General features: G+C 30.6%; 4 protein-coding genes and 2 pseudogenes across 8 annotated transcripts; 3 read left to right on the plus strand and 3 right to left on the minus strand.

The window, feature by feature from the left end:
• Positions 1-26,148: 26,148 nt before the first annotated feature.
• On the plus strand, positions 26,149-27,600 carry LOC111292598 (UDP-glycosyltransferase 72E1-like). The gene is given in 1 exon segment (XM_022885040.2): positions 26,149-27,600. A coding segment is annotated over 1 exon segment (1,440 nt). The 3' UTR covers positions 27,589-27,600.
• Positions 27,601-28,371: 771 nt separating this feature from the next.
• On the plus strand, positions 28,372-30,144 carry LOC111292599 (UDP-glycosyltransferase 72E1 pseudogene; annotated as a pseudogene).
• A 2,100-nt stretch (positions 30,145-32,244) lies between these two features.
• LOC111291807 (anthocyanidin 3-O-glucosyltransferase 5-like) lies at positions 32,245-33,839 on the plus strand. The gene has a single exon (XM_022883836.2). The coding sequence runs from the start codon at positions 32,391-32,393 to the stop codon at positions 33,837-33,839; it is 1,449 nt and encodes a 482-aa protein (XP_022739571.1). The 5' UTR covers positions 32,245-32,390.
• A 117-nt stretch (positions 33,840-33,956) lies between these two features.
• LOC111291805 (aminopeptidase P1-like) lies at positions 33,957-40,391 on the minus strand. Of its 4 annotated transcripts, XM_022883833.2 has the most exons (16): positions 40,168-40,391; positions 40,004-40,067; positions 39,748-39,887; positions 39,371-39,655; positions 39,169-39,291; positions 38,723-39,001; positions 38,310-38,396; positions 38,052-38,116; positions 37,816-37,882; positions 37,277-37,411; positions 37,059-37,139; positions 36,382-36,436; positions 36,157-36,261; positions 35,132-35,203; positions 34,703-34,827; positions 33,957-34,322 (listed from the first exon to the last, which is right to left on the minus strand). In XM_022883833.2, exons 1-16 carry the CDS (start codon positions 40,258-40,260, stop codon positions 34,161-34,163), a joined length of 1,938 nt encoding a protein of 645 aa, XP_022739568.2. In that variant the 5' UTR covers positions 40,261-40,391; the 3' UTR covers positions 33,957-34,160. The 4 variants fall into 4 exon arrangements, with proteins under 4 accessions (XP_022739568.2, XP_022739570.2, XP_022739569.2 ...); XM_022883835.2 differs by lacking the exon at positions 38,310-38,396; XM_022883834.2 differs by lacking the exon at positions 35,132-35,203.
• Positions 40,392-45,259: 4,868 nt separating this feature from the next.
• LOC111293268 (aminopeptidase P1-like) lies at positions 45,260-51,924 on the minus strand (annotated as a pseudogene). Its single transcript, XR_016345694.1, has 16 exons — positions 51,416-51,924; positions 51,258-51,321; positions 51,016-51,155; positions 50,633-50,917; positions 50,431-50,553; positions 49,959-50,261; positions 49,569-49,655; positions 49,330-49,394; positions 49,088-49,154; positions 48,560-48,694; positions 48,338-48,422; positions 47,658-47,711; positions 47,431-47,535; positions 46,386-46,458; positions 45,941-46,067; positions 45,260-45,561 (listed from the first exon to the last, which is right to left on the minus strand). The product of XR_016345694.1 is annotated as an aminopeptidase P1-like (transcript).
• Positions 51,925-55,471: 3,547 nt separating this feature from the next.
• On the minus strand, positions 55,472-58,007 carry LOC111292951 (putative NAD(P)H dehydrogenase (quinone) FQR1-like 2). The gene is made up of 2 exons (XM_022885613.2): positions 57,329-58,007; positions 55,472-56,024 (listed from the first exon to the last, which is right to left on the minus strand). Exons 1-2 carry the CDS (start codon positions 57,868-57,870, stop codon positions 55,796-55,798), a joined length of 771 nt encoding a protein of 256 aa, XP_022741348.2. The 5' UTR covers positions 57,871-58,007; the 3' UTR covers positions 55,472-55,795.
• Positions 58,008-60,948: the final 2,941 nt, after the last annotated feature.

Raw genomic sequence — 60,948 nt, forward strand, 5'->3', positions numbered from 1 at the left:
TTATTATTACTATCTATTAATATATATATATTATTTTCATTTTTATTATTTATCTGTTGATATACATATTATTATTTATCTATATTATTATTATTATTATTTATCTATTAATAGTTTTATTTATCTAATTTTTTTTTGGTTATCTATTAATATATTTATCTTTTTATTTTGATTAATTTTTAGTTAAGATTAGGATAAAAAATTTGGAATGAATTTGACTGTGATTTGAGAATTGACAGAGTTGGGATTGGATTCAAAGATTGAATCCAAATCCCAGAAAGAGTTGGGATTGATCAAAAACTCTTTTGATCAATCTCTATAAATAGGTGCTGAAAGAACAGAAGAAAACACACAAAAAAAATGTAGACACAGAGAAGAAACAGAAGCTAAAAAAGGGTTTTGGTGTGTTAGAATCCCGAGCCGAGTCTCCGAGCTATTTTTCTTCCTCAAGCTGAGCCGAGCCAAGCCGCTAAGCCGAGCCATTCCCAGGTTTTTTTTTTCATTTTTATTTATTTATTTATTATTATTATTATTATTATTAGATTAGATTTGTTTAATATTCTTTTATTTTTATCTTTTTTTATTTTTTTATTTTACTTTTCTTTATTTTTATTTTCACTTTTATTTTATTTTATTATTTTATTTTCTTTAAATAAAATCCAAAAAAAATATTTTTGGGGAAAAGTTGAAAGTATCAATTTTCCTTGAAAATAAGCTTTCCAAAAAATATTTTTAGGGAAAAGTTAAAAGTATCAATTTTCCTTAAAAATAAATTTTCAAAACAAGTTTTTGAGGAAAAGTTGAAAGTATCAATTTTTCCTGCACAAAAGCAGTCATTTTTTTTTCTTCTTCCTTTTTATTTTCTTTTTAAATAATCCGACGATGGAGCTTCTGCAAGTGAAACCGTAGTTTTCTTGCATACTCTTGAGGTGAATGAATTTTCTCAATTTTTTGCTAAAAGTATTAGAGTCAATTGAGAATAATTTTCAATAACTAATTACTTGGTAAATTTTTAAGGCTTATTGGATAACATAAAATTAAGTTGGTACCATCTTTTGATGGGTGTTGTGAGGGTGCTATAACTTTTCTCACACGTAACCGAACTTCCGAATCCTGTTCTAGTTAGTAAATCCGAACCTACTCTTTTAAGGATCTTTAAATTTAGGTGTTCCTTGAAATGATAGATTCCTTAAGTGGCCAATCGCACCTAGATAAAAAAGATTGATGACGACTCCTTCAAGTCAATGTCTAGCGATAGATCCCCGGATCTAGACGTTATGACATAATAAAAATAAAAAATAATAAAAAAGTGAAACATTTGATAGTTTTTTAATCCGGATGATACATACTTCTTAAACTATAATGACAAAACGAAAAAGAATTAAAAAAAATTGAAACATGTGGTAGTATTTTTAATTCTATTTTTGAAGTTAAAAATTTTTTATTATCAATGTATCATATTTAAATTTATATTAATTTGCGAGTCGTGTGATGTGCTGTTATTTTTATGTTTTATAAATATACAAATATAAATAAATGATCATTATATAATAATATATAATATTTTATATAGGTGTACAATTAATTAGTTTAATGTATTTTTATAGCTTTAAGTGTGATTAATATTTTAACAACCCAACCTTTGAAAATTTTCAAAACAATATACTTGTACCTATTATGCACGTAAAATTTTAAATCAATAAGATATCTTTATCATACAAATCGAGATATATATTTAACATTTGAAAATTTTTATTATAAAACAAATAGTTAAACATTTTTAATTAACTCAAAATTTGATAATGCATGATTTACATGAATACGTTGATAAAGCATGGCATCCAACAATTTGATTAATCAAATATAAATGGTATAAGAAGTATGGAAAAGCGCAAAACTAAATTAATTTTGTGGATCTCTCTCTCATATATATATATATACATAAAATAAAATTTTTATTTAAAAAAATTGAAATATTCAATTAATGTTGTTAAAAAAAATAATAATAAATGTGTTTAGATAAAATTTTGCTTAGACTCAAATTTGTTTCATTTTTAATATGTCTTTATGTTTTGTAAAATATCAGTACAACTTTTCAAGTTTACTTTGATCAACTAAAGATAGGTCAATTTTATTTAAATAATTTATAATTTTATATCTTAGAATAATAAAATAAATATATCCTCATGTCTATATTTTTTTGGTGAAATTTCAAAAATATCTTATGATATATGACCTACATCGAATGGTAAAGCCTTTACATATGAAAATCTAATCTTATCTTTTGATTTTTTTTTTTAAGAAAGAATTTAACAAATAAAATTTATATTTATTATTTTATATACATTTATAACTCATAATCACATATTAATACGCATATATATATATATATATGTTGAAGTAAAAGAATAGTAAAACCTTATACGATGAGCAAGTTAATTTATATGTCATCCCCTTGTATCCCCGTCTTTATTGTATCGTTGAATAGTAAAAAAAATAAAAGAAAAATTAAACATATTCAATATATATGTGCTTGTTATTAGACATAAAGTCATAATCAAAATTTAAAGTGATAATAATAATTAATAATTTAAGTTTTTTTCCTTGTTACGATTAGATTTGGCAATTTATATTTTCAGGTTGTGTTTTATATAATATTTGACACGTATAATGACTCATTATTAAAATATGAATACGATACAAATTATAAAACGTGTTTAAATCCTAAATACGAACATGACATGTTTAATATATATGTTATATGCAACTCGACATAATTAATCTGTGTACAATTAATTCGTTTAAATATGACATAAATAAACATGAATAATATAGATATACACAAATAGATACAACTAATATAAATATACATGAATAGACACGATTAAGATGAATATATTTAAGAATATGACTAAAATAATAAATAATTATAAACTATCCATAATTTACAACTTAATAAATTGGGCATATTAATAATATAGAAAGTATTTACATATTAAAAAACTAAAAAAATTTAATTCTCATTTAATATGTATTTAATATATATATTTTTTAATTTTAATTTATATTACATAACTATATTAATTTTTAGTATCAAATTCAAAATGATAAATTATTAAAGATTAAAGAATAAAATAATAATGTATAGGAGTAATATTAATATTAATATTAATATTATTAATAAAAAATAATTTTATAATAATTATTAAATGAGTATCATAATTAAATGTTTAAAATAATTTTATATAATATTAAATGACTAATTAAATATCATAATTAAAAGATTAAAAATTAAAATAATCTTTATATGTTTATATTAAATTAAAATAAATATAAAAAATGTATTAAACATGTTAAACATATTAAGCATGTACTCGTATGAAAATACTAAATTAAATATGTTATTCGTTTTGTGTCAAGCGTTTAGACTAATCAATACATATATGATAGGAATTGTGTTGCATTAAAATTCGCGTCGACACAAATAAACACAAAATGCATTTTTTAAAATATATATATGATTTTTTTTATATCATTTTTATGTCATATCACTACATCATATCTAAAATTGTAAGGTCTAATTATAGTTAATAAATATATAGTAATATATGTATGAAATGCTTTGTCAGTTCAATTACATTAACAAAAACACTTATTATTTTGCCTCATATTTCTTCAACATTTCATGCCAATGTTTATCTTTTTTTTTTAGTTTCATGTTTTAGCATGAAATTAAGATATTAATATTTATATATTCCATTTTCTCACAAAAATTTCAAGTTTAATTTTCCTTAATAATGATAGTTTGAAAGAAAAGTATATTGTTATATTTGAATTTAATTAATGCAAGATGTTTTCAAGACAAAGATCTATTCTTCTTATTGTCATTTATGCATAATTGTTATTTGATTTTTAACTGATTTATTTATCCTATAATTCCCTATATATATATATATATATATATATATATAGTTTTCTCCATCAGTCAAATTTACTCATCCAACGTTTTGAATGTTATACCATTCAAAGTAGATTAAATGAATTTTTTCTATCAAAGAAAATTTAGGTGACATCTTGAAAGTTTGAGCAATTTTCCTCCCCTATATTTAGGAAAAATTAGATATGAAAAGTTATTAAAAACCAAAAATCATGAAATTTTTTATTTTTCAAAATAATATAAAATATAGGTGATTATCCAAAAATTTTGTTGGTACAAAATTTGAGTTGAAAATAGTGATGGCAAAGGGTCGAGTCGGGTTAGGACGGATTTTTGCTCGTCTCGAAGCTGACCTGATAAATTTTTTATTATTTTTATACCCAAACTCGATCCGACTCGATATTGTATAAAATTATACCCGATCTGACCCGAAATTAATAAAATATTATTTTTAATATAAATATGAAATTAAATATATATATATAAATATATAATTAAATATAAAATTAAATAATTAATTAAAAAATAAATTTTTTATATATATCAGGTCGGTTAGGATTAGGTTTGCTTAAAACCCGACCCTGAATTTTTCTTTATACCACCCGACCCAACCCAATACTCGATTTTCAAAAAAAAAAATCAACCTAAAAAGTCGGGTCGAGTCGAAACCCATCGGTTTCGGGTTTTTTTGCCTTCTCTAGTTGAAAATTATCGATAGAATATATAAATTAAATATTTATAAATAAATAGTGTTTTAATTATATAAAATAATATTGGTATGTGATTTAGCAAATAATTAAATGCACACAAATATAGTAATAAAATGAAAAAAAAAAAAAAGAGAGAGAGATCATGCAAACAAAAATGACAAAAAATGTTCACACATATTTCTTTATCTTTTTTTTATAAAATACATATTTTTCTTATTGTAAGACATAAGAAAGAAACTAAAACACCAACATCTAAAATATAAAGCAAGTCTTGTTATAGAACAATAACAATTCTTGTGCTGTGCATAGAATTCTAAATATTCATTTGAAATCAAATACTAATTAGAAAAAAAATAAAAAAACTATAACAAATCTTAAATTCTAAATAAATTAATTAATTAAATAGCGTAATTATGTGGAAAGTAATTTCCACGACATTAGCCATTAAAAGATTAATGACTCCAAAGGATGGGGTAGTCCATAATGGAAACAACACCATGCTTAACTTACTTAGCACTGAGCTATCTCATTTGCTATAAAGTTTTATAGCCTGGAAACGTCTCACAACTTCATCTCCAATATTTTTTATAGCTCCAATAAGATAGAAATAATGGTGGTTCTTGCTAAATTTGTTCATAAACACATATGTAAGTGCATTCTCTAAAATAATTTGTAAAGAAATATAATGAAGAGATATTAAAAGATAAAGAAAAAGTTATAAACAATAAATTTGAATCATGTAAAAGGGTAACAACATTTTAATTTTTTTCATTCTACGAGAATTACAATTTGTACAAAAATAATAAAAAAATTGCAAATAAAAAAAGAATATTCTAAATGTTAGAAAAATTATAACATATTCTGAAAATCATTGAGGGTTGAGTTATCTATTTATAATAGTGAATGAAGGATAAAATAGCAAGGTTTTAAATATAAATATTTAATATTTTTATCTTAAAAGAAAAAGAAAGATTTACAATATGAATTGTATAATAAATTTTGATTGACAATTAATTGAAATATTTGTGTAACCATAACTATTAGAATTATTGTTAGCTATTGTTTCTTAAATGAATTATATTTATTTTTAAAATTTGAATTTAAATGGCTTCAATGTAAAAAATAATTTCATACAAAAAAAGCAAGTAAAATAAAGTTTTCTTTAATATATTTGGTCTTTTAATATAAAATTAAATAATTTATATTAATTTACATACACATAATCGTAAATATAAAAAAATTACCTTAAAACTTAGTTTTTAAGATTTATAGAAACTTCTATGCACGTCTCTTTTTAGTTTTTCTTTCCGGAGGCCGGACAAGGCAGAGTTTTGGTTGGTTAAAGCTGGTAATAAGGCCACATAAAACAAGTTTGAAAATTTTTCATCATCATCAAATGGTAGTAATAATAATAAATATATATATATATATATATAATATGACATTGACAGCTACAGTAAAGGAATCGAATCGAGATTTGTTAGCTGGGAACCTTGGAAAAATTTTATTGTGGAAGTTGGATGCTTTATACTTAGATATTAATGGGTTAGCACGTGATGCTAATTAAATTTAATCATAATTAATATATTCTATGGAAATTATTTATATTTATTGATTGTGAACTTTTTAAATTCATTGTCAGACTTAAAAAAATAATATATACTTTTTAAAATATAATAAAAAATTGAAACATTTGATTTTTTTTTTAATCCGGATGATACATACTTCTTAAACTATAATGATAAAATGAAAAAGAATTAGAAAAAAAATTAAAATATGTGATATTTTTTAATTTTATTTATGGAGTTAAAAAAATTTTATTGTTAGTATATCATATTCAAACATATATATATATATAAAAGAGATCAATTTACGATCTTATATGATATAAAATTTTAAAAATTTTATACATTTTTTAATCATTAATTTTAATAACTTTAAGAGATGAAGCTAAATTTTATTTTTATTTTTATTTATCTATTTCGTTACTTAAATTTGTTAAAATTAAAAATTATGTAATTTTTTTTTAATTTAATACATTATATAAATTGATCCTCCTGTACGTATAACCCATATATTATAACAGATGAGACTGCGTTTGATTAGAGAGTAAACTAATGTCTATAAGATTTTGTATTTATTCGCACACAGTTTGAAATGCTTGTGAATTGTGATCGCTCTGCCCCCTTTTTCATTTAAATCACAATCATTCTGATATATAACCATGCATGCCTAGAAATTTGTGAATTGGCAAGAAATTAATCCAGCCATAAACATGTCAAATGCCAATTTACTAGTTAACTCTATTCCCAAACACACCAATTACTGTATTTATATAAAAAAATGTAGTAATTGATATGAAATTTTAAAAAACAATTATATTCAATTACGATGTTTAATTAAAAGAAAAGACGTAATTACTTTTGTTAAAAAATTTAAAATTTTTAATTAGAGTATTTAAAAAGAAAAGGTCGTAATTGATTTCATTTAAAAGTTTAAAATATTCAATTATAACGTTTAATTAAAAAAAATCGTAATAGCTCATATTTAAATGTTAACATTGCTCAATTATGATGTTTAATTAAAAGAAACATCGTAATTGAGTCTTTTTAACACCATAAACTCTTCCATTTTCCATTCTGTTTATTGTAAACTAAATCCTCAACCAGCAAATGAAGCCCTTTAACCACAAAACCTCTAATCACATCATCCTACCGCCCTCATCGTTGGGTTTCCCTCGTCGTCGCCAAGCCTAAGTTATCACTATTGTCGTATAGCTTAACTATGGTAAGTGGTTTTTTTTTCTCTTTTATTTGTGATTGAATGCATTTATTTGGATTATGTGTTATGTATTCGTAACATTAATTTTTCTCTTTGGATTATGTAGTTGGATGCTTTGGTGTTGGTTTTCTATTGTTTGGATTATGTGGTTGGATGCTTTATTCCCTTCCCTATTTGCAACATTGTTTCTCAACATGAAGTTGATTTAGTCTTTTTTTTATTTTTTGTTCCGTGAGGAACTATGTGACAGTAGTTGAGCATTGTTCCTAAGCCAATATTTGGTAACCAGCCATACTCCATTAACACCTTTGCCTCCCTTTCAATCAAGTTTTCTCCAACCTTCACCATAGATAAGATACAAATACTTTGATGAAACATTCCATTATATCACTTAACAAAGACACACAGTTAGTTTTGCTTCCCTAGTCTCCAAATCACAAAAAATAAAAATAAAAAAAAATGTCAAATTGATGTTCTCAATTTTTGTATTCTATTTTACTACATTTTTTTAAAACAAAACCCATAAAAAAGGATTTTCAATATATTTCTTGTCATTTTTCTGCAACCACACTTAAAGCAAATGAAATTATAGCCCATTTATCCATGAAGAGCTCTGAGAAGAAAATAAACAAATTACTCTCAATAGGTGAACATAAAGACAACTCGTAAATCTAATAAAAACAAATTAATATTGCCCTTTCTTTTTCCTATATTCCAAACATTTTTTGCAATAAAAATTAAGATTCAATTAGAAATCAGGTAACATCTTCATGGGTGCATATAAGTAATAGGGAAGGAAACAAAAGAATATATATTTATTGATTTGGTTTGTTATTGTGCCTTATGTTTAGCTATTTATTAAAACTTTTATCTCTTTCAATATTGGATGCTTTTTTTCCCTATTTGGTTTATTTTTTTATAACATATAGATCTTGGACCTACCGTTAGATATAAATTAGAGGAGTCAGCACCAATTTTTTTATTTAGGTGTGATTAGCCACTTGATCTAATTTGTCCCATTTAATGAGGAATCTTAATATTGACTTAAGTATCTTTAAATAGTAGATTCTGATCCATGAAATCAAATTTTAAGTTTGAGAGTACGGTTACATGTGAGGAAGGTTATAGCACCCCTATAGTATCCATCAAAATATGGTATCAGTTTGATTTCAAATTACCCAAGTCTTAAACATATTTGTAATTTACCGAAATATTTAATATAAAAAATTAGTCTTAAAATTACCTCAATAGTTTGACAGTAATTTAAGATAATTCTCTCACCTCAGTATTATTCATAGAGACTAGTGTCCCACTCTGAAGAGGTTCCGTCGTTGGATTTATTAATATGTTTTTATTTAGAAAAAAATTAGTAAAGTCTTTCACTAGTTTGGTATGATTTACTTTGAGGCAAATATCCCAATAGTTTGATAAGATTTCATTATAAAAAATTTTTAGAATTTCATTAAGTTTCCTAATAATTTAGTATGACTTATTTTAGAAAGCAATCCTCTAATCATTTTGAGGATAATAATGTATTTTTTTAAAATTGATTTATGAAATTTCTTAATAATTTGGTGGATTTCATAAATTTATTTGAAAAGGTTTTTTTTCTTTAAATTTATTTGAAAAGATTTTTTTTCTTTTTCTCTTCAAAAATAAAATAATATAAAGAATTTTTACAAAATAATAAAATTACTCAAATAAAAATAAAGTCAATAAAATAATAAAATAAAACTAAAATAAAAAAACTTAAAAAATAAAATAAATAAAATGAAAAAAAAAACCTACGATCAGGTCAGGTTGGAGTATGGATCGGCACGTGGGTTGACAAGTTATGTGTAGATCTAAAGGCCTCCAAAAACAATGTCATGTTGAGTCAGTATATAAGCCAAATCCTTAGCGTTTTCTTCAAGAGTTCCCAGCTTTTTTTTTCTCTAAACTGAAATTCTCTAATCTCTCTTTAAAAATAAACCTCAAGAACACAATTGAAAACTAAAAAAACCCATCAATTTTTGGAAAACTGATCGAAAAGTGGTAAAAAAATTCAACCTTTGCTAGAAAACTCATAGGAAAATATAAAGTTCATCCCTAAAAAGCCAATTTTTTTTTCAGAAAATCTAAAAAATCTCAAAACTATTCCAAAATCCTTTAGAAACCCTCAAGAATCTTGATCTTAACCCCAGAAACTTAAATCTAAACCCAAAATCCCCAGAATTCCCAAAACCTAAACTCAAAATCCCAATAATCCAAAATTCTAGAATATTAAACACTAGGTTTTTTTCACAAAATCCACCATGTGTTCTTCTATCAAATTGTGTCTAATTTATAATCCCCTTTAGTAGAAATCTTAAAGATCGGATAGAACCAATTCAAGCTTGAATCCTAAGATTTGATTATGTCCGGACATGATTTTAGGCTAAATCTTTGTTGATTTTGTCTAGGCTGAATCCAAAAACCCTTTTATTATGAATTTAAACCTTTGATTGTATTGATTAAACCTTTTAATCTAGATTTTAGTTTCTTTGATCGCCGTTAAGGAGGAATGAATGAAAATAAAATATAATAATAATAATAATAATAATAATAATAATAATAATAATAACAACAACAACAACAACAATAATATAGTAATAATAATATAATACAATATTCTATACTACTATATATACTATACTAATATACCATATTGTAATAACATACTATACTAATAACAACGACAATAATAATAATAATAATAACAAATAATAATACTAATAATACAAAAAATGATAATAGTAATCATAAAAATTGACCCCGGATATAGATGAGTGTCTACATTTATCTCTTTTTGCATATTTTAGTTAGACATGGATGATGTAAAGATCTAAACATCCACTTTGTCCCAAAAGTCAAATCAATAAGAAGAAATGAATAGGACTAAGCCGCAAGTCAAAAAAATAATCTGTACTGAGCCAAGATCGAATAGTTAGTAAAAGATCTGGACTGAGTGAAGATAAAAAAATTAGAAAAATGATTTAGACTAAGCCAAAGTAAAAAAGTTAGGAAAATTATCTAGATTGAGCTCGAGATCAAATGACAGGGATAAAACCTCGAGTTTGAAAAGACAAAGCGACCAGGACTAAGTCGACGTCGAAAATGAATGATGACAAAAAATCATGAATCAAAAAAATGATCTAGATTGACCAAGATTTAATGACCAAGATTTAATGACCAAGATGAAATTGTGAGTCTAGAAAATAATCTAGACTGAGCTAAGATCGAATAACTAAAATGAAACGGTGAGTTTGAAAAATGATCTGACTGAGCCAAAATTGAATGACTATGATAAAATCGCGAGTCTAAAAGATAAAGCGACCAAGACCAAGTCGAGATAAAAATGAATGAGTAGGATGAAATCGCTAGTCAGAAAGATGATCTGGATTGAGCTAAGATTGAATGAGTGATAGGTGATAATGCAACGATGTAAATGCATGCCTAGGATACAAATATAAGCAAAATGTGTCAATGCCAATAATCTTTTAATTATGGTGACAAAGTTCTCAAACTCTACCATTCTTCCTTAGCTTTTTAATATTATTAACCTCAAAACAAATTTTGTCAGCTAATTCATGTCATTTTTTTCATCTAGTCACAACTCACAAGTTGTGTCATTGAATCATCACCAAGTCATCTATCACTTTATTTGCCCCTTTTTAAAGCATTTTTTTAGGCTTCTTTCATTTATCTCATCTTGAATTCTTTCCAAATAATGGAGAAATCTTTTACGAATAGTGTCATTCATATATTTAACATTAGTCAAATTAGTGATAGACATGATGCATTCTTGATTCATTTAGGGGATGTTCATTTGGTGAAGGATAAGAAAAATGAGTCTTTATTATTGAAAGAGCAAAAGATATGGTTAAGAATAACTCAAAAGTGAACAAAAGCAAAATGTTGTGATCAAAATTAACATCTAAAATAACAATTGTTCAGACAATTTTGAACTCAAACTCATCTTTCAAAAATACATTCTATTGATATTTTTAATCTTTGAGCCAATCATTCCTATTCATGCGACCCTCACATGAAGTTATTTTTTCAAATTTTTATTTTTACTTAAACTGTCCTTTCGGGTTTTCAATTTAAGTCTTTTTTTTTCTCTTTTTTTTTTTTTGTTTGGTAGACCTCTTTCCCATTTATCCTCTAATCCATCAATGACACTTCAATCAAAGCTTCAAACAATCCAATGGTAACTCTGTACTAATTCAATTCATGATTCTCCAAATTAAGTATTCACAATAAACTTTTAAGGGACATAATGTAGGCTAGTGTAAAAGGTTATGAAAAAAATGGGTAAAATAAGCCCAAATTGTATTTTAAAGGGTTATCAAACCAATGATCTTTTTTCATGTAAAGCACACCCCGTCAATTTGGCTTTCATTTTTTCATTTTTTCTTTTTCATCATTTTTTTTCGAGAAAAACTTGAGCACAAAAGGGACTTTGTCCCCTGAAATCACTGAGGATAAATAGACTTATCAAACTTTACCCCTTAGTGTGAGGGTGGTGCTTGGTTAGAGTTTCTAAAAAAAAATTTTTAACAGACTCAAATGGGGTAGCAAAGGCTAAGTTTACGTTTTTTTCTCTTTTTTTTTTATTTTGTTTGAAGGATGAAGAAAGATGGCCATTTTCATTTCAAACATGAATACTCTCAATGAAGAATATTTATTGATTAAGAGTGGACTTGTGAACAAAGATCATTTGTTGCAACCCTCTTGAGATTTTTCACCAAAATTTATCCCCTTTTTTATTCAATAGTCCTAATGAATTAAAAATCTCCATTTATCAATTAGATCATCATAAATGATATTTTCAAAATTGAATCATGAATTATCGTCATGACTATCTGAATTTTTATTATTTAGAATTAAAGAATGGGTATGAGAAAAAAGTGTGAGAAAGTGAAAGTAAATAGTGGTGGTTCATACAAAAAAAAGAATGTCATGAAAATGCATCAAATTTATCACTTTTATTAAAATAATAAAAAAAAAGATGAAATCCAAGTATATAAAAGAGATTCTTATTTTCAAGAAACCTTAAAATGATAATTAGTTCCAATCAACCTTCCTAAAATTATGCCCCTGGATGATTAGACAATGGGTTACCATTAACATTAGGTACTTTGTTTCCATTGGTATCAAAATTTATTAGCCTTTTTTTATCAGACTTTGCACCCTATGTTTTAAAAGGATGTAATTTTTAATGGAATGGCCAGTTATCCTATAATGATAGTCACAATAAGTAATGAAATCATACCATTTGGGATAGGAAGGTTTAAGTTATTTTGCAAGAATGGAAACAATCAGGTGGTTTTTGTAAAGTTCTTGGTACAAATTTGTGTAGCTTATAGGAATAGGGTCAAATGTAAGGTTTTTTTGGTTATGTGATTCTCCTACACCACTTGTTAGGGTAGTTGGATGAATAGAAGGCCTAGCTATGATAGATAAAAAGGTCGTGTAGTTGATTGGTAAACTTTAGTAGAAGCATGACTCACAATAAGATGATATGTAGGATAGATCTACTTAGGATAATTTTTGAATTGCTGCTTGTCGAAACTTACATCTTGATTCTCACTTTTTTTTTTCTTGGGCATCTTTTTAGTAGCAAAGGATTCTCCCTCTTTTAGTTTACCATTCTTGATTGCATTCTCAATGATCTCACCCGAAATCACCATGTCAGTAAAATTTTTAGTCACATTCCTCATCATCTTTTTATAGTATGGTGAATTTAAAATGTTTACAAATAGCCTCATTATTTTTTTATTTGTCAGTGGTGATTGTACTTGAACGATAACATCTTACCATATTTGGGTGTACTTTTTGAAAAACTCAGATACTTTTTTCTCCATACCTTATAATGAAAAATGATCAAGAGTCATATCTATGATGTGACGATATTAATTAATGAATGATTAAGTTAAATCCTTCTATGATTTTATGTGAGTCCTGTCTAACTAAACAAACCACCTTGCAATAGATCCAGTTAGGCTATCTTGGAATACATGTATGAGTAGCTTCTCATTGCTAGCATATGCTACCATCTTATGATAATATATTGTGATATGTGTAAAGGGACACTTAGTGCTATTATACTTTTTAAATTCTGGCACTTTGAATTTTGAAAGAATCATCATATCTAGGACTAAATAAAGGTTGACAGCATCCATGGATTCATAAAAATCTATTATTTCTATACCCCATAATTTTTTCTTAATCATGCTCATGGTTTGATCAATTTTTAAGTCTTTTGAGGGTATTATCATTTGTAACTTCACATTTTTTTTGTCTCATCCAGTTTGGAAATTTGAATGGGCTCAACCACATTTTCAATGAAGAAAGAATTAGTATAATTTTGAACATTCCCTTCACTTAATGTGGGAACTTGGTCTATTGTGGTTGAAAATTTAGAGTGGTCTGGGTCTGATGTAGACCAAAATATGATGATTTAATAACTTCATGCGAACTATCTTCTTTCACCTTTTTTCTTTTGTTTATCTTTTTTAGAGCATCTAGGATCTTACTTAGCTTTCCTTTAATTACTTCATGAGCCTTTTCTAACCTTTCAAAATGGTTCGCATTATCTTACTTCATCTTTTTAGCTCTAGTTTGAGTGTAATATTGGTGTTGAGCTATCATCGAACCTTGGTTTTCCATAGTGTGCAAATTTAAAATGATGTTTATGGAACCTTCAAATTATGCATGAGAATGAAAGAAAAAACAAAATGCATGATTGCAATAAGGAGAATTTACCACATAATAATTGTTATAAAAAAAATCTTTATTGAATTAAAAATCATTTTTAACTAAATCTAACATTACATCCATGAAAAGTCTAGAACTACTGAGAAAAAAAACCCATAACTCGTGGATACTAGCTTTTGCACTTCATTAAGAAAATCTATTAATTTTTAATTGTGTACTCCCACTGGTGGCACCCTTACTTTCCACTTTTCAATCATTTCTACCATGTCTTTGGCTTCATAAATCGCCACAATGATTTAGTCAAGCAATGACTTCAACTGATTATGTTTTTGCACATATGCTTCTTTCATTTGCTAACATTCTTTAGTCATGACCCTTATTTGCTCTCTGATTCCCACCACTATTTCATTTAGCATCTGGACGTGCTTTTGGGCTTCAAAGAGTATCGTGTCCCTTTCTTGTAGTATTGCTTGCAATTGTCTATTTTCTTGTAAAAGTTGATCTAATTTTTTATTAATGGATGACCGTGTTGTATTAAGGTTAATTCACAAACTCTTCCATCCATCCTTTTCTTGTTTTAGTGTTTGAACTTTCATTTTTAGCTTTTTGTTTACAAACTTTAACTCTTTAAACTCCCTTTTTAAGCCAGTACAGGACTTTGCTAGGCTTTCCATTGATATAACTAAGATTTTTCTTGTTAAAAATTATTTCGTGACAAATATTCCTTATGATAAATCTAATGATGTGAATACATGACAAAAAAAAAGGATTACTAAAAAAAATATACAAAGACCAATCTACAAGACTAAAATATACAAAAAAGATAACATATAATCTTACAAGTAAAACAAACATCTAATCATGTATCTTATTTAGGATAAGGGAAAATATGACTCTATTTAGGTTCGGACCCTTAGAGTTTAACTATATGTGGCTTGGATTATTTCTAGAAGGTTCCCAAATTATTCTTTACATCACTATCCATCATAAATTGATCTTCGCCCATTGTAAGCTACAAGCAAAAAGGGTTTAATTTGAGTAAGAATGTTTCGTAAGCTTATACAGAGACATAAAATCTCACAAAAGTATAAGTATTTCACTTTATCCTAAGTGTAAAGTTCAAGTGAAGAGCTTTATGTTATGCACATACAAATGAATATAAATATATACAATAAATAAATGAATAACTAAGCAAATATAAGCAATGAAAAGAAATAAATAAGAAAGAAAGAAAATAATCTTAAATTTATTAGGCAAGGTTTGGATAATAAGAAATTATTTACTGGTTTGACTTTTGATTTCCCTAGTGGAGTCCCTAAACTATCATAACATATAGATTTGTGGACCTACCACTAGACATGGATTAGAGGAGTCACCACCAATCTTTTTTTTTTTAAGTGTGATTGGCCATCTGATTGAATCTATCCCATTTAAAGAGAAAACTCAAGATTGACTTAGGTGTCTTTAAATAGTATATTTTGATCCACGAAATCAAATTTTAGGTTTGGAGTATGGTTACATGTGAAAAAGGTTATAGCACCCTCACAATGAGCATTAAAAAATGATACCAATTTGATTTCAAATTATCCAAGCTTTAAACATATTTATAATTTATCGAAATATTTAATATTAAAAATTAGTCTTAAAATCATCCTAATAGTTTGGTAGTAATTTAAGATAATTCTTTCACCTTAAGAGTATTCATAGAGACTAGTGTCTTACCCTAAAAAGGCTCCGTCATTAGATTTATTAATATGTTTTTATTCAAAAAAAATTAGCAAAGTCCTCCAATAGTTTGATAGGATTTACTTTGAGGTAAATCTCTCAATAGTTTGGTGAGATTTCATTGCAAAAAGATTTGTAAAAATTTTTAAGAATTTCATTAAGTCTCCTAATAATTTGGTAAGACTTAATTTAGAAAGTAATCTTCAAATCTTTTGGAGGATGATAATATTTTTTTGTTTTTTTTTAAATTGATTTATGAAATCTTCCAATAGCTTGGTGGATTCCATAAATTTATTTGAAAATTTTTTTTTTCCTTTTTTTAAACTTATTTGAAAAGATTTATTTTTGTTTTTTTGTCTATTTCTTTTCAAAAATAAAATAACATAAAGAATTTTTACAAAATAATAAAATTACTCAAATAAAAATGAAGTCAATAAAATAATAAAAAAACTAAAAAATAAAATAAAATAAACTTAAAAAATAAAATCAAAAACTAAAAATAAAATAAAAAAGGGAGAACCTGTGATTGGGTTAGGTTGGAGTACGGGTCTGTACGCAAGTTGATGGATTACGCATAGATCTTGAGCCTCCAAAAATGACGTCGTGTTGAGTCAATACATAAGCTAGATCCTCGATGTTTTCTTCAGAAGTTCCCAGCTCTCTCTTTTTCTAAACTAAAATCCTCCGACATTTCTCTAAAAAAAACCCTCAAAAACACCATTAGAATTGGAAAAACCCACCGATTTTTGAAAAATTGATTAAAAAAATCCAACCTTTATTGGAAATTCATTGAAAAATTTAAAGTTCATCCCTAGTTTTTTTCAAAAAATCCCAAAAATCTAAAAAATTTTCCAAAATCCTTCAGAAACCCTTTAAAACTTTGATCCTAACCCCAAAAACTTAAATCTAAACTTAGAATCCCTAGAATTCTCGAAACCTAAACTCAAAATCCCAACAACCCAAAATTCTAGAATTTTAAACACTAGGTCTTTTTCACCAGTCCATCGTGTGTTCTTTTGTCAAACTGTGTCTAATTTATAAGCCTTTTTAGCGTAAATCTTAGGGATTAGATAGAATCAATCCAAGCTTGAATCCTAAGATGATATTCTATCCAGACATGATTTAGGCTAAATCTTTGTTGATTTGTATAGGTTAAATCCAAACACCCTTTGATTATGAATTTAAACCTTTGACTATATTGATTAAACCTTTTAATCTTGATTTTAGTTTCTTTGATCATCGATTGAGGAGGAAGGAATGAAATTAATAATAATAATAATAATAGTAATAATAATAATATAATATAATATTCTGTACTATTATATATACTATACTAATATACCATATTGTAATAACATACTATACTAATAACAATGGCAATAATAATAATAACAAATAATAATACTAATACTACAAAAAATAATAATATTTATCACAAAAATTGACCCCAAACACAGATGGGTGTCTATATATTTGTTTTATCTAATACAATTATGATCAAAATCACAGAATAGTATGGTTTCAAATAAACATATGTCTCCCTCTACTGAAAATAAAGAATAAGTCTCAATTGACACATTTGCCTTGAAAAAGAGAAAATCTAGGGGACGTGGTAAATCACTTAAAGCTAGTAAGAAAAAAAATTCATGTTGAATTCAATCAAGATGGGTAACCTGTGTTAAGTGGAGGTGCAAAGTTGGCTAGCCACATTAGATGTGTCATTTGACAGACTATATCCATTAACTACTCTAGTTGGAATATGGTTTCAGATGATATAAAGGACCGTATATAGGATTTGTTTGTGGTAAGTTTTTTTAATGAAATCAGAACTAATTCATCTTTATTGTTCATTGGTTATAGAATGCAATTAAGGTGTTAAGTTAATTTAATTTAATCTTTTTTTATAGGAATTGTTTGACATCTTATCTAAGTATAAAAAACTTATGTTATAATCTGTTGGGTTCAAATTCAGAGACTTTAAAAGTAGATTAACAACCAAATATATTTTACTGGTCACTAATAATTCTGAATTGTCGTTTCATCCTTGAACAACATATTCAAATGTTATTAGTAAAGCTAAGTGCTCGCAGTTTGTTCGAGATCATCTATCAGATTAATTCTCTGTATGCATATCAAGCCAAGCTTTTTTTTTAATTTTTATAATATATTGTTTAATCTAATTGTATGATAATATGTCATTAATTTTTTTTGTAGAAAATCAAAGAACAATAAAAAAAAACATATGAGCCTAATAAATATATCACCATCAAACACTGAAAAAGGGTTATGCAAATGTGAAGCATAATCTTATAAGTATTCAAACATTTTTATTATGCTCATGGTTGAAGATTATGAACTTCATTTAATGAAAATTAGAAACTTTTATTGATTTATGATTTTATGAAACATCTAGCTTGGGCACCCAAATACCAAGATGGGATGCTTTGAAAAAAGAACATATGCACAAAGATGGAACATGTGAGAATGAAAGAACTGAATAAATGGCTAAGAATATTGTAATTTTTTTTTGTTTTTATATCACATATACTGAATGGGTTTTTATGCATGAATATATTGTTTTTAATTACTCACCATAATATTGTATTTCAAGATAAATTTGGTACGATATATAAATCTGGTGAACTACGAACTAGCTATAGCGAAGATCCTTTATTTTTAGCTTTAGGATCAAAAAACAGATTTGGTCATGTTTGGGGTTAGGAGATTTGTCTTTCCAACATAGTACTTCAAGGATCAACCAAAACCTTGCACAACAAAGAATGTTTAATATGAAGCCATAATAGAACAGTAACAACAATGACTTGATGAGCAAGAGTAACGGTTTAATGAGCAACAGCAACAACTTGCAGCATTAGAAGCAATGTTGGCAGCAATACAATTTAATATGGATCGGGGTCAGTCTGTTACTGACATCTAGCTTATAAATGAATTCATCATCAAGTCGTATAACAAACCCCCTTTTTGGTAATCATCATTCTAGTTATTTTTGTGAATTGAGTTATTTTTTTCTTGATTTATGTTTTTTGATTTTGTTACAATAATATTTGATATTTGTTTGTAACAAGATGTTTAATCTTAGATCACCACATCTGCGCAATCTGTCATGAATGCGTTATTCATTTATGTGCGTGAGCGTTTATTAAAAAGAGCATGCATTCTCACAAAGGTCGAACATGGATTATTTGATTATCCTTCGACTACATTCATAGAGCAGCTAGAGATTGATGTATTTTGTGATAAATAAGAGATATCGACTATTGAAATTATTATGTTTATGAGGTTAGCTTATAATTTAATTTAAATATATTCTATGAAAATCTTTTCTTGTATTGAGTATAATGGTATGATACTATTGATTTTCATCATACAGCTTCCTGTACAAAGGATTGAAGGAAAGACAATTGATTGATACATATAGATTTATTAATCTAAATTTTATCAGTCATGATTCTAGCTCTCTCACTGTCATGCTCGTCATGTCGGTCAAGTATCGCAAAAACAGTTTGAATATTTTCACCTTATAATTTCAAGTAAATTCAATTCATAGTAATAATTGAATAATATATAATATCAAGCTTCTATAGTTTTTACTTATACTACATTTTAACATATCATGCATATTATTTTGCAGGGGTTATTGGTAGCTTGTTGTCATTGATATGAAGTAGTTTACTCTTTACTTGTTGAACTTTGAAAAAGAAGGTTGATGCTTAAACCTTAGCTTACCAATATAATAAAGAGGTATTACATTTAAGTATAAGTGATCATTTTATTAAAATGTGTTTTTATGTAATTGCTTGTATTTAGGTTTATGATTTCGTTTATGTTTATTCAAGGGAATGGGTATAGTTCATAAAAGTAGAAAGTTCAAATGGGTGACATTGTCGGTAAGTGTAAAATATATTCTTTTATGTTAAATTTGTTTAAAATCACTTTGATTACTAACTCAATTTCATTTTTAGGTTCCTCATTAACCATGACAAGTAGAATATGGATATTATGTGCTCTGTTTCATAAGGAAAATTGTTATGTATGATCTAATAAGAACACCATACAAGGTTAGTATAAATACCATCTGCTAACTAATATGTTTCTATTAAACCTATATATATATAATGCAAATTGATTGACATTGAATCCTTATATTTTGTTAATAATGGATGAAGAAGAAACTTTCAACATAAGATGAAATTGATGAAGCCTGTACATAATGGTGTAATTACATATCCCTATTTGCACATTGAAGATTTAGGACAACCAATTAATTAAAAATGTATACAATAGTTTCAAATTTTTTGTACTTCACATAAATGCATAATTGTTAATTAAAAAATTCATAATTGTTTCAATTAATACATCCCAATTGTTTCAATTAAACACTATCACAACTAATTTTTTTCTATACAATTATTCATTAGAAATTGTATCATTCACACAAGTATGATTTTTTCTAGTAATACAAATATGAAAATAGTCATATATACAAGATTAAATATTAAATTCAATATAAAAAATGAATTTATAACTTGCCAATCTATTTGCAATAAAAAACTTCTTTATACTAATTAAATAAATATCAATAATACATAAGATATGAATGCTGATAATATGTATTGCGTTCTACATGTATCCAAATGAGGAAAGTCAAAGGATGGGTGATACGCACTATATTCATTTAACTATTTTCGTATGTAGTCCTTTCTAAATACATGTGACAGTGCAAAGAAAAACTTTAATTTGTGATTTTTCTTTCAACATATACTCATAAGTAGTGAGCACTTCATTAGTCGAGAAATTGACAAGTTGCATATTTTCATTGAAAAATGACATTTATCACTAGTTTCGGCTTTTTTTCTTAAAGAAAGCTGAAATGCCCTCAATTTGACTCACAGCTTTATCATATACAGCTCTTAAATTGACTATGTGCTCAACCAATTTAGTAATTGGTCTGTTTTCGCTCCCATAATGCTTATTGCCTGACATTGTCCTAGTTTCATCAAAGTAGCTAAACCAATTTCTTTTTCTTTTTCTTTTTCTACTGTCTTCCTTTTCCTTCATGATGAGGGTCAAACTTTTGAAAAAAATAAGCATCCTCAGTAGCATTTATTGCTTTAACGACATCAATTACTATTTTTGTTCTTTGACCTGTTACTTTGTTGGTTTCAAAAATTACTTTAAAATTATCAAAAAAAGGGAAAGATTTGTTCCCTAACTTTATATCATGTGGAAGACTCTACACAAAAGTTAAAGTAAATATGAATTTAATATAATGAATAGAAAAAATCATAAAATAGGTAAGTTAAGCAATAGTTTAATATTAAACAATTTACTTAAACCTACTCATCAAAAACTGGTTTTTTAGCTGTGATACATTTGTCTTGATCATTCCACCCAAATCTACTTATATTTTTCATATTACAAATGGTGTGATATTGTTTTTAGAATAGTTTAACTATTGACTCGATATAGAAAGTGGCTTTAATTTGGGAATTAGGAATGAGTTACTCCAGCATCCTTTCAAGATACTCTAGATATCCAACATGGCATGTTCCATTATTTGTTCTCCATCTAAGATCATCTATCAAAGTATATAGGCATTGAATAAGATATGAATCCTTCTTCCTTATCCATGAATGGTTAATTACCCTTGAACTTTTTGTTCTTATTTTGGGTGTCCTTTTATAGCTTGAGAAAAATTGGTACAAGATGAAAACATGTTAATTTCATAATCACATAGCTAAATATCATGCAACAATATCAATATAATAAATCAAAAATCAAATAAGAGTAAAATATCTGTAATAGGACATGAAGTAAACCAATAAACATGAAAAGAAAACAAAGACTATTGAAAATAATTATCAAATATATTGGACACTTAACAAGAAAAAAATTAGATAAATATATATTCAACAAAGGTAGAAACCAAATTGTACACACTTAACCATATGGTTTAAAAATCAATTAAAATGAGCAAACATTATAAGAAATAACAAAAAATCTAGAATGTCTTTATCTTGGGATTACAACCAATTCGTGAACATCTTCCGTGTCAGTTTGTCTATAAACTAAGTCCAAGAATTAGTTGGCTTAACATGCATAATCAAATTTTAATGTTCAGATCTATTTAGTTGGCTACTACTTCTTTCAGCAATATGACCTTCAATAAAGTCAACTACCATCTCAAAACTAATAAAATTATAGAAAAGATAGCAAGCAAAAATGATTTTATACTGTACCTTTATTGAATAAAATGACTTTTCATTTAAAATTGTCCATTTAGCTTTTAATATACTAAAATATCTCTCGATACAATTTTTTACTTGAGAGTTTTTCATATTAAAATATTCTCATGAGCTCATCGATTGGAGTCTTGTTGCCAAAGAATTTTTTTATTTGTGTATCTAGCATCACACAAATAGTAAGTATCTATTAAAATGGAACTATATTAATACACGAAAAATGTGTTCCATTATAAACTAAACCAAAATATTAAAGTTAATATCTTGTGAGATTCTTAATCCATTCATGCATGTAATGGTATTCTTTAGCACTCTACCATCTATTGCAAAACCTTTCCATCCTGGTAGAACATATATGAATTGCATATATATGGTGCAAACACCAAAGACATTAGTAGCAATTTAATTTTTCCTAGTTCTGTATTCAGGCCTGTCAACTACGTTTATATTGACCTTGATGTATGTTTTATCTAAGGCACCTAAACAACCTTTGAACCATTTTTATCTATTATTTATTGAATTCTCCACTATTAGTTTGGGTTTTTTTAAACTATAAGGTATGCAGTCTTAAAACAGAATTTAACATAGAATGAAATTGCCTATTAATTATCTCTTCAAATCTAGTTACTTGACACTTCATAACCTTATTTTTTGTGTGATAGGCAATGATGTGGAGGAAGCTAATAACCAATTCTTTTATTGACATATATCTAGATGCCTACGATCCTCCTTATGTTTGAAGCAGATGACATAATTTTGTAAAAGCTCTCATATCTATTCTAGTATTATTTATATACTGTCTATCATTCAAAAGCCATTGCATTTAAGTTTAACTCTCTAATATGTAGCCTATCGTAAGAGATTTTACCATAATACATAAAAAAAAGGTAATAGTAATTACCTATTATAGTGAAACAACATTAATACATAAAACATGTGTTCTATTATAAACTTAATCAAAATATTAAAACTAATACCTTGTGGGATCCTCAATTTGTTCCCACGTGTAATGGTATACCTTAACATTTTACCATCTGCTGCAAAACTTTTCCATCTTAATAAAACATATATAAATTGCATATATGGAGTGCAAACACCAAGGACATTGGTAGTAATTTCATTATTTCCTGTCCTGTATCTAGGCTTATCAATTGCATCTATATTGACATTGATGTATGTCCCATCTAAGGCACCCAAACAACATTTGAACCATTTTTATCTATTATCTGTTGAATTTTTCACTATCAGTTTAAGTTTTTTAAACAATAGGATATGCAGTCTTAAAACAGAATTTAACACAGAATGAAATTGTCTACTAATTATCTTTCTAGATCTAGCTACTTGATGTTTCATAATCTTATTTTTTGTATGATGGACAATGATGTGAAAGAAGCTAATAACTAGTTCTTCTATTAACATATGTTTAGATGCTTGTAATCTCCCTTCTGTTTGAAGTAAATGACATAATTTTACAAAAGTTTTTCTATCCATTCTAGTATTATTTGTACACTGTCTATTGCTTTAAAAAATGATTACATTTAAGTTTAACTTTCTAATATGTAGTCTATCATAAGAGGTTCTACCATAATACATAAAAGAAAGGTAATAAAAATTACCTATTATAGAGAAACAACATTAATACATAAAAAATGTGTTTATTATATACTAAACAAAAATATTAAAGCTAATACCTTGTGATATCTTTAACCCATTCCTATGTGTAATGGCATCCCTTAGCACTTTACCGTCTATTGCAGAACCTTTCTATCCTGATAGAACATATATGAATTGTATATCTAGGGTGCAAAGACCAAAGATATTGGTACCAATTTCATTTTTTCTAGTCCTGTATCTAAACCCGTCAACTGCATCTACATTGACCTTAATGTATATCCTATCTAAGGCACCTAAACAACCTTTAAACCATTTTTATCTATTATCTATTGAATTCTTTGCCATCGATTCACGTTTTTTAAACAACAGGGTGTGTAGTCTCAAAATAGAGTTCAACATAAAATGAAATTGCTTACTAATTATCTCTTCAGATCTATCTACTTCACACTTCATAACCCTATTTTTTGTATGATGGACAATAACGTGGAGGAAGTTAATAACCAGTTCTTCTGTTAACATATATCTAAATTCCTGTAATCTCCCTTCTATTTGAAGCAAATGATATAATTTTACAAAAATTGTAGCATCCATTCTAGTATTATCTATAAATTGTCTATTATTCTAAAAAATCATTACATTTAAGTTTAACTCTTTAATATGTAGCCTCTCATAAAAGGTTCCACCATAAGGTACTCTATGTTGTTTTCCAAGTTCATTGTATTTAAAGTTATAGCAACAATAACTAACACATACAACAAAGTCTCCATCTGATTCAAATGCAACATAAGCATTGTAACTAATTGTATTTTTTTTTCTTAGTGATAAATGAGCTATAATTGTTTAGATGACAGATTCTCATTAATATTGAAAACATAATTGTAAAACAAATATTTACATATGGTAGGTGGAATCTATCACACATCCAAAAACAAAATATAAACCAACAATAAAACATTTGTGGATAAATGAGCTAAAACCAAAATGAATGACACATTTGATATATCAACATATTTTCAATCAAGATCAAAACGAGATCTAAAAAAAAAAAAAAAAGAAAACATTTGAATGTAACAAATAATGTAAAACATATAATTAGATAACATAGAGTAGACGCACCATTTATTAAAAAAAAAGTAGATAGACTTAATAGCACAAAGATTTAATGACGGATGTTGAAGTTAAGGTTGGTTGAAACAAAAAAGTATTTGCTTAGAGTTATGTTATGTTGAAACAAAAATTTGAAAAAGGTCTTTGTTATTAAAATATGATGAAGACATAAATTACGACATTTCATATGTAGAAACGTCGTAATTGATACCTTAAAAAGATGTTGTTTTGAATTTGATTAGATATGACAATGTTCATAATAGTATAAACATCGTTTTCGAGAGAAAAAAATTTTAAATTAATCAATTACAACTTTTTAATAAAAAAACGCAATAATTGATTATTAATTATGGTGTTTCTACAAAAAAATGTCATAATAGCCCTAAATCAAATGCCACACTAAGTTGGCAATTACTGCATATGTTTTAAAAAAACACAGTAATACATATAGTGAATAAAAAAATCGAACAATTATTGTGTATTGTTCATTATAAATGTCGTAATTGACTTAAAAAAATTTTAATTTTATTGTCAAACTTACTTTTCAAAAGTGTAACATAGACATATCAAATTTTTTATTCAGGTCAAATGTAGAATTCAAGCAACTTTTCGTTCAAAATCTTAAAATATTACAGGGAAATGTGAGTTTTTGATTTCGAGATCTTGGGTACCATTGAGAATTTGACATTTTTCTCAAAAATCAAATAATTCTAAACCAAACATGAGAATTAAATACCATAACTAAAATTCTAGAAAAAAATTTTTAGATTCCCCCAAATGCCCCCTAAAAGTCTTCCTTTTTACTCTTCTTATTTGTAATTAGTTTGAGTTGGAATCGCGGTTTGGAGCTTATTGGCAAGAAGAGAGCTGCGTCTCTTTGACCCGATGAAATGAAAAAGATTTCAATGGTTGCGCGAATTAATAATCAATTGCAAATTGAAGCATTTATCGCTGGATGATAGGCTTAAGATTTGAAAAATAATCGATTCCAACCTTGCACTGGGGTCATTGTAGATTAAAAAATATACTGATGAAAAATTAAAATGCAACTGCCAATTATGTAAAAAAAATGTGCTGATCACAATCTTGATTGAAGAGCATTTATACACGGTAATATTTTTTTAAAATGAATTAAATAAATAGAAATTAACTATTAAAAGTAGATTAGATTAAAATTTTCAAAAAAAAAAATTCCTACATTTTTTCTTATAAATATGCAAGCAACAACATTGCTAGTTGATCACAAAACATAAGCTTTTAATTAGCTACCATGCAAACCACAAAACCCCATGTAGTTCTCTTGGCAAGCCCTGGTTTGGGCCCCCTGATCCCTGTCCTCGAGCTTGGCAAACGCCTGGTCACCCACCATAGCTTCCGTATAACAATCTTTGTTTTGGCATCTGAAGCATCAACTGCACAAACCCAACTTCTTGAATTACCCAACATGAACGTTCTTAACATTGTTTCCCTTCCATTTGTAGATACATCAGACAAAGTTGATGCAGCTGCGCATATAGTAACGAAAATAGCCGTCATGATGCGAGAGTCCTTGCCAGGCCTGCGTTCCACAATAGCTGCAATGAAGTCTCGCCCAACAGCTTTGATTGTGGACTTGCTCGGCACTGAAGCGTTACCAGTTGCCGATGAATTCAAGATGTTTAAGTACGTGTTCATTGCTTCCAATGCATGGTTTCTTGGAATCACTATTTACGCTCCAACCGTCGAAAAAATAGTGAATGAAGAGCACGTTAAGCAGCAAAAGCCTCTGAAAATTCCGGGGTGCAAACCGATTCGGTTTGAGGATACCCTGGAATCTTTTTTGAACCGCAATGATCAATTGTACGGAGAATATGCACGTGTAGGACTTGAAATACCAGAAGCTAATGGGATTTTGCTGAACACTTTTGAGGACCTCGAGCCCAAAACGCTTAGATCCTTGAGAGATGCTAAGCTGCTGGGCCGGGTTGCTAAAGTACCAGTATTTCCAATTGGTCCGGTTGTGAGACAACTTGGACATCAGGTTTTTACTGACCCTGTTTTTGATTGGCTAGACAAGCAACCCAGTCAATCAGTGATTTATGTCTCGTTTGGAAGTGGAGGTACCTTGTCAGCCAAGCAAATGACAGAAATCGCTTGGGGTTTGGAACTTGGCCAACAAAGGTTTATTTGGGTGGTTCGTCCTCCTGTTGAAGGTGATGCATCGGGGACATTTTTCACTGTTGGAAACGATTCGGATGGTACCCCGGATTACTTGCCCGAAGGGTTCCTGACTCGAATCTAAGATAGAGGACTAGTGGTCCCAATGTGGGCTCCACAAGCAGAGATTTTGGCCCATCCATCAGTTGGTGGATTTGTGTCACATTGCGGGTGGAATTCCACCATGGAAAGTTTACTCAATGGGATACCTCTCATTGCTTGGCCGCTCTACGTCGAGCAAAAAATGAATGCCGCAATGCTGACGGAAGAGCTTGGCCTGGCGCTTAGGCCAAAGGTGTTGACGTCAAGCAGAATAGTGGAGAGAAAAGAGTTGGAGATGATGATGAGAAAAATCATGGTAGACAAGGATGGGCAGGAAATAAGAGATAGAGCCAAGGAATTAAAATTTAATGCGCAAAAGGCGTTGAGCAAGGGCGGTTCTTCTTATATTTCACTTTCCCGAGTTGCCAAAGTCATTGAAATGAGCCTCAAAGCAAAGGCTCAAGGTGCTTAGTCTTTTCAACGTTCTTTTTGTTAATCTATGAATCTTTGATATCAATAAAAGACTGATTAATTGATCTATTATATTGAAAATTGGGAATGAGTTTAGCAAAAGCTAATTTCTGTCAGATGTTTCATCGGGAATATTATCATGTTCCTACAAAATAAATACTACACTTCAAACATATCGGTAGTTTATCCAATAAACAAAATTATATTATAATTAGTAGTTTATATCATAGATGGCCCGAACGCATGAAGAGTTCACTTGGTCCATAGGAGATGTTTATACGTGACTGTACCAACATGTAATACGAGATAAAAGGACTGGTAGATATTGAGATTTAAATTTTAAATATATTAGATATTATCTCTTAATAGTAATTATATAAATCAATTGATTTAAACTCTAGATTTGTAAATATCACTATTTTATACTAAAATTTAAGTATGCAAAATAAGTAAATCTATTTACTAGTAACTCTCATGATATTTTTTTCTAATTTCTCTTATCTTTCTTCCTCTTTAAAAAAGTTCCTAATTCACTTAAACATTAAAAAGAAATATCATAAAAAATGTTTGATGGTTCTATTTTTTTGTTGGTATGAGAGATGTATACATGAGCAAATTGATCCATGACCAATTCGAAGTGATCATAAATTTTTTTTAATCTGCAATTTTCAATAATTTGAGTTAATATATATTATTTGAAAGATATATTATGTGTCTAAATTCTCTCGAACAGAGTCTCTGATAATTTGATAAGCATACATGCCATACTAAGTCTTAACTAATATTTAGTTGACCATAAATAGCCTCGTATAACTTATGGACATGAAATATGTAAAAACTCCTTTTATGTATTAGGTATGATTATTGTTTTAATGTGGAAGAGTGAACCTTAATTAGCCATAAGTAGCCTCGCACCACCACTCTAGCTAGCCAATTGACTAGGAAACCTATCCCCTTACGCCTCCGTCCCCATCTTAATTGTTTTCACTTTCTCTAATTTTTAACTGAGTTCTCACCAGCCAGCATCCATGCAAAGCAAAAAACCTCATGTAGCCCTCCTTGCAAGCCCTGGCATGGCACACTTGATCCCTGTGCTTGAGCTTGCCAAACGATTCGTTTCCCTTCAAGGCTTCAAAGTTACAGTCTTTGTTGTGCCGACCGACCATGCCTCAATGGCAAACTCCCAATTTCTGCGATCAGCACCAGGCTTGGTTGATGACCTCCTTGATATTGTTTTACTCCCTTTCATTAACGTTTCCAACATAGTTGAACCTGATGCGTCGTTGTTAACAAACATATTGATATTGATGCTAGAGTCTTTACCATTTCTCCGATCTGAAATCTCTAAGATGGAGTTTCGTCCGACTGCCCTAGTTGTTGACATGTTCGGAACTAATGCTTTGGAGATTGCCGATGAATTCAATATGTTGAAGTACATATTCATAGCTTCTAATGCATATCTTCTTGCAGTTATACTATTTAGTCCGGAGATTGACAGAAAGGACATTGATGAGCATGTTAAGAACCAAAAGCCACTCAACATTCCGGGTTGCAAGCCGGTTAAGGTGGAGGATACCCTCGATGTTTTTTTCATGGATCCCAACGATCCATTGTATCAAGGCTGTCTAGGCACAGGGATTAGAATGTCATTGACTGATGGGGTTTTGGTGAATTCTTGGGATAAGCTGGAGTCAACAACTCTTAAAGCCTTGAGAGAGGCAAAAAAGGTACCCGTTTACCCAGTTGGTCCACTGGTGAGGCCAGTTGAAAAGCCGGTTTTGGGTAACAACGTAATAGATTGGCTCGATAAGCAACCGAAAGAATCAGTGATTTATGTTTCCTTTGGGAGCGGTGGAACCTTATCAGCCCAACAAGTGATAGAGATGGCCTGGGGGCTGGAGCTTAGCCAACAAAGGTTAGTTTGGGTGGTTCGTCCTCCTACTGAGAATGATGCAGCAGGGTCGTTTTTCACTGTGGGGAACCGATCTGATGGAACCCCCGATTACTTGCCTGATGAGTCTTTTGCCAGGACTCAAGATCGAGGACTAATGGTCCCTATGTGGGCTCCCCAAGTTGAGGTATTGAGTCATCCGTCGGTTGGTGGATTTTTAACCCATTGTGGGTGGAATTCAGCCATGGAGAGCATTCTCAATGGGGTACCGATGATTGCATGGCCGCTTTAAGCTGAGCAGAAGATGAATGCTGCGATGTTAACGGAAGATATTGGAGCAAGCATTCGAGCAAAGGCGGTGGAAGAATCAGATGGAGTTGTGGAAAGAGAAGCAATAAGATCTATGGTGAGGAGAATATTGGTGGATAATGAAGGACAAAACATGCGAACTAGGATCAAGGAGCTAAAAAATAATGCAGCAAAAGCATTGACCGAAGGTGGTTCCTCTTATAATTCTCTGCTCCAAGTAGCAGAGATCTGCATTCAGCACCTGAAAAAAAAGGCTTATGGGGCTTGATCATATTCATGCCTGTTCATATAGTATTACTAAATTTGTTCCTCGTCAATATCAATTTGGATTTGATGTAGCCATTTTTATTTTCTTAAAAAGATTGAGAGGATTGAATTCACTTGTCTTTATACTTTTTATTGACGTTGAGTTTGAATTTCGCTTGTCTGAATACTTTTCATATGTATCGAAAATATTTGTTTCTAGCCATTAGTTTAACAAATATAATGAGATTTTGACGCTTAATTTGAAGCGAATGAAGCTACTACAGCTTAATTTGTTAGAATGACTAATAATTAATTCGAACAAAAATTAAAGTTTGGAAAGAAAATTTGTGAACAAGAATGAAATCATACACTCCTATAATATTGATGTACACAGGAAAAATTAGGCAAAATTTCCATCTTGACCAAGAAGATATATAATTATGACGCCATAACTGATTAAGAATTATTATACACCCAACCAGTACACAACTTTCATTGGTCTACGTCCAAGTAAATAGCTCACTTTATGGTTCTTGGAAAAGCCAATGTCCATCGACTAATGTGAATGTAGGAACTCGTTAAATGTAAGTATGACGAAGAATAAGCTCATGTCAACTTAGCTTTGTTGAATGACTAAGAATTTATATAGAAAAGTTTTTAAAAAAATTTTTCAATATTTAGTCGATAATCATGAAAAACGTAGACAAATTTTCCATCCGGAGCACATTGTAAAAGATAAAAGCCACCATTGAATAAAGAAAAGCTAACACGCCAAAACGTAAAACACACTTTCTATTTATTCTAAATATGGGGTGATGATGAATTAATTTAAGATTCAACTCAATTGATTTTTGTTATAAAAAAATTTAAAAAATTTAAATATGCAACACTGTCACTTTAAAAGAAATGAAGATATACATTAAGTTCCATCATGTCTCAAAAGTAAATTGAGTATCAATGATCCTTGGAATTTTCAAGCACGTAGTGCACGTTCATGGACTAGAAAAGTCGTTGCATTCGATTTTCATTAATGGCACTGTTTATCTCATAGGAGGGAGGCAGTATCTCATGTCCTGCCTGGTCTTACGTGTCCAAAGGGCATCATACACCGAAGCAATAATGAATTGTTTTGATTTTTCAATCCAAAAAAACAAAAAAAAAAAAAATTCACATGACTCTCAATTAGGACCAATGTGAATCTGAAAATTCGCTCCAAAAATCATGGTTATTATAATCATCTTGTTTAGCGTAACACATATACTTACATGAACCAATGATACATTTATATATTATTCTTCTGCTTCAAGAATAAATATTGGCTTCCAAGGGTTTTTTTTAAGTCTTTTGATATGTATGGAACGGACAAAAAAGATGCTGAGTTATGCATGTGCATTGCAAGTCATTGGCTGACCCTTACTCATCATCAGAAATTATAGTCCAAAAATCCTGAGTAAATTCAAAACTTTTTCAATAGATGCATTAAACACCGAAGTTAAATCTAGCCAATGGACTTGCAACGTGCTTTTTGCTCTACTTGACCGGCTATCTGGATTAAGGTTTCCCACTTCTAGTCTTGACATGATTGTCGCCTTAAATTTCCATGGTCAAGGATCATGTTACATAAATAAAATATATACAAAATTTCAAATAATTTGAATTTATATGCAAATTTTTTAAATTATTTTTTACATATTACATATTGATGATTCTTTTCATTAAATTCTATCCATATGTCGATTTTAAATTTTCCAATTACATTTCTATTAATCGATTTAAATGGAAAACCTTATTTGTGCCAAGCAAGAAAAAACAATAATCAAGCAAGTTCATGAATTATGGAATGTAAAGCAGAGATTCACGCTTTGAAATAATATGACCATCTTACTCTAGATTTGATCTGGAAACTGATCAATGCGTTAGAAAAGAGTTTTTTCTTTTCTTTTTTTTTTTGCCAAAAAAAATCTTGAGTATTTTTCAACAAAAACAGTTCACATGCCAGCTACAGTACTGAAAATCATAGAGAGACAGCATAAGCTCCTCATGACTATTGACTATCAACAAAAACACTACAAAAAAGATGGAGTAAGGAGACCGGAGACCACTTGTTAGAATTTGAACCAAAGAAGATGGAGACCTATTGACGCACCCATCCAGGGACATCTCCTTCATAGACTGACAAGCATTAGAATAGAGTTAAAGGTACAATATATTATTATTTTTTAATTTTTATCATTAAAGAAAAAATTGAATCCTTATTGTTTTGGCCTATAAATACCAAAGCAAATTCAAGAAACCATAACCAACTAACCTCAGCTATCTTAATTTTTGGTTTTTGACTTGAAAAGTTTGTAGCCATTATGCAAAGCATGAAGCCTCATGCAGTGCTCCTTGCCAGCCCTGGCATGGGACATCTCATTCCTGTCCTTGAGCTCGGCAAACGCCTTGTATCTCATCATGGCTTCAATGTCACAATATTTGTCGTCACAACGGATACTTCTGTCTCTCAATCCCAACTTCAAAATCTATCACAAACTTCAAATCTCATTGAAGTTGTTTTATTGCCACCTGTAGATATCTCAGGCCAGGTCGACCAAACCACTTCAATCTTATCGCAGATTGCAATGATGATGCGTGAGGCATTACCAAGCCTCCGGTCTGCAATATTAGCAATGAAAATTCCTCCAATTGCTCTTATCGTGGACATGTTTGGGACTGAAGCTTTTGCTATTGCTGATGAGTTCATGATGCTGAAATATGTTTTCATCACTTCAAATGCATGGTTTCTTGCCCTCACTGTCTACGCACCAACCCTTGATAAGGAAGTGGAAGATGATCTTGTTTACAACCAAAAACCACTTTTAATTCCCGGGTGCAAGCCGATTTGCTTTGTTGACTCTTTTGAGCCGATTCGGCGACCAAACAACCAAGTCTACAAGCAAGATTATTTGCGCATGGGAACCAAGATATCCACGGCTGATGGAATATTAGTGAACACATTTTATGAATTGGAATCCCAGACACTGGCTGCTTTGAATGATAAAATAAAGCTAGGGATGGTCGCTAATGCTCCCGTTTATCCAATTGGACCACTGGTGAGGCCCGTCGATTCTGGTGTGAGAAGTGAAGTGTTGACTTGGCTAGACATGCAACCCAAAGAGTCGATCATATATGTTTCTTTTGGGAGTGGTGGAACCCTCTCAGCCAAGCAATCTATCGAGCTGGCATGGGGTTTGGAAAAGAGCCAACAACGGTTTATTTGGGTAGTTCGCCCTCCAGTTGAGAATGATTCAGCAGCAACTGTTTTAAAGACAAGCAACGGCTGCCATGATTCTCCAAGCTACTTGCCTGATGGGTTCCTGAATCGCACCAGCAAAAATGGGCTGGTGGTTCCGATATGGGCACCTCAAGCTGAAATCTTAAGCCATCCGTCCATAGGTGGATTTTTGTCCCATTGCGGCTGGAACTCAAGTCTGGAGAGTATAGTCAATGGTGTTCCAATGATCGTGTGGCCACTGTTTGCAGAACAAAAGATGAATGCTACAATGCTGACTGAGCATATTGGGGTGGCTACCCGGTCGAAGTTGTTACCATCACAGGACGTGATTGAGAGAAGCGAGATAGATGCAATGGTTAGAATGATTATGGTGGATAAAGCAGGGGAAGCAATCAGAGCCAGGGTGAAAATGCTAAAATCATGTGCTGAGAAGGCTCTTAGCAAGGATGGCTCCTCTTATAGTTCTCTGGCTAAGGTGGCCAAAGACTGCGAGATCAACCTGCAGCGCCAGAATGCGAAAACTGGCGCTTGATATTTCATCATCCTAATGAATGCAACTTACAAAAAAGTTGTTTAAAAGAGGTATCTTCAATCCCTCTTTTGGAGTAATGTTTCATGTTGCATATTTTCCTAAATATACTAACGAAAATTCATGAAAATCATTACTTCTTCTAATTGAGGAGACTTATCATTTTCATTCCAAGAAGTCTCAAACATCCCCCATATAAATAGATACACAAAACATTAATCACGCCAAATTTACAGAATCAAATGTCAAATTTGATTCTAATATATAGATGAAGAAAAGCAGAGAAATACGTGAAAGGGTTCCTTGGCTTCCTGAATAGACATATCATGCACTTACAGGTTCAGTTGCCTTCTTCAGCCAATCCATCTCATCTTTTTCCATGTAAGGTGCAAGAATTTCGCAACATTTTGAATGGTAGGTATTCATCCACTCAATCTCCTTGGGCGTCAAGAGGCTCAAGTCGATCAACTTTATCTGATAGGGTGCCTGAACATAAGATACCCATTAAAATCTAAAATTCAGCTGTCTCAGAAAATATACACGTTATACAATTTAAGTGAGATCAAATAGCCAAACCCTCGTTTTCAACGTGCTATGAGGTTTACAAAGAAAGACACTTCAAAAATACTTGCGATAGAGTATAAAATGAAACATTAGTAGTAAAGACTAGAGGAGACCATAATAATTTATCAACCAAGTTAATCAAGTTAATCCAGCCTACAATCTCTATTAGAACTGTAATCTGGCAACAAATAGCAATAATATACACAATCACAGATAGATGCACACTCAACATGATTGAGAAGAGGAAGAGAAAAGATGGGTAATCTATATAACCATATATTAAAGTTACATGACAAACTTACCCATGTGATATGCTCAAATGACAAGTATCCCTTATCACCGAAATTGAATTTGGTATCACCCTCCTTGATAACAAGAACATTCTCTAATCTTATACCAAAACTCCCATCTTCATAATATCCAGGTTCTGAGAAATGGACAAAATAGAATTAGTAAACACCCCAGCTATTTTAGGAATGACACATTACATTTCAGACCAAACAAACACCAGGTAGTATTTTAACATTGAGAAAACAGAATCTTAGATTAATTATAACTAAAAACAGGTATGCATGGAAAGCTAGAAGTAAACCAAGCATTAAAGCATTAACAAACAAAAAATTATGGAAGAACTGAAGGGAAAGCAGTACTAGGCAGGACCAAAATACTGTCAAGTAGAATGAAAAATTTCAGCCACAGTTAGAGCGTACGGGAAAACAAACAATACTAACCATCTGTTACTGTCATGGAAACTTGAAGTGGCACATTACGAGCCTGTGGTCTGAAACTAATTAGATGTGGCCCTGCTCCAAGTAGTTCAACCAGGAAAAAAAAGGTAAATGAAAAGTTTCAATGAATTAACTGCAAATTAATGACTAAAAACCAGACCGGTAGTCGAACCAGTGAGACCTTCAGTCACCAGTTTAACCAGTCCAACTGGTTCAAACACCCAGTCCATAGTCACTCAAAATTAAGTGCCAAGAAAATATAAAAAAAATAAAATAAAATAAAAATAAAATTAGGAAGATTCAGAAAATTAAAAAAAAATACAATCCTTTAATAAAGACTTAAGAGTCTTTGCTTCAAAAAAGGGAAGAAAATAAGAAAAATAAATAAATAAAAACTCCAGTAACCCTTGACTTCCTGCCCGAACGACATTTTTTTCATCATCCCTCTGATTCAAATCTTTCCACCTCAAAGTTTGGAGATGGAACGAAGAAGGCAGGAGCTGCCAGTTAAAGACAGAAGGTTCGAGAACGAGAGGAACAAATTAAGAACATGCAACAATTGAATATTGAAGTTGGGTGTAGCAAGCTCCATCACTTTTAAACATCACAAGAAAAAGCAAGCAACAAGGCGGCAATAGTCTCTTGAAAACAAACCAAAATAAAAGAATGAACAAGTAAAAGAGAATCTGAGAAAGTAAAAAAGATGCACTAAGCTTGAAACAAAATGAGTTTGGCATTGGAATATGTTGATTTTTAACATGATTGAATTGCATTTTATGACTCCAATTTAATTATGATTGAAAAAGTCCAGAAAATGATGATTTCTTAAATTCCGATTTAAATGATTTTTGCTAGTTTAACATTTTTCAATGGTTTCCAGTTTCCCATTTATCCTGTTTAACATAGGTAATTGCACCGGACACCCTACCATTCCCCGATTCAACCGGTTGAACAGGCCGGTCCAGTCCAATTTTTTTATTCATTGCTGCAAACCTAACTTCAGCAAGCAAATGTAGCTAATTGCTAACCTTCATGAACATTCAGGTAAGACCCAATTCCATGACCGGTACCATGTCGATAATCAAGACCATACCTCCATAAAGGAATTCTAGCCAGAATATCAAGAGCATGACCTATAAAAAGCAATCAATCAAAATAAATTTTGAAGTTTAGACAAATTCTACATGACTTCAAACAAACATGCTCAAATAAATACGAAAAAATTAAACAGATAAATAGAGAATTTTAAATACCATTTGTCCCATTAGGGAATCGAGCATTGCCCAGAGCAATGTGGCCCTTGAGAACCTGCATGGAATGAAGGAACTTCTTCAAGGTTTGAGTTTGGGAAGAATAGGTCCCCCCCCAAAAAAAAGTTCAGGAAGAATAGAATATGAAATCTTTGTAGAGCTAAGGAAAGAAGAGAAGTGGGAATGAAGCATCTTAACCTATCTTTATAAAAAGCAGTATCAAAATAAACAAATAACTAGTCTGAGTCATAAATTTTGACTTCGTATATGTTGAACACTCTTCAACTTGCTTAATGCAAATACAAATTGGGTCGACTTGTATAAAACAATTACAATTCATAACTCATTGGGCTGATCACCACAAACAATATATGTTGCTCGATTCTTACAAAAATATTAATTTAAATCTGAATTCGTATTGTCAACTATAGATGAGATATCCAAATGGGTTCTATGGTTCCTATCAAACGTCACAATCATTCATGTGACAAATCATTACCCAGGAAAAACAACAAAAATGCCTAAAGATGGATATCCGGCTTGTATTATCAAGCCACCAAGGACTTCGGAAAAGACAAGAACATCAAAATTACAATTCTATATTGTGTGACAAAAGAAAGGCGAACATAAGTAACTAATAAATCAAATGTCCAAAAAAGAATGCAACAGAAGCCACTTACTGCAGTATAGCAAGCCTTCTCATGTGCTGAAGGCTTTCCAAAGTGAACCGTCCGAGTTATATCAGTTGTTCCATCTAGATACTTCAATGATGCCATTCAAGTTATCAGTTATGGGATTAAGAATCAGAACTAAGAATCTATAATAAAAAATCATTCGCATTTTATTGATAGCTTTGGTTTATGGATATAAGCGAAAATATTAGCATTTGGTAGCAAACCTGTGCGCCTGAATCAAAAAGATATATGCTATCTGGATCAAGCTCAGCACATGTTTCTGCCTCAGGTGAGTAATGGATGATGGCCGCATTTGGACCAACCGAAGAAATAGTAGAGAAACTTAGGCCTCTAAAGTGCTGCAATTAATAAAATGGAAATGATATGGTGACATGAACAAATACATATTCATGCACAACATTTTGGCAACAACCAGAACCAGTAACATAGAAACAGTTTTCTGACACGAACAAGTACATATGCATGCACAACATTTGAGCAACACCTGAAACTGAGATGCTCACTTCACACTAATGCTTATAAGATGTGACGCTTAGGAAATTCTGAACCTTCACATGCTATGATGCCCAAGTTTAGAAAAACAAAGTAATTGCAGGTTGATGACGGACATAAAACAACACAATTAGTCACTACTAATAAAAGAATTTCTCACTTGAAATTTTATTAATATTGTTATATCAAAAAGACATTTTTTACTAATTTTCCTTATTGCCACAAAAAACTTTCTCAAAAGTATTGTTACCTCTTTTGATGCACGAAATCCCTCCAACTTATCACTAACCGTCACCTCTGTCAGTTTCATAGTCTCCCTGCATGGTTCATTCCAATAGCATGAAAAGAAAACTAAGAGTTGGTCCACCAAAAGCTCAAAAATTTTTGTGAAGAGGGGGGACAGCCTGTTTGGTTTCAGGCTCAAAAATAGCAAATGAGCAGGAGCGAAAGAAAGATAAGATATCAACTTGCAATTTAATAACTTACGGTCTTCTTTTGCTTGTCCCCTCCCCCTCCAAGAAGTAACCGGAAGCCCCATAAATCTCTTGCATCTGTGCATTTGAACGGGCAAAGCATTATTTCCAGCCTAACAACAGCCTAAAATCTTGCTGTTTATGTTGAAAAATATTTTACTTTGAAAGGAGGATCAAATCTAAACAGATGAGGATAGAACCTTAAACAATCAGAAAGAACATTTATCAATTTTCAAGAGAATACAAATACATAAAGGTCACAGTCCTATACCTGTTTATCCAACCAGACAAGATACTGCACAACAGCTGCACCATCCCGAATATGTGCATTTCTTAATCCATCCAACTCAACCGGATTCTAAAAGTACAAAATTTGTTGATAAGGATAAATTATTTTAAGATGAAAAGTGATCAAATACAATGTCCCTTTAAATATTAAAGATCCTGTCATGTTTTTTCAAACAAGTAAAATCTCTTCTCCTTTTCCTTCCTTGGGGAGGTGGCATACAATGTTCTTGTGGATTAGTGCGTGTGTATAGTTACAAGTAAACATCCAAAACCTAAGATGTTCTAAGTTCTAACTTCTAAAAAAATTATTTTCAGATTATCAGAACAGATATCGTATAAATTTATCTTATGCACTTCTAAAGTAAGATTCAACCAGATAGGAAGTGCATTGACAACCTTTAAGGCTTTCACAAGGGCCAAAGGTGACTGCTGCAGGAGCACCTTATTAGCATCTAGTTTTGAAAACAAAGCATAGCTGCATGAAGCAGGATCAACCCATACAAGATCATTATAGTTTTCTTCTGCTTCACATGTTTCACTTTCACAAACACCATTTCCATCAGAATTTACTCCTGTATCCTGTCCAAGCTGATTAGACGCTAACAATGCAACGTCTGAACTCACTGCACCATACTCTCGAACTTCAATTCCATTCTCTTGCATGGAAGAGCTCACCTGCATTAACGTACATGTGATCAATAAACCTAACCGTCTAGCCCATAGAGCTTACACCTTCATTCAAGGTGTAATAACTAACAACTAGCAAATACAGAATACACCAGGAAATGCATAAAAATGAAAACTTCAACAAACTAAAAGTTAAAAAATATCTAAAATTCTACCTTGGATGAAACCTTCCTTTTGTCCACATAAAGGAAAGCCGAGTTCAATGTTACAATAGCAAATGCATGAACAACTGGACAGTAAGACACATCGCTCCCACGGATATTGTACAACCAAGCAACCTGAAAAGTAGCCATTTAAACTCAAAAAAGCATTGCTCAACAAATTCCATTAGAACCAACAATTTGATAAAATTCACACCTCGTCTAAAGCTGTGATGATAATTCCACGAGCCTTTTCATTCGCGAGCCTTTCCCTCAAGTCTTTCAACTTGACGGCAACAGTACGACCGGAAAATTCCAAGGGATGAACAACAACTGGATTAATTTCAGATGGTGGCCGGTTTTTCCAAACCTCATCAACCAAATTGGTTGAGGTTTGAACTAATTTCTGTTGCCTTTTCGCAAAAGCACGTTCCCATCTTTGAGCCGTGTCCACTGATACACACCAAGGATCGACCCCAATAGCTGCCTCCCTTGGCAAATTCTAAATTATTTATATATAAAAAACAATTAATAAAAGTATCAAACTTTGAAGCACAATATTGAATTTTTGGTGTGGCAAAATGGTAAATTTACATCAGACATCCAGGCATCAACGGAAGGATCTTCTCCGATCCGCATTAGTTTCCACTGATCACTAAGCTGTTGCGTTGCCTGCAAGAAATATCGGCCGTCCGTCCATAGCCTAGCTTCGTTTTTGGTGATAAGTGCCAACCCTGTAAATATTTTCCAAAATCAATAAAAAAATATGTATATAAATAATTTCAAATCTATAAAAATAATAATAACAATAACAATAATAATGATAATATGAGAAAATCGAAATAGAGACCTGCACTTCCGGTGAATCCAGAAACAAATTCGCGCCTTTTGTCCCGAGCAGAAACATATTCGCTCTGCAAAAAATTGATTCAAAATTAAACAAAAAATTTATTACTTGAAAGTATAAGGGAATGAGTATTGAAAAGAGTTTTTTTTTTTTTTTTGTTATTTCACCTGATGATAATCTTCAGAAGGGACGACTAATGCATCGAGAGTCGGAGAGTAAGAGGCCATTAAAGACCTCAAAGCAGCAAGTGTTTCAGCCATGAGAGAAAGTTGAAAGTTTTGGAAAGATTTTCCAAAATCAGTAGAGCTTTCTTCAGATAGAGAGGAATTGCGGTTTTTATGGAAGTTGGGAACCGAGGAAGGCTGCTGATATGAGCAGTTGGAGTTTCGTTGGAGACTATACTGAGTTGAGGAAGTCTTAATTTAAATGAAAACCTTTTCTTTTCTGTTTTTACTTTTTTTTTTTTAAGGAAATTCCTGGGTTGACCCCTGTTTTAATGGTGTATTACCGCTACAACCGACAATTCTTTTTTATCTGACGCCCACGGTTAAAAAAGAAAAAGTGCGTTACTCTAACGCCGGGAATGTTTAATCTATGCTTTTGAAAAGGAGGATTAAAAGTAAATGTAGGCCTTGGCAGTAGATTTAACGCAAAACTCCTAAATCTACTCAGCTTTAATCCTTCTTTTCAAAAGCAAAGATTAAATATTCCTCGCGTTAGAGTAAAGCACTGTTTTCAGGCCAAGATTTAACGCAAAACTCTTCCTATCAGTAAGAGTTTAGCTTCGCATTCATTGATAAGGATCGTATTTGTCAGACGTTAAGTTCAGATGGTAATTTTTTTTTTTTGAGATCATCTTAAATGAATATTTTATAATCATTATTTTTAAATTATCAAATTCGATAAATTTATTTTAATTTTGAGACTAACTTACTTATCTCAAATTTCTTAAAAAAAAATTCAAAACTCCTTGCTTTTTGTTTTTTTTTACTAAATTGTTATAGTAATCCAGAGCATCTGCTAAAACTATACAAAGAAAATTATACAAAGACAAGACACAGAATAAGTGAATGCTTTACTGATGTTTCCGATTGATGTTGCGATAGAATCGTATTTTAACTTTGACAAATTATCGTTCACATTGCAATCTGTAGAGAAGGAATCCAAGACATAAGAGTTCCCTGTTCTTCCCATTCTCGAATCTGCCACCAATGATGATGTTACGAGTGGGAGTGTTGTAGTCAAAAGAGTTGATTTTTCTTATTTCTGTTATAGTCTGTTATTTTGCTATTTATTAGTTTTTGTTACAGAGGTAGTTACAAGATTCAATTCAAACATTAAAAGAGGTTGAAAGTGAATGGAAAATCACAACAAACATTTCAAGAAATTCTAAGTTTCTCTTTCCTTAGTCTCTCAACATTTCTTCCTTCTTTACAGCTTTCTTTTCTGGGTTTTCATTTACAGTCTTGGTAGAAGCCACATCATTGGTATCAAAGCTTTAGATCCTAGCAATGGCAGAAGGCACAACGACGAGATTACATAAGGAGATGGTACATCTCCAAACGAAACTTGAGAAGGCCGATGGCAGATTGGTGGCCGCTGGAGAATCATGGAAAAATGAACTTAGAAATGAGTTTCAGATGAAGTTAGATCATTGGGATTAGAGATGCGTCAATTGTTTACACAAGTTATGGACAGGATGGAGGGGTCAGCAAAGGGGATTGATATGGGAGGCTCCATAGCTACTGCTTCCTCTGAGATGAGGTAGAAAACTAGAGTGAAGGATGCTGAAGAATCGAAAGGAGTCGAGGCATGGTAGAAGACACCAACTCAGAGACTACCCACCAAATATCCCAAGCTTGAGTGCCATAAATTCTATGGGGGAGGATTTCAGGGGCTGGTTACTGAAAATGGAGCAATTTTTTGAAGCAAACCAAACCAATAAACAGGAGAAGGTATTAGTTATGACGATGCATTTAAAGGTAGAGCATTGTTATAACGCCCCTAATTTTACATTGAAAGAATGTATAGATATGACTTGATATATAAGTTAAAATTTAATTTTAAATCTAAGAGACATTTTTTTAGAATAAAATCGTGAGAATTTTTGATCAAACAGATAATACGTTACAAGTTAGGTGTAAGTCTCTATAAATGATATTAGAGCAGTCACCAATCAACAAGAATTAAGTGTTACATTATGAGAGTCAGTAAATGCTACATAATGGAGCCATGGAGACATTAAATGCTACACGGTAGAGAGTCATCTCTAGAATTTCAATGTCTGATATGATTTTGATCCAGTGATTAAACTCGACTTAATAGAGATATCAAGCTTTAAAAGTGAAAAGATTGTAATGCATCCAATTTCACATTGAAAGAATGTGTGGATACCACTTGACATATAAGTTGAGACGCTTAATATCAGATTTGAGACTTTCGAATCAAAACGAATAGTATTTTACAAGTTTGGTGTAAATCTCCATAATTTCAATAGCATCAACGGTTCGTGAGGAGCCAAGGAACACTGCTGGAGGTAAGTTGGACTCGTTACATTAAGGAAATGAGATCTAGATTTACTAAAAATGAGTACTTTGATCCAGTGCTTGAGTTAGTAGTTTTGAAGCAAACTCATACAATGGACGCTTATTATGAAGAGTTTGAAGGCATGTTGAATTTGTCGCCCATCACTAATGAAAATGCCCTTAGTATTTTTCTTGGTAAACTAAAACCAGAGATTTCTAAGCCTATCCGAATGTTCTGCTCAAAATCCCTTAACCAAGCTTACAGGTTAACAAAGCAGATGGAATCCCTTATCCATGATGTTCCCAAGAAACCATTCTTACCTTACAATAACCCATTTACAATTCCTCCAATGATAAATATGACGTCTGCCTTAACTAGATCCACATTACCACCCCTTTTGCCAAACCCTAAACGTTTAGTCTTTGTATACAATCAACCTATTAAAATGTAAACCCTCTCAATACTTATAAGCTAACAACCAATAAACCTGAAACTTCACTGGTTAACACCAATAATACCTGAATACCAACCAGGGAAGAAAGGGATGAGAGAAGAAAGAAAGGCCTTTGTATGTGGTGTAGAATCAAAATATGTGACAGGACACAAGTGCGCACAATCACAATTGCATCAAATATTGACTGGGGATGGTGGAAGCTGTTCTAATGAGGTAGAAGAATTCTGTGACTATATTGAGATTTTGGATGAACCTGGGATTGTTGAGGAGGAAGAGGACCAGATTAGGCATGTTATTTCATTACACGCCTTAGTGGGAGCAGAAGGACACTAGACTATGCGGATACAAGGGAAAATTAAAAACCAAGCAATGATTACGCTAGTAGACTATGACAGCACGCATAATTTTTCCAGTCAGGTAGTGTAAAAGAAGTTAGGGTGCAATACTTCGGTTGTTGGGGGAATAGCTATCATAATTGCAAATGGTTCACAGCTCCTAGCTAAGGATCTTTGTAAAGGCTTGAGGTGGGAGATACATGGCTTAGTGCAACATGCTGACTTTTTGGTCTTACCACTAAGACGATGTGATGCAGTGTTAAGGACACAATGGTTGCAATCATTAGATCCCCATCACGTGGGATTTTGGCGAGTTCACTATGTAGTTTGCTGTGGACATAATGTGGGTTGATGTTGGTCATTGGCATTGGGACAGAATCTAGTCAGACAGGTGCCACACAGGTAGGTGGGCATTTCTATAAATTATAGTTGTAAGGGCATTATAATAATTTTAATTAATTCTAGTAAGAAGGATATTTTATTAATTTGTTAAGAAAGGCATTATAATAATTTTAGTTAATCACTAAAAAGGGACAATGCAATCAATTTTAATGCATGTAATTTCACTTGTTAAAAGAACACTAAAATTATTTTTAAAGGAATTAATTTCATATTACTATATGAATGTAAATTTTAATATGTAATTTACAAAGTAAGCCAAAAAGTTATTTTTGTAATTATGCTTAAAAAGTATCATAGTAAATTTGATAAATTATAATATGGGAGATATTTTTGTAGTTATAATTGAAGAAATATTATATTTAGCAATTAAAACGACCTTTTTTTTTATTAGAGAGTATTATAATAAATTTAGATAATTATAATATAAAAAATATTTTTGTAATTATAATAATATACATTTTCGTGTTTTTGGTCAAAATATATTATAATAATTTTAATTAATTATAAAAGAGACTATTTATGATTAGAAGGTATTATAATAATTTTGATTAATTATACTATGAAAAGTATATTCATAATTAGGAGAGAGAGAACATTACAGTAATTTTGACTAGTGATGATAAGATGACATTTCTTGAATTATGGTTGCAACAATAATATAGTAACTTTAACTAATTATGATAAAAAAGGTATTTTAATAATTATATTAAAAAAATTATAGTAATTTTGATTAATCATAACAAGAGTACTACGATCAATTTAAATACATATAATTCAATTGTTAAGTAATTAAAAATATATTATAATCATTTTTAAGAGAATTAATTTTATATTATTAATGTAATTTCTAGACTTTAGAAGAGCCATTAGATGGGCCTAATATCAGCCATTGATGTAAAAGAGCCTTCAGGGCTCCTCCACCCTCATTTGTACATACAACCATTGAGTAACGCAACTTTCCTCTTGCCTACTTTCTGCTGTTCTTTCTAGTTTTTTTCCAAACATTTTGTGTGCTTCATATTTTGCAGCATCTTGGGCAGCTAGGCCCTAAAGCATCGAGTGCCTTAGCACTAGTCCAAATTAAAGGCTGATCTCAAATCAACAAAGTCCATGAGCTGTACTAGCCTGGAATTGAAAACTCGACCCATGACAATGTGGATGAGGATTTAGTAAAAAAGTTAAAAAGGGAAAAACAAAAAATAATTTTATATAAGTGAGTTTCAAATATTAAAAAAAAATTAATTATATATATAATTTTATAATTTTTAAAAGTATTTATTAAATAATTTTAAAGAAAAGTAAAAAAAAAAAAAGTAAAACTCAAAAAATGACACACGATAACGAAAGAAGCGAGACTGTAAATAGCACATAATTCAAGTGTGTTTTCAAAAATAAAAAAACTTTAATTACTTTTTTTATTTAAAAAAATTTTAAAAAAAAAATTTTGATATAAGTGGATCTCACATAAAAATAATAGTCTTTACAAATATATATTTTATAATTTTTTTAAAAAATTATTAATCTTTTCAAAAAAGCCAATAGTAATTTAAAAAACTATTTCTTAATTATTTTAAAATATATATAAAAACAAAAAACAAAAAGGAAAAGAAAAAATAGAAGCAACATGAAGCGGCCAAACGGCGGCGCAAGGAAAAAGTATTTCTGCAAATCCATGTTTTTCCGTGCAGTTAAAGGTTCAGTGTGGCCTTCTCCAGCCAACCCATCTCATCTTTTTCCATGTAAGGTGCAAGAATGTCCCGACATTTTGAACGGTAGGTATTCACCCACTCAATCTCCTCAGGCGTCAAGAGGCTCAAATCAATCAACTTTATCTGATAGGGTACCTGAACATAAGATAACCCATTAAAATCTAAAATTCAGCTGTCTCAGAAAAGTATACACATTAAACAATTGAAGTGCGACCAAAATGCCAAACCCTCCTTTTGAACATGCTATGAGGTATATAAAGAAAGACAACTACGAAAATGCTTCCAATAGAGTATGGAATGAAACATTAATAGTAAAGACCAGAGGAGATCATAATAATTTATCAGCCCAGTTGATCTAGCCTACAATATCTAGTAGAACTGTGATCCGGTAACAAATAGCAATAATATGCACAAACACAGACCGACACACACTCAACATGATTGAGAAGAGGAAGAGAAAAGATGGGTACTCTATATAACTATGTATTAAAGTTACACATAATGACAAACTGACCCATGTGATACGCTCAAACGATAAGTATCCCTTATCACCGAAATTGAATTTGGTATCACCCTCCTTGATTACCGGTACATTCTCTAATCTTATACCAAAGCTCCCATCTTCGTAATATCCAGGTTCGGATAAATGGACAAAATAGAATTAGTAAATACTCCAGCTATTTTAGGAATGAGACATTACATTTCAGACCAAACAAACACCACGTATCATTTTAAATGAGAAAACAGAGTCTTAAATTAATTATAACTAGAAACAGGTATGCATGGAAAGCTAGAAGTAAACCAAGCATTAAAGCATTAACTACAAAAAAAAAAAAAAAAAAAAGTTATGGAAGAACTGAAGGGAAATCAGTAATAGGCAGAAGCAAAATATTTTGTCCAGTAGAATGAAAACTTTCAGCCACAGTTACAGCATACGGGAAAACAAACAATACTAACCATCAGTTACTGTCATGGAAACTTGAAGTGGCACATTACGAGCCTGTGGTCTGAAACTAATTGCATGTGGCCTTGCTCCAAGTAGTTCAACCAAGACAAAAATGGTAAATGAAAAGTTTCATTGAATTAACTGCAAATTAATGAATAAAAAACCAGACTGGTAGTCTACCGGTGAGAACTTCCGTCACCAGTTTAACCAGTCCAACTGGTTCGATCACCCGGTCCATTGTCAAGAAAATATTAAAAAAAAGAAAATAAAAATAAAATCGAGAAGATTTAGAAAATTAAAAAAATACAATCCTTTTTAGGTATGTTCTATGGCCTTGTCATCATTGTAAAATCAGTCTTTAATAAAGACTAAAGTCTTTACTTCAAAAAAAGGGAAGAAAATAAGAATAAATAAATAAATAAAAACTCCAGTAACCCTTGACTTCCTGCCCACACACAATGTTTCTTTATCATCCCTTTGATACAAATCTTCCCACCTCAAAGTTTGGAGATGGAACGAAGAAGGCAGGAGCTGCCAGTTAAAGAAGGTTCGAGATCGAGAGGAACAAATTAAAGAACATGCAACAATTGAATATTGAAGTTGGGTGTAGCAAGCACCATCGCTTTTTAACATCAAGAGTCGCAGCAAGCAACAAGGCGACAATAGCCTCTTGAAAACAAACCAAAAGAAATGAATGAACGAGTAAAAGTGAATCTGAGAAAGTAAAAAAGATGCCCCAAGCTTGAAACAAAACGAGGTTGGCTTGGGATATGTTAGATTTTTAACATAATTGAATTGGGTTTTATGAGTCCCACTTTAATGAGGATTGAAAAAGGCCAGAAAATAATGAAGATTTCTTAATTTCCGATTTTAATTATTTTTTCCAGTTTAACATTTGCAACGGTTTCCGGTTTCCTATTTATCCTCTTTAACATAGGTGATTGGACCAGACACACTACCTTTCCCCGGTTCAACCAGTGAACAGGCCGGTCCAGTCCCATTTTTTCATTCATTGCTCCAAACCTAACTTCAGCAAGCAAATGTAGCTAATTCCTAACCTTCATGAACATTCAGGTAAGACCCAATTCGATGACCGGTACCATGTCGATAATCAAGACCATACCTCCACAAAGAAATTCTAGCCAGAATATCAAGAGCTTGACCTATAAAAAGCAATCAATCAAAATAAATATTGGAGTTTAGACAAATTCTACATGACTTAAAACAAACATTCTAAAATAAATATGGAACAATTAAACAAATAAATAGAGAAAATTTTGAATACCATATGTCCCATTAGGGAATCGAGCATTGCCCAGAGCAATGTGGCCCTTGAGAACTTGCATGGAATCAAGGAACTTCTTGAAGGTTCAAGTTTGGGAAGAATAGTTCTCTCAAAACAAAAAAAAAAAGTTTGGGAAGAATAGGAAATGAAATCCTTGTAGAGCTAAGGAAAGAAGAGAAGTGGGAGACAAGCATCTTAACCCATCTTAATAAAAAGCAGTATCAAAATTAACAAATAACTAGTCTAGAGTGATAAATTTTGACTTCGTACATGTTGAACACTCTTCAACTGGCTTAATGCAAATACAAATCGGATCGACATGTATAAAAGAATCACAATTCATAGCACATTGGGCTTATCACCACAAACAATATATGTTGCTCGATTCTTGCAAAAATATTAATTTAAATCTGAATATGTATTGTCAAAAATAGATGAGATATCCAAATGGTTGTATGGTTCCTATCAAATGTCACAATCATTCATGTGACACATCATTACCCAGGAAAAACAACAAAAATGCCCAAAGATGGATATCCGTCTTGTATTATCAAACCACCAGGGACTTCGGAAAAGACAAGAACATCAAAACTAAAATTCTATATTGTGTGACCAAAAGAAAGGTGGAACATAGGTAACTAATAAAGCAAATGTCCAAAAAAGAATGCAACAGAAGCCACTTACCGCAGTATAGCAATCTTTCTCATGTGCTGAAGGCTTTCCAAAATGAACCGCCCGAGTTATATCAGTCGCTCCGTCTAGATACTTCAATAATGCCATCCATATTATCAGTTATGGGATTAAGAATCAGAACCAAGAATCTATAATAAAAAATAGTTTGCATTTTATTGATAGCTTTGGTTTATGGATATAAGCTAAAATATTAGCATTTGGTAGCAAACCTGTGCTCCTGAATCAAAAAGATATTTGCTATCTGGATCAAGCTCAGCACATGTTTCTGCCTGAGGTGAGTAATGGATGATGGCCGCATTTGGACCAACCGAAGAAATAGTAGAGAAACTCGGGCCTCTAAAGTTCTGCAATTGATAACATAGAAACGATATGGTGACATGAACAAATACATACTTTAGCAACAACCGGAACCAATAACATAGAAAAAATTTTCTGACACGAACAATTACAAATGCGTGCACAACATTTGAGCAACAACTGAAACCGAGATGCTCACTTCACACTAAATGCATATAAGTTGTGATGCTTAGGAATTCTGAACCTTCACATGCTATGATGCCCAAGTTTAGAAAAACAAAGTAATTGCTGGTTGATGATGGGCATAAAACAACACAATTAGTCACTACTAATAAAAGAATTTCTCACTTGAAATTTTATTAATATTGTTATATCCAAAATGACATCTTTTGCTAATTTTCCTTATTACCACAAAAAAACCTTCTCAAAAGTATTGTTACCTCTTTTGATGCACGAAATCCCTCCAACTTATCACTAACAGTCACCTCTGTCAGTTTCATAGTCTCCCTGCATGTTTCATTCCGATAGCATGAAAAGAAAACTAAGAGTTGGCCCACCTCAAGCTCAAAAATTTTGTGAAAGGGGAAGGTGGGGACAGCCTGCTTGGTTTCAGGCTCAAAAAACAGCAAATGAGCAGGGGCGAATGAGAGGCATGATATCAACTTGCAATTTAATAACTTACGGTCTTTTTTTGCTTGCCCCCTCCCCCTCCAAGAAGTAACCAGAAGCCCCATAAATTTCTTGCATCTGTGCATTTGAAAGGGCAAAGCATAATTTCCAGCCTAACAACAGCCTAAAATCTTCTTGTTTATGTTGAGAAATATTTTACTTGAACAGATAAGGCTACAACCTTAAACAATCAGAGAGAACATTTATCAATTTTCAAGAGAATACAAATATATAAAGGTCACAGTCCTATACCTGCTTATCCAACCAGACAAGATACTGCACAACAGCTGCACCATCCCGGATATGTGCATTTCTTAATCCAGCCAACTCAACTGGATTCTAAAAGTACAAAATTTGTTGATAAGGATAAATTAATTTTAAGATGAAAAGTGATCAAATAAAATGCCTCCCTAAATATTAAAGATCCTGTCATGTTTTTTCAGACAAGCAAAATCTCTTCTCCTTTTTCTTCTTGGGGAGGTGGCATACGATGTTCTTGTGGATTAGTGCGTGTGTATGGTTACAAGTAAACATCCATAACCTAAGATGTTCTAAGTTCTAACTTCTAAAAAAATTATTTTCAGATTATCAGAACAGACATCATATAAATTTATCTTATGTACTTCTAAAGTAAGATTCAACCAGATAGGAAGTGCATCGACAACCTTTAAGGCTTTTGCAATGGGCCAATGGTGACTGTTGCAGAAGCACCTTATTAGCATCTAGTTTTGAAAACAAAGCATAGCTGCATGAAGCAGGATCAACCCATACAAGATCATTATAGTTTTCTTCTGCTTCACATGTTTCACTTTCACAAACACCATTTCCACCAGAATTTACTCTGGTATCCTGTTCAAGCTGATTAGACGCTAACAATGCAACATCTGAACTCACTGCACCATACTCTCGAACTTCAATTCCATTCTCTTGCATGGAAGAGCTCACCTGCATTAACATACCTGTAATCAATAAACCTAACCATCTAGCCCATAAAGCTTATACCTTCTTTCAATGTGTAATAACTAATAACTAGCAAAATACAGAATACGCCGGGGAATGCATAAAAAATGAAAACGTCAACAAACTAAAAGTTAAAAAATATTTAAAATTCTACCTTGGAAGAAACCTTCCTTTTGTCCACATAAAGGAAAGCCGAGTTCAATGTTACAATAGCAAATGCATGAACAACTGGACAGTAAGACACATCGCTCCCACGGATATTGTACTACCAAGCAACCTGCAAAGTAGTCATTTAAACTCAAAAAAGCATTGCTTAACAAATTCCATTAGAACCAACAATTTGATAAAATTCACACCTCGTCTAAAGTTGTGATGATAATTCCACGAGCCTTTTCGTTCGCAAGCCTTTCCCTCAAATCTTTCAACTTTTCAGCAACAGTACGACCGGAAAATTCCAAGGGATGAACAACAACTGGATTAATTTCAGATGGTGGCCGGTTTTTCCAAACCTCATCAACCAAATTGGTTGAGGTTTGAACTAATTTCTGTTGCTTTTTCACAAAAGCACGTTCCCATCTTTGAGCCGTGTCCACTGAGACACACCAAGGATTGACCCCAATAGCTGCCTCCCTTGGCAAATTCTAAATTATTTATATATAAAAAAAAAAAGAAATTAATAAAAATATCAAACTTTGAAGCACAGGATTGAATTTTTGATGTGGCAGAATGGTAAATTTACATCAGACATCCAAGCATCAACGGATGGATCTTCTCCGATACGCATTAGTTTCCATTGATCACTAAGCTGTTGTGTTGTTTGCAAGAAATATCGGCCGTCCGTCCATAGCCTAGCGTCATTTTTTGTGATAAGTGCCAACCCTGTAAATATTTTCCGAAATCAATAAAATATATATAAATAATTTCATATCTATAACAATAATTGTAATAATGATGATAATATGAGAAAATTGAAATAGAGACCTGCACTTCCGGTGAATCCAGAAACAAATTCGCGCCTTTTCTCCCTAGCAGAAACAAACTCGCTCTGCAAAAAATGGATTCAAAATCGAACAAAAAATTGATTATTTGAAAGCATAAAGGAAGAAGTATTTAAAAGAGTTTTTTTTTTTTTATTTCACCTGATGATAATCTTCAGAAGGGACGACTAAGGCATTGAGAGGCGGAGAGTGAGAGGCCATTAAAGACCTCAAAGCAGCAAGTGTTTCAGCCATGAGGGAAAGTTGATAGTTTTGGAAAGATTTTCGAAAATCAATAGAGTTTTCTTCAGATAGAGAGGAATTGCGATTTTTACGGAAGTTGGGAACCGAGGATCCTTGGCGTTACTCTAACTCCAGGAATGTTTAATCTTTGCTTTTGAAAAGAAGGATCCTTGGCGGTAAGGCAAAACTCCTAAATCTACTGTCAAGGCCCACTTCTACCTTTAATCCTTTTCAAAAGAAAAGACTAAATATTCCCGGCAATAGAGTAAAGCACTGTTTTGAGGACAAGATTTAACGCAAAATTACTCCTATCAATAAGAGGTTAGCTTCGCCTTCATTGGTAAGGATCGTATTTCTCATACGTTCGAGTTCAGCTAGTGATTTTTTATTGGAACCATTTTGAATGTAAAATCTGTAATCATTATCTTTAAACTAATTACCCCAAATTTCTTTAAACAAATGCAAAACTCCTCGATTTTTGTTTTTTTTTTTTACCGAATTGTTATAGTAATCCAGAGCATCTGCTAAAGCTTTACAAATTACAAAGATGATTATGCAAAGACAAGACACAGAAGAAGTGAATGCTTTACTGATGTTTCCAAATGATGCTGCGATAGAATCGTGTTTTAACTTCGACAAATTATTGTTCACATTGCAATCTGGCAGAGAAGGAATCCAAGACAGAGTTCCGTGTTCTTCCCATTCTCGATCTGCTGCCATTGATGAATAAACTAATGTTCAGATTATAAATAAATACAACATTTAATATTTTATTATAATCAATTAAACTTTTAATTTTTTATTTTCATTCAACTAAATTTTTAAATACACAAAATCTAATCACATAATAAACTTTAACCAATCGACCCTTAAATTATACTCAATAAAACTTTTAAAATTTTGTAGGGAAAAGGGGTAAAAAAAACATAAAAAAATTATTTGTTTAATTTTCATATATATTAATTATATCATATAATAAATTTTAATTTATTTTTTTAATATCACATAAAATTTTATCTTAATTAATTAAAAAATTAATGTTGTTAACTTTTTCATTCGAAGTAAAGTTGAATGGAATGTAAAAAGAAGTTAAAAAGGGTTGATTGATTTCAATAAAAAATGAGATTTGAGTGATTTTTTAATTATAACTAGAAGAATTATCAGGTTTTGCTCGATTTTTTTTTGAGTTTTTCAGGTTTTTTTTAAGATTTCAAGGTTACTATTTTTTTATTTTGGTAAAATATAAATTATATAATTTTTATTTAATAATAAAAATAAATATTTTTTAATATTTTGTTGGTTTTTTAATTTTTTTTTAATTATCTTTAAAAAAAATTAAAAAAAATAGATATTCGAATTTTATCCCTGAATCGTAATTAAACAAGTATCGATTTCTATTTTAAATAAAGGAAACTACTTTAAAAAATTATATAAATTAAATCAACACCCAATAATACATACATGATAATCTAATTTACCTATTTAATATTTACTTATTAGTAACATTAATTAATTATCAAATTCAAACCCATTTACCCATTGAATCAAAGCCTACTAATATCATCACTCGTTCAACTTATTTTTTTTAAGAAAAAAAACCCATAATTTTAATATGATAGGAAGGATACTATAATAATTTTATCCAATGATGATAGGTCGGTATTTTTGTAATTATGACTATAGAGCAATATACTAACTTTAACCATTTATGATAAAAAGAGGTATTTTAATAATTATGTTAAAAAAATAATTATAATAACTTTAGTTAATTATAAAAAAAATGCATTATAGTTAATTTAGATGCGTGTCATTCAATTATCAAGTAATTAGAAAGGTAATACAATAATTTTTAAGGAGATAACTTTCATATAATTGTATGAATGTTAAAATTTAATATGTAATTATGAAGTAGTAAAAAAGTATTTTCATAATTATAACAAAGGATATTATAGTAGTTTTGCTAAATTATAATATGAGGGGTATTTTTGTAATCATGGTAAGAAAAAACATTATAGTAATTTTAGCAAATGATAATAGGAAAACATTTTCATAATTATAGTAGTAAAAGCATTATATTCACTTTGATCAATTATGAGAAAAGTGATATTTTGGTAAATATGTTAAGAAGACACTATAGTTATTTTAATTAATCATAGAAAGAAGGACATTACAGTTAATTTGAATGTATGTAATTCAATTATTAAGTAATTAAAAGGCATTTTGATCATTTTTAAGAGGAATAATTTCAAATTATTGTATAAATATTAAATTTTAATGCATAATTATGAAGTAATCCAAAGAGTATTTTCGTAATTATGCTTAAAGGATAATGTAGTCATTTTGGCCAATCATAATGTGAGGAATATTTTCATAATTATAGTTTGAGAGGCATTATATGAAACAATAAAAGGGTTTTTTTGTAATTATAATTAGAATGTATTATAATAATTTTAGCCAATTATAATATAATAGGTGTTTTCGTAATTATGATATGAAAAGATTTTCATAATTATAGTTAGAGATTATTATAGTAATTTTGGTAAATTATAATATAAAGAGTATTTTTGTAATTATGGTAAGACAAGAATTATAATTATTTTTACAAATAATGGTAGGAAGGCATTTTTGTAATTATGGTTGTAAAAGTATTATAGTAATGCATGTAATTCACTTACCAAGTCATTAAAAGGGTACTATGATCATTTTCTGAAGGGATTAATTGCATATTGCTATATGGATGTTAAAATTTAATACGTAATTACAAAAGTAAATAAAAGGGTATTTTTGTAATTATACTTAGAGGGTATTATAGATATTTTGATAAATCACAATATAAGGGGTATTTTTGTAATTATTATTGGAGAAGTGTTACATGAAGCAATGAAAATGATTCTTTTTTGTTTGAGGGTATTATAATAATTTTAGATAATTATAATATAAAGGATATTTTTATATTTATGGTTAAAGGGAATTATAATAACTTTAGCTAATTATAATGAAGAGCGTATTTATGGTTATAGGGTATTCTAATAATTTTGACTAATTATAATATGAGATGTATTTTCGTAATTATGATAAAAAAAGTCATTATAATAATTTTGGTCAATGATGGTAAGATGGTATTTTCGTAATTATGGTTATAACAGTAATATAGTAATTTTTACCAATTATGATAAAAGAAATATTTTAGTAATAGTGAATTTAGTTAATCATAAAAAGAAAGGTATTAAAATCAATTTGGATGTATGAGATTCAATTCTCAAGTAATTAAAAAAATATTATGATCATTTTTAAGAAGATTAATTTTTGTATAGATGTTAAATTTTAATGTTTAGGTGGATTTAGTAAAAAAGTTAAAAAGGAAAAAACAAAAATAATTTTATATAAATGAATCTCAAATACAAAAAAAAGATAAAAAAAATCATATAATTTATAAATTTTAAAAGTATTTATTAAATAATTCTAAAGAAAAGTAAAAAAATGATAATAATAAAATCCAAAAAATGACACGCAATGGCAAAAGAAAACAAAACCATAAATCACGCATCATTCAAGTGTGTGCCAAAAGAATGAAAAAAAATCTTAATTATTTTTTTGTTTAAAAAAAAAAGAAAAAGGAAAAAGTATGAAAAAGGAAAAACAAAAAAAAAAAAAATATATATATATATATATAAATGGATCACACATATAAAAATACCAACTTTACAAATATATAATTGTTTATAATTTTTTTAAAAAGAAAAAAAAGCCAGTAGTAATTTACAAAATATTTCTTAATTATTTTTAAAAATATAAAAAGCAAAAAAAAAACAACGTGAAGCTGCCATATGACAGCCAAAGGAAAAAGTACTGTTCATAATACATTAGCAGAACTAATATTATGGATTTAGTGGCTTTATATACCCTTTAACCTGAATAAAATGGATAGAAAATCCTCCATTAATGAACATGATGATACCGATGAATTCAGAGTGATTTTGAATGACTAGAAAAGAAAATGAAAGTTTATTAAATCAAGCTTTGAGTGAATTACACGGAGAAAATTATACAACCGAAGAATCCCAATTCCCATACAAAGACATCTTATTTGATTAGCCAAGACAGAAGAATATCAAATCATGTACATCCTTCCCAACTGAATGGAATTGACAAAAAGGAATGGAAGAAAGGGTAGCAATACTAGGTGACATCTTTCACGCTGATGGATAACGGGAGAACTGCCAAAGACTAATGACAAAGCCAAACACATTCCAATTAATGACGATTGAACAGAATATGGGACCCCAAATCCGGGGAATGTCATGCCTGAGAAAGCCTCTTGACCACACCAGCCATGTACTTTCCCTGATGCTCTGCCAGAGCCAGCTCTGTTTCAGTTGGCTCTCTTGTGCCATCACCAGCATAAACTCCAGCACCATAAGGTGAACCTCCTCGTATGGAATCCATCTTGAACATACCAGCTCCGAACGTGTAGCCAATGGGAACAAATAGCATTCCATGGTGTGCTAACTGGGTTATTGCCGTCCAACTGAACCAGAAGGATCAAGGAAGCACCAGAAATGTCAGAATGTTGATAAATATATACCTAAGTACATGTGTTCATTGATAAGTATATAACTTATATGTTTGTTTATTTTTCAACATATAATCTCTGAAAAAAGGAAGATTTAAGTTAAACCTTTTAGTTTTGAGGGCATTACAGCATTTCTAGTTCAACTTTATCCACAAATTTATAAAAAATATGATAGACAACAAGTTAAGGTATGAAAAGATCATTTACAGATAATCCTGATGTACATACAAATGGGTCTCAAATCAAACTCCATGCTAATATCTTGGAGCATGAAGCACCCTAAAAAACCATTATATTGAAAATGAAACCACTTTTAGATCCTCGAATTTTAGTGATCTCGGTACAACTATAGATTATTATCTGATATACAATCATCTGGAAATGCTAAGAGCAACTTTTATGGCTAGGATACCAATAAAAACATTGAAACTCGTAAGAGATGAAAAGCTATAATACTATGGAAAGAAAAGACCGCCACCCAACATTTCCAAAGCCTAGAAAGCTTCTATATTTCACGTTTACCTTTCATGTCAGACAAAATTCATCTTTCACTGAGCATAAACAAGACATAAAAATCATAATTTAATTGGAAAAATTAGCCACAAAAATTGGAAGCAAGTGTCTTTTGTATTAATTTTTAAACTAATAGTCTTAAACAAGCAGTACTAGGTTCTTCAAAAAAAAAAAAAAAAGAATTTAAGGATTTAGTATGCCTACCAGCCTTGCAAAAAACAACAAAGTCTCTCACAAAGCCACAGATCCTGGTAACCAAAAACAAACTAACTGATGCATATTCGAGAAAAATCCACTTCCAAGTAAAAAATAATTTACAAGGTAACTCTATTATAGCTCCTATTCATACCCTTCAACTGTTTGATATCATGAGACATCTGCCACGATTTCTAGTCTCGGAGCTAAGCCATTAGCACTTTGTTCAGCTATAGATGTCAAACAAGACGACATGGATCATCTATGAGGCTATGACACAATTCATAAGAAGGCCAACATTCTTAAATTTCTCTTATTTGGGTAACAAATTCAGGAAAAATAATGAATTGAAATTGTTACTCAAAATTTCTCTCCTGATGTGGAGAGGTTGGGAAAGAAATGTATGAACTAAGGTATTCAAATTTATGGATAAAAATAAGGCCTTTAAACTCTACTAGTCTACTATACTGATAAAACATTACAATTTCTCTCCTTTTTTTTTTTTTTACCATTCCAACAATTATAGAGATATTAAATCAATTTTAACTTACGCGGTGGTTTCTTGGCCGCCACCTTGAGTTCCAGTGCTAACAAAGAACCCAGCCGGCTTCCCAGCCAGCGTCTGCTCCTTCCAAAGCTGCCCCGTGGAGTCGAAAAACGCCTTCATCTGAGCCGCCATACACCCATACCTCGTCGGAAACCCAAACAGAACCGCATCCGCCTCCGCCAATTCCGCAGCCGTTATCTCCGGAACGTCGGGGTCTTTAGGCGGCGCCTTCATATGCTCCAACACATCATCCGGAAGCGTCTCGGGAACCCTATAAAGAACCGCCGCGACACCTTCCACGCCGTCGACTCCTTTCTTCATCCGCTTCGCCAGCTTCTCCACGTGACCGTACATGGAGTAAAACACAATGAAGACTTTTAAAGTGGCGGTAACCGATTGGCTATTCGTAGAATTCACCATAACAGTGGGAGTTTCGTGGATTTCTTCATCGGCGGCGATGGGTGCTCTGTTGGTGATGGTTGTGATGTCTTCAGCGGAGGTGGGATGTTTTTTTTTGCTTGGGAAACAGCCACCGCCTTTGCCCATGGAGGATTAAAGGGAATTGGGGTTAGGGTCAAAAGGAGCAGGTAAGGAAAGGAGGTTTTTTTGAGGTTTTTGGATCCAAAGTAAGAAAACATAGAAGTTGAAGATTCGCATGCTTTTTCCAATTTCAGCTAAAGCAAAAAAAATATAGTTTGGACTTTGGTAAGAGCTTCGGTGCAGAAAAAAAATGGATTAGCTGTCGTTGAGACTACAAGACTTTGTCGTACGACACGTGTCTCAATTTTTTAATTTTAAATGATGCCGTCTTCGGTTTTGGGCCTCCATTTGGTTTTTTAGCAAACAAAATTAATTTTTAATTAACTTAGGTCTCAAATAGCATTCATCACGCCGGAATCGAAGGGGAGTTTTTCCCGTAATCGCATCGATGCCATGTATTTGCATAGCACCCGAATAATGCAGATGAGGCTTATGATTTTGAATTTATCTCATGGATTAACATAATTAATTAATTCGAATTTAGATTCATTAATGTTAAATTATAAATAATTATAGGGACATTATATTGTAATATACTTGAAAATGTGATAAAATTTTAATTAAATGTGATCTCAATTTAATTTTTTAAATTGAACCTATAATTAAATATTTTAATTTTAATTAACATTTTAGAAGAGATCTCTACTCACCCTTTTATATATATATATATAAGTTTTCTCTCATTTTTTGTTCAAATGTCCGATTGGAACTTAAAGGGTGGCATCGAAAAAGTTTATGATGGCGGTAACATATCTATGGTCTTAGATTTAAGGGGATTAAACTCTGGCCCACATTTAAGTTAATTATAGTTTAAGTTAAATTATGTTAATAACTTAATAAGCTTTTGATTCAATTCTAACAATTGATATCTGAGTCAAACTCTCCATAAAAGTTACTAACCTCTTTTATTTGGTAAGGTGTTGCCGATTAAAGCTCAAATGAGGTTTTAAAGGTTTTTTGGTTCTTGAAACATGTGGTTTTTTTGGGGTTTTAGGTTTCAAATTATAATTTTATTGTTGTGGAGCTTGAAAAAATTGAAAGACGACTTTTTCAATCAAAAATAATGCGAAAATGATATGTTTTTAGGGCAAATCAAGTGAGGAAGGATCAAACGATTCATAATTTTGCATAAACCAAAACAGGTGAAAAAGACATTCACGTGCTAAAAAATTTTGCCTCTAACGTGTATAATACATGTTTCTGCTACTCACCCTCTTTCAGGTGCACCTCCAAGAAATTTTTTAAAAAAGAAAATTGGTCCAATTTTTTTTGGATGCATTTGGCTCAATTCTTGTTCCAATTTTTGGGCATTTTTGTTGGATTAAATGTTGGACCATATTGTGAATTAAATTTTTAGGCCCTTTTCCTCCAATTTTCTTCTTTTAGGATAATTTTCTTTTGGATCATTAAAGATTAGGTCATTTGGTGAAAATTAAGGATTTCTTATTATTGTTGGGTTATTTTAATTAGATCAAATTTAATTATTAAATTTTGGAGGCCATTAATTTAATTAATTTTGATAATTTGATTAATGAATTTGTGCCGAATAAATTCGTTTGATTTTAGACCTTATTAAATTAAATTCAAGTCAAATTTTAATTTTAATTTCATTTGAGCCATTTAGATGTAGGCCATTTTGTTGTAATTAAATTTTGGTAATTCTTTTTTAGATTAATTTTGTTCAAATTCAAATTTAGGCCTAATTTTATTTTATTTTTACTATTTTACTTAAAGTCATTCTAATTAAAATTTTTTATAAAATATTTTGGATTCAAAACTAATGGCTGTATTTTGTAAAATATTCACTCTAATTAAATGAAGTATAGATGAATTATTTGGGTATTTTGGTTAGCCTAATTTTGTGAATTAAAATTTACCCATTCTGTTAATAATTCATTTTATGATGTAAAAGTCCATTTATCTAATAAAATTGCCTTATTATTTGAATATTCATTTTAAATCAAATTAATTGATTTTGTTAGACTTAATTTTCTAAATATGCATTCGGATATAGCATATTTCAATTGCAGTACATTTTGGTCCTATAATTTTGTGAATATTCTTAAATTACACAAATCACTAATCATATTAATTAGAGCCCACATGTCGTGGGAGTAATTATGAAGATGTTTTGAGTTTTTTTTGGTAACTTATTTCGAACATTAATAAAGTAAATCCCTTATAATAGTTGCAATATTTATTGATGTTTTTTAAGGTGATAAGACTTTTCTTGTCAAATTGATTATTACCTTAAGGGATGCTTGGGAAGAAAAAGATTTTGGTTGGGGTATAATGTGATTTAGCTACCTTGTTGATAACAAATCATTCTAAATTTATCCGACTAGCTCTATATTATCCTTTGTTGTATACTTTGAGAAAATCTCAAATTTTGAATTAATAAAATAACCAATATGGCATGATTCTCTCTACATACATGATAAAATTTTCAATTATTCTATAAAGCCTCTAATCTTAGTTTTGTCCCTACAACTATCATTGAACAAGATTGATTTAGACAAATAGTGTGAATCATTCTTTATGGGTTTTGGCATAAAGAATTCAGAAATAGCCTAAAGAGTTGATCAAGTGCTATACCCAATTTAGGACTTCGCTTGAGGATAAAATGACAGTTTGCTTTCTAAAAACACTTTAATTAGGATTGTCTTAGGACGTATAGGTATACCATTAGTGAACGCATTAGATAAAGTATTCTACACACTAATAATTAATATATGCCATTAAAGTTAATCTAGAAAGTTCCATAAGACAGAAATATCGAACCAAATAGATTGTTCATCACTACCATATTGAATGAGATAGATGGTTTTCATGAGCACATTTTGAAAATGACTAACGTTGAAATACAAGATCAGTTCTTATTATAACAAATCTCTGAATAGTTTCCTTTTAGAGGTGATAGTGTGATTGAAATCCACTTATAAAGTATAGAAGAAAGTATGAAATTTAAATACCGTGAGTGTTAAAACCATTTAATAGGAAGAGATATTATGAACTGGTAATCTCATTCTGTCATTTAGATGATACAGATTAGCATTGCTGCCCAATGGAACATCATTGAGAAAA

The sequence above is a fragment of the Durio zibethinus genome, chromosome 10 (assembly GCF_047325235.1).
Source record: "Durio zibethinus cultivar Kanyao isolate XHJ-2024 chromosome 10, ASM4732523v1, whole genome shotgun sequence".
Taxonomy (NCBI): domain Eukaryota; kingdom Viridiplantae; phylum Streptophyta; class Magnoliopsida; order Malvales; family Malvaceae; genus Durio; species Durio zibethinus.

Excerpts from the sequence above, each read along its gene's own strand:
- LOC111291807 (XM_022883836.2), top strand. The coding sequence starts at position 32,391 with ATGCAAAGCATGAAGCCTCATGCAGTGCTCCTTGCCAGCCCTGGCATG.
- LOC111291805 (XM_022883833.2), bottom strand. The coding sequence starts at position 40,260 with ATGGCTGAAACACTTGCTGCTTTGAGGTCTTTAATGGCCTCTTACTCT. Across the intron at positions 39,002-39,168 it reads AAAGGAAGGTTTCATCCAAG|GTGAGCTCTTCCATGCAAGA; the intron begins GTAGAATTTTAG and ends ACGTTAATGCAG. Across the intron at positions 34,323-34,702 it reads CATTTGAGCATATCACATGG|GCACCCTATCAGATAAAGTT; the intron begins GTAAGTTTGTCA and ends TCTTATGTTCAG.
- LOC111292951 (XM_022885613.2), bottom strand. The coding sequence starts at position 57,870 with ATGGGCAAAGGCGGTGGCTGTTTCCCAAGCAAAAAAAAACATCCCACC. Across the intron at positions 56,025-57,328 it reads GGCGGCCAAGAAACCACCGC|TTGGACGGCAATAACCCAGT; the intron begins GTAAGTTAAAAT and ends CTTCTGGTTCAG.